We start from the raw sequence: 62,558 nt of genomic DNA, 5'->3' as shown, positions 1-62,558 counted from the left end.
AGGTTTGACCATGTCAATGTCAACCTCGTAGGTCCACTGCCCCCCTCTCACGGTTTCACCTACCTTTTCACGATGGTGGACAGGACGACCCGCTGGCCCGAGGCCGTCCCCCTCACCTCGACGTCAGCTTCTGACGTTGACGTCAGGTGCGCCCCCAAAGAAGACCTGCAGTCCTCGTCGGCGGAGCTCGTCTATGGCCAGACGCTACGGGTCCCCGGGGAATTCATTCCGGCCGCCACTGTGCCCTGGTCTGCGGCCGGGCAGCGCTCCTCCCTGCTTGAGACCGCCAGGACATTCACGCCCGTCCCCACGTCGCAGCACAGCAACCCAGCTTTCCGGGTGTCCCCCGGACTACGGTCGGCGGATTTTGTTTTCATTCGCCACGACGCCCACCACGTCCCCCTGCGGCCCCCTTACGACGGCCCGTTCAAGGTCATACGACACGGGGACAAGAGCCTGGTGGTGGACGTTGGTGGCAGACCTGAGACTGTGTCCGTCGATAGGATTAAGCCTGCTCATGTGGACGTTTCCAGGCCGTTGGAGTTGGCTCTGCCCCCACGTCAGGGCCGTCCTCCATTGTCCCGCCCCCCACCCCCTGTGGGGATGCCCTCGCCCTCGTTGGCGCCCTTGCCCTTGCCTGCGGCCCTGCCCTCCTCGGCCCCTGTGGTCTGTACGCGCCGGGGTCGGGTGGTCCTTCCTCCCCGACGCGAGGATTTTGACTATGGGTGAATTCTGGGGGGGCTTGTGTGGTGGGTTGACATAATTTACCCACGGAACTATGGGTGGGGGTATTGTTCCATATGGACATTTGAGTTAGCCTGACTTACTGTTTCCCCGGTCAGTTATTCCCGGGCTTGAAGTTGTTTACATGCTGTTTCATGTCTAATATTAAACTAGCTTTGTCCTTTGACACACCGCCTCTGACTCCCGTCTCTCGGCACTACACAGCAAAGATTAACTAATTAACTATATAAAATACTTGCTTACATCTTGGTAATTAATACATTCATAAGTGCAAAATGCATTATTTTGCAACCATAATCCTAATCATGGCACAACATTGAAGACATATAGACGGCACCCTTAGATTAACGCTTGCGCATCTCAATGATCATACATACTATACTGGAAAGGCTACTGCATCATAGGTAACAGCGTACTGTTTTTGTTGTTTTCTTTTTAAGAGATGAAGTACATGTTTGGTCCACTAGGGAGAGGTCGAGTACAAGTGAACAACCCGAGCTTTGTTGTAATTAACGGCCCGTCCACACAGCAGCGTTAAAAAAATCTTGGAGGTTGGCGTATCTGAAGCTTGGGGATTTTTTGCGAGCAAGGCACCAACAACCAATCACATGAATCTCCCGCCCCCGACATACGAAGCAAAAAGGTTTGAAGTAAACTGGATATAAACTCCCCAAACAGGCGAAAACATACCACTGTCTCTGCCACCTCCCTCCATGCCTGGCTCCTCCGGTTTATATCCCGGTAGGTAAATAGGGACTGGTCGTAAAGCACCAGGTGATTCCCTACCGCTAATTTCTCCTCAATTTTTTGGAATATGAGGAAATGACCTGCGGTATGTCTCTCCCAGCATACACGCGGTTTGATTGGCTAGCGCTTGAACTGTCAGATTTGCATACACGGGATTTGATTGGCTGACGCTTCCACCTCATCTTCAAAAGTTGAACATTGCTCAACTTTGAATCCTGAAAATCCTGAAAATCTCCGCTCGCCTGCCCACAATGCAGTTCGGCGAAAAGTGAGGCAAAGTGACGCTGCTGTGTGGACGGTCCGTAACGGACCGTCCACACAGCAGCGTTAAAAAAATCTTGAAACGCTTCTGCCCATTCACTTTGAATGGGGTGACGTCACTTTGCCTCACTTTTCGCCGAACTGCATTGTGGGCAGGCGAGCGGAGATTTTCAGGATTTTCAGGATTCAAAGTTGAGCAATGTTCAACTTTTGAAGCTCAGGTGGAAGCGTCAGCCAATCAAATCCCGTGTATGCAAATCTGACAGTTCAAGCGCTAGCCAATCAAACCGCGTGTATGCTGGGAGAGACATACCGCAGGTCATTTCCTCATATTCCAAAATATGGAGGAGAAATTAGCGGTAGGGAATCACCCGGTGCTTTATGACCAGTCCCTATTTACCTACCGGGATATAAACCGGAGGAGGCAGGCATGGAGGGAGGTGGCAGAGACAGTGGTATGTTTTCGCCTGTTTGGGGAGTTTATATCCAGTTTACTTCAAACTTTTTTGCTTCGTATGTCGGGGGCGGGAGATCATGTGATTGGTTGTTGGTGCCTTGCTCGCAAAAAATCCCCAAGCTTCAGATACGCCCACCTCCAAGATTTTTTTAACGCTGCTGTGTGGACGGTCCGTAAGTATTAAGAGGTACACTTAGTTTATTTCTCACGACACGTGCATTTACACCTAACCCCTAACCCAGACCTGGGCATTGTACGGCCCCCGGGCCACATACGGCCCTTTGGTTGACTCTGACCGGCCCGTGTAAGGCTAATTGGAAATTACAAAATAAACATATTTTCTAACTTTACCTCATGCATGGACTAAAGCTGCATTGCTTTTATTTTGAAGTTGTTTTTTATTCACGTGCATAATGACGCAATACGTATATCAAGACGTGCACATTATTGGATCCTTGTCACAAGACGACTTTAGCCCTCAAAAAAATGTCCGCTAAAAAAAGAAAGGTAGATGCTGAATGCAGGGTTTTCAACAAAAATTGGACTGCTAAGTATTTATTTACTGAAGTCGGAGGTAAAACCGTGTGTTTAGTTTGCGGGGAGCAGATCGCCGTGTTTAAGGAGTACAATGTGAGTCGACATTACGAGACGAAACACGCGGAGAAATATAAAAACTTGACTGACGCTGAAAGGGCGCGGACATCGGAAGCTTTGCTAGCTAAGCTGCAAAAGCAGCAAGGCTTTTTTACCAAGCTTCACACATCCAGTGATGCAGCAACCATGACCAGCTTTGTGATATCCCACAAAATTGCTAAAAACAGTAAGCCGTTCTCGGAGGGGGAGTTTGTCAAAGAGTGCTTGGTGGACTCTGCAGCACTAATATGCCCTGAAAAAAAAGCCGCATTTGAGCAAGTCCCGCTGTCCAGGCGAACCGTGACTAGAAGGATCGAGGACATTGCGGGGAATCTGGAGCTTCAGCTGCAACGTGAAGTGGCAAGTTACGACTTTTTCTCCTTGGCTTTGGACGAGAGCTGTGATGTCCGCGACACAGCCCAGTTACTCGTATTCGTCCGCGGGATAACACCGGACTTCAAGATTACGGAGGAGCTGGCAGCAATGCGGTCGATGAAAGGGACGACTACAGGGAGCGATCTGTTCACGGAGGTAAACGAGTGCATGGACACGCTGGGACTGAAATGGGACAGACTGGCAGGTGTCACAACGGACGGTTGTCCAAATCTTACCGGAAAAAATGTCGGACTTTTGAAACGTATGCAAGATAAAGTGACTGAAATCGACGCGGATCAGAAACTGGTATTTTTGCATTGTATTATACACCAACATGTGTTGTGCAAGTCAGTGCTAAAAATTAACCATGTTATTGATGTTGTTACTAAAATAGTAAACTTCATCAGGGCAAGAGCTTTGAACCACAGACAGTTTATCGCACTTTTGGAGGAGCATGAGACTGAGCATCGTGACATCGGCTACCACACAGCTATCAGATGGCTCAGCCTGGGCAAAGTGCTAAAAAGAGTTTGGGACCTGAAAGCAGAGATTCGAGAGTTTTGTGAGAAGAAAGGCAAAGACTTCCCAGAGCTCTCAGATGAGGACTGGATGGCAGATTTTGCATTTGCTGTTGATGTGACTGCACTGATGAATGAACTGAATACCAAACTGCAAGGCAAGGGCCTTTTTGTTCATGAAATGCACAGCCTGGTGAAGGCTTTCATGACAAAGATGCAGTTTCTTTCAAGCCAACTGGAGAGCAACAATCTCACTCACATGCAAACCCTGAAAGAAGTCACACCATCAGCTGATCACCTCCGCAGGTACTCATCCATGTTGGGAGCATTGCATGGTGAGTTTTCAAGGCGATTTGAAGATCTCAGAAAAATCGAGGATGAAATGCACCTGATTTCCTCTCCCTTTACCTGCAGTGTGGATAATGCACCCAGTGATGTTCAGCTGGAACTCATCGACCTGCAGTCTGATGCAGTACTGGCAGAGCACTTTAAGTCAGGATCTCTGCTGGATTTCTACTCTTCTCTCAAGGAGGAGAACTTTCCAAACATGAGGAGACATGCTCAGAAGATGTTGGTTCTCTTTGGCTCGACCTACATATGTGAACAAACATTTTCAATTATGAAGTTTACGAAATCCAGGTATAGATCCTCTCTCACTGATGATCATCTGTCAGCTGTGCTTCGCATCTCCACCTCAGACATTCAACCTGACTTTGATGCACTCGTTAAAGCCCAGCAGAGACTAGATTTCTCTCACTGAACAAGAAAAGAGAACTTAAAAACACCAAATGAGGTGGTTAGACTACAAATGTTGGCATGTAAAGGCACCAACTAGCAGTGAACTGGGACACTTTCTTTGGAAGCCTTTTTCTCAAAATCACAGTTCAGTGATGTTTAGTGACAGTTCAATATGATGTATCTTGCTTAATATTTGGAGTACAAAGACAATATTGTGATGTCTTTAGAATGCTAAGAACCTCTTTCCAACAGTAAATGAAACTCAAATTGTGTTTGAGTGAATGTGACTGAAAATGTTCACTAATATGAGTCACAAATGGTGAAAAACGTTCATTTTGTTTACCATTGTTTTGGGAAATTTGATTTAATAAATGACATTTTTTTGTAAGGCAACCTCACTTTTTCATTGCTTAACTATAACATATACTCTTACCAGCTTGTCAAAACAATGCTATTTACTGCTTTTTATAAAGAAATACAATTAATATTATGCAGAATTGAGTTCAGCCTTTTGGCCCGGCCCTCCACAATATTTTCAGTTTCTCATGTGGCCCCATGGAAAAAATAATTGCCCACCCCTGCCCTAACCCCTTGCTTTTTAAATGATTTCATTTTAAGATAATCTCATAATGATTTTGTTATTCTTCAGTTCAGCTAAAAAAATAAAAAGACATCACATTTGCATCCAGTATGTTCTGGTGTTCTTAACGCTAAATAATTTAATCAAAACAATCAAGAGCGTATTAGTTGATCCTTAAAAACCTGTTTTTGCAACGTTAATCACAGTAGCCTGCTCATTAATGATTTTATTTCTGTTGTTTGCCTATTTAGTTTGTGTGAGTGTCAATGTGTGTTCTCTCTTGCATTATAAAACAATGGTGCTAAAAGAGGACCCCACTAGGATGTTGGATTATTATGACCGTGTATTACCCATAGACTGTATATATAAAGGTATTACCTCATTTACTGGACTGCAATATCCAAACAGTTTTTGTGTTTTGTTGAGATTCGTCTTCCCACTAGGGGGAGATGAAGTACAGCTAAAACAACCGCTGCTTTGTTGTAACTGAGTGCTCGGGGTCCTCCTTGTTTATTTATCATGTCAACCTTAAAAATAAAACAAATGACGTCACAGAATTTCATAATGTTGTTTTTGTTGTGCTTCTCAATTTTGTGAAATTCTGCCTGCTTTTTAGAAACACACTACTACAGTAGTAACCACGTGTTCAATGTGGACACAAGGTGCATGGTGTTTTTTTGTTATTTGTTGCATCAATTAGGCGACTTTGTTCATATGTATTCAACCAATGATAGAATAAATATGTTTTGTGCCATTCTCTTAATTCATCCGGATTATCGTAGAAACATAATCATTATCCTAATATTACATCATAGTTATTATGGTTATGACGAATATCCCAATACATGTATGAGTAGGATTAAGAGTATTAGCCTTCTATTAGCCTATTAGTATTGTGTATTTACTATAAGTAATAGGCTTGCTTTGCTTACTAGTAGAGAAGTGGTTGTTTTATTGACATGCAGAAATAATGCCGTTTTTGCAGGTTTCTCATGCTTACAGCGAAACAGTCAGCAGTCGGGTCTTTTGTTTGGAGAGCAGATTCAGCGTGTGTGTGTGTGTGTGTGTGTGTGTGTGTGAGTGAGAGGGGTAGAGAGAAAGAGAGAGAGAGGCAGTCTTTGGGATACAGCAGAGTGAGGAGGAGAGAGAGAGCGGGATGCTGACAGATTCCTGATAGATGGCTAAAATGGCGAAAGCGTGTTCGACCCCAGCGAGCCACCAAACAGTATAGCAGTGTAGGTCGGAACATGTAGTGCTTGAAGCTGGATATCTCGGTGTGTTTTTTTTTTACCCCGTCTATTCACCTCACGTTGTCTTCTGCAAGTGCTGGAATATTTTTTCTTTAAGTGTTTAAATGGCATCCACAAGGCGCCGCCGCCTTGTTCCGTGCTTTTTGGGAATACTTCTAAATGCTCTAATTGGTAAGTTGCATTATCTTATTATACCAGTAGAGAGTTTAGTGGTGCAGAGTGGCTTTGCGGAGGTTAGCCGCTGTTAGTGAGCTTCTCTCCGGAGCCTGGTGCATGCTGCAGGCAGCGATAGTGTGCTGCTGACCAGTAACCCTGAACTTGGCCCCTTTCCGATGTCCGTTAGCATTTCGGCTGTAATGCCAATGTGGAGACTGGTCCTGGAGCCATGTGCACTGTGGAATTTGTACCTGCAGGAGGTTACTGAGTGACACGCTGATAATGTTTTTAAAGTTAAATTCCGTGTGCATTCTGCAGAACTTCACACGTTTTCACAAGCTGATGGTGTTGTTTCGCCATGTGACTACTTCAAGTGGGCATTGGGCAATACATTCAAATCTACATCGCTAATGAGCATAACAATAACATAAGTATAGCCACGTGCAATGTAGTCAAAATGTTTCCGTATATTTTTTGGGGAACATGATTAGAATAATGTTCAAGTGAAACTTGAAGCAGTGAGAAAGTCACATTTTTCCAGTAAAATATCAGTGAATTATGCAGAAAAATGCTTAGTTTTCTACTGTAGTTGTCCTCATGACTGCCTTTTCTATCAGGCGTCCCATAGCAGAGCTGCAGAAGGAGAGCCCCTTACCCAATGTTATTGTTAATCACATGGTCTCAATATTTGAAAGTCAGCACCAAGGGAGGGATGAGGGTTTAAATACTACTAAACGTATTTAAACCAGATAATAAGGTGTTGCACTTTTGTATTTTGCTTATATGCTTTTTAATTGCAATGACAATTACCTCCATCTCCTAAAAGTGATTACAAAAAAATCCTACTACTTAACTCTTCCATCTACATTTGGAAGGTGACACACTTTCAAAAGTTCATGGAGTTTCTTTTTTGGGACTTGCAAAGTAGATGGAGTTTTTGACTGTAGAGCCGATTGCACACCCACCCCGTGGCAGAGTGAAATGACAGTGGTTATTGCTCTGAGGATAGATTAAAAGACTGGTTATTGCCTGCTGGGAGGAATATTTGTACAGATTAAATGTCAAGACTGTCCCTCTTCTTCTTTTCAAATTTTCTTTTTTGCCCCTTTGTTCACTATGATAGACAGTTTCTCTCTCTATGTGAGGCCCCGTAATTCAAAGGCAGGAGAGAGTATTGAGTGTTTGCAAAGCATACCACACAGAGACCCTCAAAGGCCCCGACTGGAATCATAAAGGCTAGTACACAGTGGTTCATAACATGTTCAGTCTGGGTCTGGGAACAAAAACTTCAGAAACACAGACTCTGTGATGGATGTATTTCCAATCTAGCCATCACATTAAATAAATGAAGCTCTTTTTAAGTCCGCCTCTGAGATTGGATCCAGTTAAGATAAAGGCACATTTTTGTGAGATTTTAAGAAGAGATGATAAGAAGCAATAAGAAGAAAAACTGAACTATATCTAATGGCCTGAACAACTCTGAGGCAGTAGATATTCAAAAGATTTTATGATATGAAAATGATGGTTTATCAAAAAGGCATGAGTTTGCTTTGAAAGAATGGAGTGACTGCGTTAGCTTTGTCTTTCAAGCTTCAGTCAATATGACCGTATCAATGTTAAATTATAGGATGAAAGAGAAAATACTGAGAGCTTTCATTTCACTTCATAACTTTTGATGTTCCTACCCTATCTACTGTCTGTTGTATAAACTAATTGCATTCAAAGCTACCAGAATGTAGTCTATGTAGTTCTAGAAAGAGAGTTCAGGTGAATACTTATGTGAGAAAAAAGAGTGTACAGTACCTTGAGAGGTGATTTTGCAACAGCTGCCCTACATCTTCTATCATGCCAACACATGGACTATTTCTCAGAATTGTTGTGCTGCACCAGTGTAACCTATATTACTGTCATTTCTCTGTGATCGTCACTGAGCTGCTGTTATTTTATAACAAGTGATTGGCTGACTACTTGGAACTACAAGCTTATGAGTGTTCATGAGGCTAAAAAAAAGGATATTAATAAATAATGTATGAAGTATAAGCCTATACAAAGGAATACAAGTATTAATGCTTCATGCATTGTATTTTCTCTGCGAGTAGAATGAATATTGCTTTTTAGGCGGACACTGCTTCATAATGAAATCAAGATAGTATATATGTAGTATTGTATACTTGTGACCTGTATTGTTTTATTCTTATACATATACTTGATCCTAATGCAAATATATGACTTTTGCTGTGCATGCTGAAGGACACCTTTTAAGTCATGCTTATAGGTTTGTAAGTGTATTCCCGTTTAATACTCACCACTCATGTGGAATATAGGTGACGCACATCATTTTCTTCAAAGTGGAAATGCAGCCTTAGCTTACCATCTACATTTCAGTGAAATTAATGGAGGATAAACTCACAATCATTGTCTAGTTTGCAAAACATTATTCCCCATCTTAAACACACCTAACATAATGGAGTCAGTCATAGCACATTAACCTGGATATTTAGAAATATGAGAGAGCTGCAACAGATGGATGCTTAGTTAGGTATTCTTAATATATAACTATACGATAATGTTGTGATATGTAGCATTAATACAAAACTAATACTGAATCTAAATCAATTCCAAAACGTATAGGGGAATCATATGATATTGCTGACTGTAAGCAGCCTGTGGTGTGTGTTAAGCTCACTGAGCTCTACCAGTGGTTTCTGTGTCTGCTAAGTACATCTCTCTGTCATTGGCTGGTGTGAGACCTTAACTTTACTGTTGCAGCAGCAGTAAACCTTTGTGCCAGCCAGCCACACTTATCTGTCAATAGTAAGCCAGTGCATGAGCCACACTTAGCCAACACTTGTCTCTGGTCTCAACCGGTAATCCGACATGCTAGTGTCTCTTTCCTCTGCATTAGGATGTGTGTGTGTGTGTGTGTCCCTCCCCTTATCTAACCATGAAAATCCACGCATGTATGGATTCATGTCCGTGAACATGTGTTCCTCTGGAAAGCCAGTGTTCTTGCCACCAGTTTGCACAGCTGTGCTCTCCTCTCTGCACCCCCTCTGGATGCTCAGCATTCACAGATGACTTTAACATAAACCATACAAAGCGCTGTTTCTTGAGTCCTCTTATGTATTCTGACTCTCAATCTGTCAGATGATTCAAAACGTTTTTCACTTACCTTTGTCACATTGTTGTTTGTAACCTTCTACCCACCTGGAGCTCAGCAATGCATTAGCCAGTCACTCAGGCAGCATGCTTTATTTATTAGGAAAGCCGGAGCACAACAACTCTTACCTTGTTCTAGCTAATGGAAGAAACTGATTAATTGAAGTACCAAGGAAGAATAAACAACATCATTAAAGCTTTTTAATCAAATCACTGCCATTGCTACACCTGGACACTGGACTGTTATCATCCAGTTAGTTGCTGAGAGTGAAAACATTGAGTAATGTATTTCTTAGGGCTACCCTCTGCTAGTCTACTAACTACGATTTATTTCTTTGATCAGTCATGCCTTTTTCATACTGAATGATTTAAAGAAACTTATGAGCACATCTCTGGTAATCACAAGATTTAAAGTGGTGTTTTTGCACAATTCTTCGTGACAGATCTGTCCATGAAATCAAGTAAATGATGAGTCCTCAAATAAGTGTCCCCTAAGAAATTCTGAAGTTTAGCACAACCCTATTTTACAGCTTAGGAAGATAAAAGCCTCCAGTATATTTCAGTTGATCTGATGTTCATGTTTTTTCCCTCCTCAAATTTGTCCAGAAGCATTTGGCACAGTATATAATACTTACTTTATTTGAGAGCTATCCATGTTTTGATCAAAACATGAAGTGTGACTGACTGGATGTGTGGCTGCAAGCTCTTTTTTCTTTGCTGGCTGCTTCCCCGTGTGGAAACATGTGATCTTTGTTGGACCAAAGGAGATGAAGCTCTGTGGCCAGCATCATTTTTTGGAGAGCTACAGCCTAGGCAGGGGGATCACTGCCTGCCAGCTAAGGGTTAAATATTTCTCCACCACCACCCCCTTGTTTTTCACAAGTGGTAGCACTGATGTCTCTCTGGTCCCATGGCCATTTACGTTCCATGCTTGTTGAGTGAAAAAAAAGGAGGGGGGGTCACATAAAAAAAAGGATACAGAGTAAAACAGAGGAAGAGGAAATGTTTCTTTGCATTATGCTCCATATGTGATCTTCATGGAGGAGTGTGTCAATGAATTCCTTGTCTGCACCTAAGGGGAAGTATTTCTCGGCTGGAATTTGAGGGATGAAGCCGGAGGTTCTCTGTTTTGACCCTTGTGCTTTGCCCCCCCTCCACTGCCCTCCCCTGGCCCCCTCCCACCAGATTCCAGGGCCTGGGGCAGAGACTGGTTGTGCTTAGTCCATCAGCAGCTGAAACATGATACCGAGAGAGCCCCGCTAAGCTCCTCTTTTATAGTACCGAGTCAGGTCAGGCTGTTTACATCCTTTATTTATTGTTCTCCCACTCCCCCCTCTTTGCCCTCAGAAACCCAAAATAAAAAAATGGATCTCTTCATGTCCTTATGAAGTGGAACGCAAAGCCACAAATAGATTTAGTACTGGTAACATATCATATTGTGTTGAGTAGCAAAAATAAAAAGAACAGGTATAGCGGTGACAAAGTCCTTGCTGGCACGCATAAAGACGTGTGTGTGTGTGTGTGTGTGTGTGTGTGTGTGTGTGTGTGTGTGTGTGTGTGTGTGTGTGTGTGTGTGTGTGTGTGTGTGTGTGTGTGTGTGTGTGTGTGTGTGTGTGTGTGTGTGTGTGTGTGTGTGTGTGTGTGTGTGTGTGTGTGTGTGTGTGTGGTGTGTGTGTGTGTGTGTGTGTGTGTGTGTGTGTGTGTGTGTGTGTGTGTGTGTGTGTGTGTGTGTGTGTGTGTGTTGTGTGTGTGTGTGTGTGTGTGTGTGTGTGTGTGTGTGTGTGTGTGTGTGTGTGTGTGTGTGTGTGTGTGTGTGTGTGTGCGTCATATGGTGCATTCGATCCTATGAATTCCCTTGTGACTGTAGCCTGGAGGTATATTTGTCAAGGCTTCTAATTAATTAGCTGTAAGGCCTTGTGTGATGCCATTAGTTATATGACATGAGACACATTCTTCTTATTTGTTTATATTGTGAGAGTTCATGTGAAATGTGTTAACTACCAGTTACAGTACCTCATGACCCTGGGTAGTGGTTAGTAGGTATGGAAAAGGAATTAATGGATGGGTAAACGCATCTTCAGTGTTGTGGTTCATGGTCGACATGTTAATCATTCAATCTTAAGGCATCGTCAACTTATTAGCTTTTTCTGGAGCTTCCATGGAGTTTAACCATGACCACTGGGCAAACCTAGGAAAACTATGAGATGAAAAATACATTGAGTTGAAATTGTATTGTTGAAATACTTTACAAGATTAGGACTTTCAGGCGCAACTATACAGTAAACTTGTGTGTGTATGTGTGTGTGTGTGTGTCTCTTCAGGTGTGATGTGCGAAGCAGAACTGTCCTTCAGACTGGAGCCCAGGGACATCATCGCGGTACAGGAGCAGCCCCTCATGCTGCACTGCCAGGTCGACGGCATCCCCCCAATAACAATACAGTGGAGGCACTACGGCCTGCTTTTAACTCAGGATCAGCATCACACCACCTTCATCAACGGCTCACTACTGATCGCTCACTTCCAGAAGACCAAATCTGATAGGTCATCGGACGAGGGCGACTACGAGTGTGTGGCCGAGAATTATTTTGGGCTGGTGGTGAGCCGCAAGGCCCGTATTCAGGCAGCCAGTAAGTCTCCTCTTCTTTCTTATAGTAGTGCACAGTTATTTTGTTTTATTATTTTAGTTTGTATATGTTTTTTTGTTGCCAAGAATTAGATCAGTAGAGATTAATCTTGTCCAATGTTATTAATGTTTGTTCAATATGCAGCCGGTTTGCTTTAATCATAATCATAATTGCTATTTTTACAGTTTTACAGCAAAAGTGGCATAGCAGGAAAAAAAAAGGCATTCAATAATAAGCTAACTTATTAAATATAGATAAGAAAAACACACATTAGTAATAGAATAAAAAGAAAAGAGAAGAATAAGTACACAGTCATGGCTAAAAACGAGTAGCAGCAGTTCAACAAATATATATTACGCTGTTAGCTTAGCATTAAGAATGAAAACGGGGGAAAAGCTACCCCAGCTCTGTTAAAAAATAACTAAAACCACCTAGGGTTTCCACTGTCACGCTTATAGAAGTCACTTTACTTTTAAACCTCAATGTACAGTTTTGAAACTTAATTTTTTTAAACAGATTAAACAAATTAGGTATTTTCATTCTGTCTTTTATTATCTTTAAAATCTGACCGTATTACCTTAAAAGTAGCACATTGAGATACCACCTCAATGTTCTGTCTAGGCCTATTTGTTTTGTCATTATGTAAAGTCTCAAGTGACAGACTAACAAATCATGATTGATGCAGATATGACAAGCAGAATCTGCAACATTAGCTGCTTAATTAAGTTGTGATCTGTGTTCCCTACAAATGTAAACATTTGAATTGAAATATCGCAGAGTGATCATATTTCAGTCGAGACCCAGTCATCGGCTATCGCTGTGCTTCAAATGTACTTAATTTCCCTGAGTGAAGAGTCATTTGAATATTTTACTATCATTGTTTGAGTGTAATGATCTTTCTGATGCTCATCTACAGTGCTGACGGGAAATTCAAGCTTGTGAGTTTAGCATTAACAAGCCCTCACGCTGAGAGTCTCCAAGCTGCTTTGTAGGAGTGCAATAAGCTCGAAGCTACACAGCTGCCCTCTCACTGGTGGAGGCATCGAGATAAATCTTCCCCAGTTTGACCACAAATCTCTTATATGAAGTCACTCTAGTTCAAATTAAATTGTCAGCGCTGTTGCCATGGTTCATTTACTATGTTTTAATCATATCATAGTCGATCTGACTCTCTCTTCTATTCTCTCTCGAACACACACAGTGCATTTCTCAACTTACTTAAAATCAAAGGCGTCTCTGATGTGCACATTCCTCTGAGGACACGCTGAGATGTTGCCGCAGCTCTTCTAGAGATACTGTACTGTTGCACTCAGCATTGAGTTAAGACTTTTTGAAAGGCTCTGTTATATATACACTGTAAAACAGAGATGGACAAAGGCTCACAGAAGCCTGTTGATTCCCGAGCCATGTGTAGACAGCACACTGCTGTGCTGTTGTGGCCAATACAGCTTTTCCACTCAGCAGGATAGGGAGGTTAGCAGGGATGCTTTCGCTGGACGAAGGGAAAAGTCACTTCAGCTCAGTGGCTGTCGCTGTCAAACACATGCAACCTTTTAAGGCCTCCGTTGAAGGCTTTTCTTCTCAAAGGTCAGATTGTAGCAGCTTTTTTCATCACATTTGTTTTGTTTGGCATCAGAAAAAAATCTTCAGTATAGACCCCCTCATTTTTATTTCAAACAATTCATTTGACATAGTTGTAAATAGCATGTTCATCACCTGATAAGCATGCAGATAAACATAAAAAGAATCTGATGATTTGTATTCAGCATTAAACAGTGTATTATTTATGGCATCAAGATCTGGTAGCAATTGTTCAATAAACAATTTAGCTTTAGAGCGAGAAAGAGTTTGATTTCCAGATAAATCAACATGTGCTTTGAGATGCAATTTTAAGTGGGTGATCACTCAGAAATGGTTCTGTGTTTGTAAATAATTTAGCAAGTATACTTTAAGTTGGCTTATTAATGTGTTTCTCCAATAATGTGAGGATAGACGAATACTCCAGTGAGAATAGTGTAGTTAAAGCCTTGATAAAAGTGACAATCTATATCAATTAAAGAGCTGTGATGCAGTGGACCATGCAACACTATCCCTCATTAATCTGTTAAATTAGCATCAGCCTTGTTACGGTGTTGCAATGTAATGTCAAATTGTGCTTCACAGATCTTTGAATGAAATATCAAGAAAACTCCTGCATTTTTAACTGAAGTATTCATACTGTATATGAGCATTAAAAATGAAGGATTGTGGAAATGTAGAGCAGTCTTCCATCACTCATCAGCTTCTGAAAAGCTGTGGATTGAATACTGATTTCATCTTGGTGAATGAACCTGACTTGGATCACACCTTGGACTTGGTGGATCACGTTCAAATTAATTCAGGGTAGAAATATTCTGTTTTGACGGGGCTTTACTCCCCCTGCAGATCTTTTCAGCGCTTCCTTTCGACTTGTATTGATTGGGAAGGCACTGAAGGATTACTGAACCTCACATCCTGACCTCTGACCCCTGAACTTTGGTGTTGCATGGAGCAGTCTTTGAAGGCGAGGTGCGGAATGAGTAGAGGCTCTGCTGTGATTACAGTCTGTCCCTCCTTAATGGAGTCCCACTCCTATCAAGGCAGTAAGAAGCCATCACTGGAAATAATCCTCCGAGACCCTTCAAAAGGACTCGCGAGATAAGAACTTCTGACTGTAAATTGTCCCCATGTTACCAATCATTACTCACTAATGCCTTCTGTATTTTGAGTTATTGCTCTAAAACAGTAATGTTAGTATATAACTGTGGATTTTAACTGGTTTTCAGTTAGTTTTGCAGTGTATGAAAATGCTCTAATTCTTTTAGAATTCGTACTAACGAGGCTTTCATTGCACCATTAGTTTTGGTAGTTTACTCCCCACCTAGGGGCTGTTCATAAGCAGGCATAACGGCTTTTCTACCTGCAGTCATTCAGTTCAGGCGTCTTTGGAAAGCTCAATAGAGGATTTTTGTACTGTACATTCAGAATAATGATAATGATTCATCGCCCAGCTTCATTCCACTGCTCTGCCTCCAGGTACCTGCAGGCTCTTGTTTAGTATAGTGTTCCCCTGTTGTTAAAGCCTCAATTGATCAGACTTTTATGTTTTAGGTCTTTAATATAAGGTCTTAAAAGAGTTTAATGTTAGAGGTGAAGTATATTCTAAAGGGATTTGGACAATCACTGGTCTATTTCATACTATAGGTGCCCACCAGAGACATAAATAATTTAGTATAAACAGTGTTCATTTATTTTATGAAGAGAAATGGCCCAAAACAAGTAAAAGCTCTCCTAACAAAGATCACTAACTAGTGTTTGTTTTCTTTTTCTGTGTGTTTGTTAATGTTGATGCTCTCTTTTGTGTTTTTGAGGTAATTTGCTGTGTTATACAACAGAGCTCTGACTTGTACCACTGTGATGCAAAGGGTGGTGTGATTACTGCCGCCTCTTTATAGCCCTCCCAGTGGATAACGCTTCCATCTTACTCTCCACACAACCTCCCTCCATAAATTTCACTTTTTATTTGCTTGACAACCATTTGTGTGAGCTCACGGTCGGGGGCTGTTAGGACTGACTCCCCGTTGCCCCTTTAATTCAGCGGCCGGTCAGGGGAACTCTTTTTTTCCCTCCTAAATGTTATCTCTTTGATGGTCCGGTCCTCTCTCTCTTTCCTCAGTTTCTCTAGGACCTCCTCATTAGCTTACGTTCAGGAAGCTTTTCATCATTTGGTTGAATGACAAGCTTGGTACAGTGGGCCTGGCCACGGCTCCCGCCCCTCCCCCACAGCACACCCGCGTCACCAGGCAACACACCACAAAAGCCTCCCTGTTACAAAATAGCTTTTAGGATCAATTGAAATGACTTGCTTTTGTCTGTTCGTCTGGAATTAATTGTAAAGAGTTGAAGCTTTGTTAAAAAATTATTTATTCTTTTCCCCATTCCCATTAATTTGTAGAGACTGCAATTGACCTCAGGGACCATTTGGAAAGCTTTGCAAACACAATATGAAGTGTGCTGAGATACAAAGGCGAAGTCAGTGCAAACATGAAGAAAGTAAAAAGCACAAATAGTAAAATATGCAATCAATGCAAGTACAATGGGTATTATAAGTGTTAATTCTTTTATTTACTTCTTCAGACAGAGCCTTTGGCTGCTAGATGATAATTCCACGTTGTTTAATTCTGAAATGGTCATGGTAAATTTAACTGCGGTTAATAATGGTAGACTCAGAATGAGACTTTAATAAAAAAGAAAAGAAGAACCCAGAGGGCTGTAAAGGATGAAATAGGAGAAGACGCAGGATGCCTGTAAAAGTGTCTCAATTTATGCCCATGCCACTGTGAATTTAGGTCCTTGCAGGGGTGTAAATGTAAATAGGTGTGATGGTGACTGGCCAGAGTCCATTACAAAGTACACGTGTAGCTTTGGCAGAAGATGAGAAGTTGCAGCATGCAACATTTAAAATCTTCTTGGATGAATTGCCACTAGCAGCTCCTCAGACTCAGACACCAGTTAGTGAGTGATTTATGTGAAGCTCCTGTTAGTTTATATGGGAGTATTTGCAAGTTTGCATCGTTTGTGTTTGGAGGGTAGAAGATGGCTTTCCATCACCTTCCAACCTTACTGTCCCCTCCCCTTCCATGGCCTCCTGCCTGGGTGAATGCTGTAGCGCTATCCCTACATCTCCTTGTAGCTCCCTTTGTCTGCCAAACCCCGCCCTCGACCCCCTCCGCATGCACTTCTCTGCTCGCTTGCCACGAAGCAAGTAATCTCTCTATCATATAGATTAGCTGACTAAATGCCATATATGCCTGTTTTGACATTTGAACATTAAACCTGTTGAATCGGGGCAAAATCAAGATTTGCTCATGCATGCTACTGCCTTTCAATTACATTGTAGCAGTAATACCTTCATTTATCATATTTGTTGAGGAAAAATCATATGGTATTGCTATTTTGTGCCAAAAAGGATATATAGATTAGTCATTGTTCTTACCATTTGCCGGTAGTGCACCTCTCATTGATATTCCTGTCTTGAGAACATCAGATGGCAGTAGGAGTGCATTAGGACATGGCCTATGCCTGCCCTGTTCCTCCCTTCAGGCAGGTGGGAGGACTGATGTTAAACCTGAGTGTTCCCTCCCGCTGTGTGGCCAGCACCCCTCCATCTGTCTGCCACTGTGTCAGAAGGATTGAGGAAGAAAAAGCTTTTTCTGTACAGATTAGGCAGGCTGATGGGGTGAGAGCTCTGGCCTCTGCTGTGTAGAATCACTTGAAACAGATTTATTATTGTACACCTGCGGTCTAAAAACTCAGATCTAATTGCCTGATTATGCAAGCTCTTTTTGAGTTAATGAATAAGATATTTTATTTCCTGTTTTAGAATAGTGATCAACTCTTCAGAAGTGGTTACAAAGCGGGTCCTTTTCCAATGCTCTGCATGGTTGTAATATGATGTAGGTGTGTATATGTGTCTATTCTCCCATGCCTATAAAGATGTTGTTTGTCCACTATGGGTTGTTATTTTACAGAAAACAGTTGAAACCCTATTGCCAATTATATCTTCAAATGACACATAATTTAACTTGAAGCAGTGCAAAATCACCAAGAGACCCCATACTCTTCCTACTATGCCTGGGGAAAAATGAGGGGGGGAAATGGTTTGATTTCCAAACCAATTCAGAAAGTTTTGATCATTTTTCCAAGTTATTATGAATCAAATCTTGAACCACTTTTTATATGTTGTTTTTTTTTCAGTTTTGCTTATTTTGCATATATAGAAATAAAAAGGCCAGGCATCTAGAGCTGTAACAGTTAGTTCATCGATATAAAAATACCCCCTATTTTGTATCTATTAATTGTTAAAGTGACTATTTTTATGCAAATATTTCATAAAAGGCTCACCTTGAACTTGAACCTAGGATGGACATTTCTTACTATTTCCTTATATAGACTAAATGATTGATCGATTAATCTAATAAATTGGGCAGATTCATTGATATTGAAAATAATCCTTATTTTCAGTCCTACATGCAATGCAATGCTTTGCAGTATTACATTTATTTAATCACCTCTGTATCCAAGTGTGAAATGAACAGCTGATACAACAAAATCATGAGCTCAATTGTTGCTATTGTGCTTAAATCTTGACTGTGCTGACAGGACTCTCCCTGCAGAGCACAGACATGCATGGAGAGCTATAACAATCTTCTGTTAGTGCAGAGCTGCCTTGTAATATGAGGGATGAGCTGCTGTGTGAAGCTGAGCGGGCACCCATATACACTAAAAATATCCTCCTGTGTAAACAACATCACTTGGCAAATAAAGACACTAAACCGGAGAAGGGATACTGTGGTGAGTGGGGAAACAGCTGGGAGATGGGAATATTGAACTGCTCAAAATAGCATTTTGCTTATTCCTCCAGGCGCACTGTCTTCATGTTGAACATGGCTTTAATCCTACTTGTGTCTTTCTTAGGGTGATGTAGTGTTTGTACTGTATAGCGCTTTAGAAAAGACAAAGAGATTTGTGGCAATGTGCTTTTTATACAAGAATAACTCATAGGCACACAATACACACAATAGGCTATAGGACTAGGTGCAATAGGCTATATGTGACATAGACAGATACACATAGAATCACAGCCTTCAACATACTTTCATTGTGGAAAGGAAAGGAAAGATATTTAAGTGTAAACCAACTACCAATTATTTCTAAGATATATCAAACCCACAACAACTAAATAAAGAAAACGGGAAAGAAAGTAGAGAGAACAATATAATGAGCAACAGATTCAAAAGATCTTAGAATGCTAAAGCAAACCTTGACCAGCAGCTGCTCTCATCAGCTGTGTACACTGTAGCTGATCATCCAGATAATGCCCATTCAGATTATGCCTTTTTTATTGAATTGTAACAGAAGGCAATGTTGACTTAAAAAAAAAAGATTCCCTCAATGCTAACAAGCTAACAAGTCAACATAGTAATCCTAATGAGTGGAACGTGTTTTTTTGACAGTGTGATGAATTTAAAGTAAACAAACATATCTTGTATTTACCTGTTTGCTACACAAAGTTCAGCTTCAACTGTGATCAAGTGTTCGATGGACTTCAAGTTCAATGTTGGGATTGTTGTTTAAAGATTGTGTAGCGTCTGAGATGTGTTGATCTAACCGTATCTGTGCTCGTCAAAATGATGAAGTCTGTGTGGGTCTCCGGATGTCTCTGGACCACCCTAGCTTTTTTCAAACCAACAAATGAAAAGGGGGTACCTTGAATTCCTTCTGCCTGCTTTTAAGGCTCATGGGAGGAATTCCTCAGTAATAGAGGTGAAAGGTGACAGAGAGAGCAGAGGCCGGGCTAAAGGTTGGACAGGTCGGGCCAGAGTCTGGCTTTCCCATCTGCACGTAGCAATTGTGCATTGACTCGTTTAAAGAGTTTGATTTTTTTGACTGTTACAAGCACGTGTATATGATTAATCCGGTGGTTTGATGCCTGCATGTGTGTCTTGTCGTCACCTTAACCCATTGCAGTAGTGTGTTCTCTAGAGTCCTCCTCATTAAAACGTTTTTAGTTTGGTCCACACATAATGAAGGTCGTATTTAAGGATTGTTCAGATTAAGGATATGGTGTTGGAAAAGGTTAGGCAACAGGTAATCACTTTCAGCAACAAAGGGTATGTTGGTGTGTATTGAGTGTGTATGTTGGTGTTCCTATGATCCCAGGCTTCACTAGGGGCTTGGCTAGCTCTCGCTCTGGCTACTGCCCCGTCACCGCGCTTCACTACACTTAACGGCGCCTTTATGGCCAGATTGGGCAGTTAAAAGCCTTTACAGGGTCTGCACCATCCACCAATAAAAAAAACTCCAAAACGCCCTCTTCCTGTCTTCTCCTTTGGCAGACATTTAGTTTAACATGTGTGAAAAACAGTCATAACAACGCACGCACGCACGCACGCACGCACGCACGCACGCACGCACGCACGCACGCACGCACGCACGCACGCACGCACACACACACACACACACACACACACACACACACACACACACACACACACACACACACACACACACACACACACACACACACACACACACACACACACAGGGGCCCAGAGTCCAGCTTCCCATTTTGTTTAAGCAGGGATCAGGAAATCTTTCTGCGTTGGCCAATAAGCAGAAGAGTCGGAGACAAAGGCCGGTCAGTGATGGGCAGGCAGCAGCTCTCCTTTGGGCCTCAGCCACCTCTCCCCTCTCCAGCCCGTGTTTGTGTGTGTTGGGGTACCTCTCGGAGCAGAGCAGCACCTATTGTTAGTTGTGAAATGCAGGGCAGTGGAGTGGCTGGGAACAGGCAGAGGCTGTGGAGATGTGCAGCCTCTGGTGGCTCTGCTTTGTGACGGTGGCCTGAGCGTTTGTTCTCCTGACCGACTCAGCTAGCTGTGGATGAGGCCCCCTTTAGTCACTGCTGACTCTGGGTGTGTGTGTTTCCCCTTGCACCCCCCCATCCTCCTTCTTCTCCCTCTGTTTCAGCATTGACTCAGAAATAGAGGGGTCAGAGGTCATGAGGGGCTGGACGACGAGAGGGGGGTCTATCTGGGAAACGGTGACCTTTTTGTGTGCACTAGGGCAGAATACCCCACCCCTTTTTTTATTCTCCACCCATTACGCCTCCCCTCCTCCAACGCTCAGCCTCCTGCTCATTCCCCAGTGGGGACCCATCCCCCTGTCTGCTGGCCCCGGGGCAGTGGCATTGACCTTGGCTTTGGCAGTGAAACAAGGTGGCCCAAACCTGCTGCAGCATAACAAGCCTAACCCTGCCCTCCCAAACAAGCAACGCAGCAGCCTGTAAGAACGAGAGCATGATAAGCACATTTTCCCTCACTCAGAAAGGACATTTATTTGTCTCTGTCATGCGTTTTCTTTTTAACCACCAAGTCTTATCAGTCAGTCGCTGTGAATAAAAGTCAGTTGTATACAACAATGTAGTTCTTAACATCTATTGCTGTTGTTACTTTCATGTCGATGTTGGACTCCTGCTTGAGGAAATGAGTGCCATTATTTTAATTGTTTCCTTGTACAATTATATTGATTATTAAGTTTTGTATTAAAGCTATTATTTGTCGAATGTCATGTAGGAAGACTTATTTCTCACTTGAAGTGGACTCTAACTGGTGTGTGTATGAGAAATAATGAGGCAGAGCGAGTGTGATACTCGTCTTAGAGATTGTGGGAGGAAATGATTGAATGGGTTTAGGATTTGTATTTGTGTGTGCATGCCTTGCAATCATCCTTGCAATCATATTCTGAAATAGGGGTTTTATGTTAAGACATGAGCTCATTGGGAACAACACTGAGAGTTCAACATAATCTTTCCCACTCTTTCTCCATCGTTGCCACACTGGGACAGAACACCTGAAGTGGTTAAATCCTGTCATGCTGCAGTGTGTGTGGAGTTGTTCACCGGGGATGAAATGAATTCCACAGGAACCAATTATAAGCGGTTTCTCCTGGCATAGGATGAAAGATTTCCGCGATGACCAATTTGCTACTGACAACCTGTTGGCGCTGTCTGTAGTTTTGTTAGCATGTGTAACTTTTGGGAATCTGATGCTCAAGAAGCTTATATTTCCGATAATTTTTACAACTTGTTATAACAGTACGTTTTTTAAATGTTTGCTATTTTTGAAAGAGAACATCTGAACAATCCCTTATTTCAGCTTATCAAGTAGTTTCATGTCAAAGTTAACTAGTTATCTTCAGGCTGTTTTAAAACAAGATTTTTAAAGATGCCATCGTAGTCTTTAAATACATGTTATCAGTTTTTTATAGAGCAAGAAGAAGAATTATCAGGAAGATAATCATCATTAAAACAACTGCAGCCTAAACACTCTATTTGAGTTGTATTAGATGCCGGAGTAAATGTAATCATGATATAGAAGTGTAGATGACTTTTCGGCTTTCATTTGAGTGATTAGAGTGGCACAGCAAGCAGGCCACAGCAGAATAAGCATGCAGGGGAAGATAAAAGCGGAGAGAGGTGGGGAGTAAAATAGATGGAGCATGTGTCGATGGTCTCAAATGATCTCTGGGCCCCTCGGGCTCTGGAGGCTGGACCTTGAACCAGGAAGGAACATTCCATTCTGATGCTGTGCCGTGACCTCCTGACCCCGGCAGCTTTGTTTCAAGGGCAGCTTTCGACAGGCAACAGGATGCAAAGCAACAGCGGCGAGCTCGCTTAGCTTGAAGAAGCACGCCTCTGCCGTTAGAACATGCCGGAAAACTGCTCCCCTGACCCCACACTCGTAATTCCTCACTGTAACATGCACATTACCTACGCTTAACATCAAATGCATGCACTGACGTGGACATGTGCACAATCTTTCTCAGGTGTATGGTCAGTACGGATATTCGGATATTCGGGTACAGCCCTACTACATACCTGCTGCAAGTTAAACACAGTAACTTATGTGCAGTGAGCATTCCTTTGACACATACTGTCGACATGACACTAAGGCTAATTCCCCCCCACCGAATGCCCCATTGAAGCATTCATTTAATTAAATTCCCATCTCAAGTGATGTATAGCAATTTTGGGATCCATCGTAAGAGATGTTTCTTTCAGTAGCTGCTCAGAGGATGAGATGTGTTTATTTTAAAATCACATAAAGAATCTGTATCATCTCTCCAACTGAAGTCTTTAATCATATTTATGAATGTATCTCAGTTTTTTTTCTTTGCAGAATTGGTTTCATGTCGTGTTAGTAAGTCGTAAGCCGGATCATTTCATTGCCTCAGCATGGAAAGATGAAACATGATACTAGTAGTTTAATAGCCTCTCCATTTGCCAGCATAGGCATTATTTGTGAGTGGGAAGACAGTTTTAGAGGGTTAGCTGGCTGATGGCAGGTTGGAAGAGCCCAGTGATATGTGCTTATGTCTGACAGCTTATGGTAGTGCTCCTGCCATCCAATGCATGGAATAGCATTATAGTCAGAGAGCCACCAGCGCAGTTATTTGTTAACCTCTGTGTTTGAGGACATTATCTTACTTTCAAATCTAAACGCAGAGAACACAAACATTGATATGTGAGTCAGGGACTTCTTCTAAATATCCCAGGTGTTGTCTTTCAGTCAGAGGAACTCTTATGTAACATATCACAATATTTTTGGGGAAAAATAATGGTTTGACGTAATTGGGAGAAGACATTAAAATCAAATAAGTGTTTTACAGATAATTATTGGGGACATTTCTTTGATTATCGATTCGTGTAAAACATTTCCTTGTTCAATTTTTGAGGATGTGCTATTATTATTTTCCTTTACATGACACGTAACTGGATATCTTTATGTTGGGGACTGTAAGTCCACAGAATATATATGTACAAAATGTACGTTTTGAGCTGTTAAAACCACAATTAGTCACTTAAAGTCATTTTATCACTAAATGATCATTCTGATTAAATAATAAGAATTGTGTTTGCAGTAAGTACAGAAGACAAAGCCTGTATTTTATTCTATTGTTCACAAGCCGTAGCCATGGGATTTTTTTTTCATAGAAACAATTTCTCTCAATTTATGTAAATCCAGAGCTGCTCTTTGTTTACTCAAGTCCTGAAAATGGTATTTCATTATCTGATAGAACAGATATGCCATCGTAACAAATACAGTATCTGCACATTCTTTGTTTGCACACACACTGAAGGCAGAGGCAGAGACAAAGGGCTTTCATTTCTCACCCGCTGTCTCGTAACGCTAAGTGGTTATGACAGGGCTTGCACTTGCCTTTCCTCTTCTGCTCTCCTTGCTCTGTGGTTATTTTTCCTGCTGAATTGGTGTGAACTAGACTCCATGCTGTGGGCGTGGCAGGGGAGTCGCACATGTGCGTCCAAAAAGAGCTTGGGGTTACTGACTGCATATTAACATGAATTCATCAGGATTAGCCAGTTTTGATGCAAGAGGGGGGGGCTGGGATCAGCAAGGGGCAGTAATATCCCTGGTGACCGTAGTCAGCTGGCAGCCTGAATGGAGGGAAAGAGGGAGGGAAAAGATTGAAAAGACAATAATAGGCAGACTTAATTTCCAGCTGTCTCAACAAGAGGACAGACTGGTGACAATATCTTGACGTCACAATCCGAGGGGGAAAGCAATTCTCCATACATTAATGGCTGCTGCTCTCTTTGTTATTATCTGAAATGCTCTGTGCTCTTCTTTAAGGGCTTCTGTCACTGTAGCGGCACTGGAAATATTCAGATTGTATTCCACTGACTCTCTTTGCATTTAAAATGTGAGTCTACAGCACACACGATTTATTGCTCTGTTTACATGTTCATGAATGTGAGTCTAATCTGTCATGTGTGCAGTGGTTAGCAGAAGGCTGTCCCACCTATCTTGTTGATCATGATTGATGTCACAGCCTCTCTCTTCCCAGTAATTGAGCTCATATTTACAGAATAGAGCATCTGGGCTTTTGATTCTTCCTGTCTTTACCCTCCATTTAGCACAGTATGAGCTGAGGCCCAGACGTGTACTCAACAAGAGGGCGATGATTTAACAAACCAAACACTTTGTTATGTTTTTTCATGGTCCTTCTCATTCCTTCGTCATCAGTCCGCTCTCTCTGACTTTTTCACAGTGGGTAGTTCCTCCTTTACTATGTTTTAGTCTCATTGCCCCCCACGAACGAATCTCTGTTTACCACACACGTGATGGCACTGTGTTGCCCGGGATTGTGATTAATGGCCGCAATTCAGCCTGAAAAATTCCCTTGAGTGAGTGCCAGTTGGCTTACGCAGAGAAGAAACTCATTACTGCTGTCATTTGAGCTGACGGAGCAGGGAGGGGTGTGAGTGATTGGATGTGTGTGTGTGTGTGTGTGTGTGTGTGTGTGTGTGTGTGTGTGTGTGTGTGTGTGTGTGTGTGTGTGTGTGTGTGTGTGTGTGTGTGTGTGTGTGTGTGTGTGTGTGTGTGTGTGTCTGTGTGTGTGTGTCTGTGTGTCTGTGTGTCTGTGTGTCTGTGTGTCTGTGTGTGTGTGTGTGTCTGTGTGTCTGTGTGTGTGTGTGTCTGTGTGCGTGCATGTGGAGGAGAGACAGAAACTCATTTTTGTGCATGTCAGTAAGCGCATGCATGTCTCTCCACCTTTGCCATGTATAAGCCATCATGCGTGAATAAGTGTGTCTACGTGTTTTAAGCTGAGTGTAAAAGTGACAGTGTGTCCCAGGGCTGGTTTCCAAGTAACAAGGGATAATTTCTCAGAAATGACTGAGACGCATATCAACAGCACAATGCACACAAGAACATAAACAAGGTTTAATAATAGGTTAATGGATAACCTGTGTGCACCATGCTGCTTTGTGACGACAGACTCCTTTACAGTATGTTACAAATGTTTGAATCCCTTAAGATTTGTTTTACTTATTTGTGGAAAGGTAAATATGGCAGATGGTGAGAATATTAATACTACTTATTAGCCCTATGGTAAAGCTAATTTGTGTATTTAATGAAAATGTTTTCATTTTCAAAACCATAATGCTACTGTTCTCTTAAGATTATGTGGCAGTGAAAATGTAAAGCAAGAATAAAAAAGAAAAGGCAGAAGAGAAGGCTCTGTAAAATGAGCATAGGCCTGCACAACATGGATAAGCAGAGAAGTGCGCAGCCCACAGAGAGATTGCTATCTACATTCATTGTCACCTCAGACGCTTCCAAAATGAAGATTTGAGGACATGCAAATATACATGGCACATATGGGAATTAGCGCCCTATGTGAATCAAGCTTTTGCTTTGAAAAATGGACCATGGCTATTAGATAAATCTAATTAAATTGGTTGATTCAATTCAATTTATTTTATAGAGCACAATATCGAAAATTACACATTTGCCTTACGGAGGTTTACAACCTATACGGTATACAAGGATCATTTATTGTCATTCAGAAACACCCTCTGTCCTAAGACACCCTATTTAAAAAATGTAAACTCCCCAAAATATTTGAACAGGCAGATGAATTGAATAAACCCCAGAAAGAGCAAAAGAGGATGGATCTCTCTTCCAGATATGCTGCAGTCACATGTGTTCAGAATAGACATAGTAAACATATTAACAGTATGGACAATTATGATAAATTGTATTTAAAGGCCTCAACAGAGTAACAGGAAGAGGGCATGATAGTAAAAGAGCTTGTAACCTGCTGACTGCTTTTTACCCTGGGGACGGACGGGAACCTTGTATTCTGAGAGCATGCAATATGGTTTAAGGAGATCAGAGAGTTTGCAGGGACATGCATATTTACAATTTTGTAAGTCCCTCAAAGCATTTTAAGGTCTGAAAAGGGAGCCAATAAAAGGAAGCTTAACCAACGGCCTGATAATAAAATGTAACAATAATCATGCCGAGGTGAAACAGTGGGCTAAGAAAGGAGCCCTGAGGTACTAAATATTTCAGATCATGTTGATGTAGTGATGAACACCCTGACTTCAAACTAATAAAAGGAAGGCTGGAGACAGTGAACACAACTGTTTTTATTCAGACCCTGAATCAAGTTGTGGTCTCTTAAGTAGAGGTTTAACCACACCTGATTTTAAGGAGAGGGGACATTGAAATTCGTAAGTGAGCCATCAACAGTTAAGAGGTTTCAAAAATAATGTCTAAAAATGTGTACTTAAGGATTCTATCAAGGGCCAAATGACTTAGGTAGCATTTACCAGACATCCAGACTTTTCTGGTAAGCTGTTTGACACGTTATAATGGATTCAATAGGATATATTAATACATTATTTACATGTGGTGACTTGATCCTTTTGCTTAAGTGTTGTGGCAACACTTAATGGAAAAATGTACTTGTTATTGTACATTAAGTAATATTTGGTAGTTTTAGTAACCGCAACAGCCTTTAGGTTTATCATTTCCAGTGTCAGCTACATAATAGCAAAACAAAAAAAACAAATGGTCAAATTTCAACACAGAATATACAAAAAACATAAATAAAAAGAAATGACTGTACATTTTATCAGGATAGAATTTTTGGAAACCAACAGGGACACTGAGACACACATAAATGCCCGATGGGAACCACGCAGCTGAGGGGATCTCCCTCTTACAACTGCCAAAGGCTACTGTGCGTGTGTGAGCATGTGTGTGTGTGGCATTGAGGGAAGAAGGGGTGACATTTACAACCATTAGGGGAACCCAGTCTTCAGGGTGCTGTGAGATGCAGTGGAGCGCATGGGCCGGTCCCGCCCTGCGTCTTTCAGATGTCCCGTGGGAGTGCCAGATGTGGGGTCATCCATCTACCCCTGGTTCAGGCCAGCCCCCCTCAAAATCACTGTCAGATGCATAGTTAACATGGAAGGCTAAGCTCTCAGAGAGGAACCAACTTACACATCGAGGAATATACATCTATGGAAATTTCCCTACACTTGTGTTCTTTCCACCAGCGATATATGATCAAGAAACAGCAGCATAAAGGAAAGTCTCTTCGGAAGAGATTCATTCTGGCCTCCTCAGACTGGCCTGACTAGCCAACAATTGTCCTCTAATGAGGTGGAAGTAATGAGTGTTGGACTGAGGAGAATTGTGATGCCAAATGTCCGTCCAGGTTGTTATTCAGAGCCACTGCTGTCAGCTGGCCTCGCTTATTTCTGGCTTCACAAAACAAGAGGCGGAGACGAGCCAAAGAAGAATTTAATGGCATTTCCATTTGAATATAAACGTTATCTCACCCCAGATGTCTCCTAACGCTTGAAAATATCTCAAACTCTCCAACACCATAGAGAAACAAGACAAGACAGGGATAAAGCAGTTGTATGGTTTTGCTTTTGTGCTGAGGGCGTACAGTGAATGAGCTGAATAAAAGACAGCACATAATTCATGTGGATATGAGCTCATATATACTGGTTAGATGACGGGAGAGGCATCTCATTTGAATTCTAAAGCAGGCCGTTGCATGCTGAGGTATTGGCGATATTAATTAGATATATGGCCTCTGGGCAAGTAAAGAATGTCACTGTGAAGGAATAGCCTCTTCTCTGCAACAATCAAGTGTGAAAAAGAAAAGTGACAGAATATTCGTTAATGTCCATTACTCTCTGCAAAAAACGCTTCGACAAAAATGTTTTTCTATTAAAGCCTGATGTCAAGATTGACACGTAATAGGTGTTGTAAATGGCTTCTGTTGGCCAGCCTTACTGACGCTAATAATTGCTTAAGTGTTAGTGAGTGTGTAAAGAGTACATACTACCAATTGATTTTGAGCACAGTCCCTCAAGGAAAGGCTAATGCTATCTGAAATGCTCAAGATTAAAAAAGAAATTACTTAAAGATTTACTCTCCGCTCTGTAACAAGTTAAAGGAGAGAGGAAAGGTAAGACATGAGCAGTATACGGAGAGCCCAAATCCTGACCCACTTACAGGTTAGCCTCGGGTATACTTTCAGCTTTCGCTTCTCTCAGGCTTTATTTTAGTACTCTTTCTGAAAATTGGTTTTCTGCTCAAGAATTCAATGGATACCTCCTGCTGTAACAGGCTGTACAACGTGCTGTGTGTTACTTATTTCCTAGGAAACAAATGGTGCTAGCTCCCATGCCTCTATGAGCCACACGTGAACTAGCAATACTCATCAGGGATAAGTCAAGGTGTTATAATCTTACAGACCAGCCCAGTGTCATTATGCATATTTTTAAACCCTGTCAACACTGCAGGCTGAAGCTAGAGGAGCAAAGTCTGAAAAAGGTTGATGGGACTTCACCTCTCAGGAGGCATCGCACATGCAGTCTCCTCAGTCAGGTGCTAATTTGGCAGAGGGACAAACTAAAGGGGAGGGAGGGGCAGCAAGTTAAGAGGAGATACAATTATTTGTATTACAGGCCGATGGGAGAGTATGCTCTGTGTGAGTCCTCAGACACTCTTTACCTCTCATTTCTTCTAGTGGGGGGGATGTTATACTAGAGCAGAAGGAGAATTGTGTCCCGAGTTCAGGGCACAGAAATGGAAAGCGATTCGGCTGCATGTTAATGCATGATTAAGCGAAGCATTTCTGCTTTACATTTAGGTGATAGCTAGGAAGTAAAAAACCATGACCTTTGAAACAGATCAATCATCTTCCACATGCCAGTCAGGTCTCTATTCTGCATCCACCTTTTAGGTAATCAGGGTGTTTAACAGTGTTGATGATGCAGCACAGTATAAAATAAAAGACAAGATATACTTTTATTGATCCCAGTTTGGGAAATTATTTTGTCACAGCAGCATGTAGACAAGCATTGCACATTAATGCAAATAAAATACAAAATAAACATAAACAGCAAATATATATATAAACAGTAAACTATAAACAAATAAACAAAAACAGTACATGTGTACATATCAACGGTGAAAGATGTATACCTAAAGTATCTCTATTGAATATACAATATCAATACAGATTATCATATAGAATTGTACGCACAGTATACTGAGACTGAACGTACTGGGCCCATGTTTGAGACGTGTGTGTTATCGAGTAAACTAGGTAGTGTGATGTGCTGTGTGGAAAACACACTATCAGAGAGGTATTTGGAGAACTGAAAGGATGCCCTTTTGAGCCCTGTCTCTCATTATCATGAGGAAATGTTTGAAGTTGTTTAATGAGTACACAGTTTTACGCCCAGTTAGTTACTTTAAATATTACAAAAGGCCCGCTCTTTTTGTTCTCACACATCAGACCATTCCTTTGTTGTTTGTGAGTCCCTGCATGCACATACACATATTAACACTTTTTTTTAATTAAAGAAAGGAAACAATATCAACAAGGTTCACAGAAAAAATGGGTGGTGTAAATCAAATGCTTCTTTTCATGGCAATGGTTTGTCTGTTATTTTAACCCTTTATTCTCTGTTGTCCTCCCCCAGCTCGTTCACTCTCTCACTTGTCTCTAATCTTACCCAAACCCCGACTGGGAATCATTTAAATAATCCCTTAATTTCCAGCATCTGTTGTGCTTTAATACTGGGTCTCTCTTTAATTACGGCCTGCATGCTGAAGTGAGTGTAGAAGGCTTAGAGTGGAGATTTGGGGCTACAGGGGCAGAGCAGGGGTGCAGGGGCTGGGGGTGATGGAGTGGGAGGAGCAGAGGCCGGAGGGACAATAGGGTGGGGGGTGGAGGGTGCAGGGTGGAGGGTGGAGGGTGGAGGGTGGAGGGCGGAGGGCGGAGGGCGGAGGGTGGAGGGGGCTCAAGGTGACGCAGGAGTAAGGGGTGTGACAGAGGCACATGCAGGGCACTAGTGGGGCCCAGGCTTTGTCCCTGGGCTGTAGGGGTTAGGAGCGGCAGAGGGAAAAACAACTAGACAGTGAGCAATGTGTCTTCCAATCATATTCTCTCTGTGTGACAGAAAAGCTTTTATCTTCTTACCTTAATTACTGTTCTACTTAACGCTGACCCAGAGCAAGTGACTTTACACTCATAATGTTTACACTGTTTAAATATTCAGTTTCAGTGTTTGTTCAGCATCGGCAATCTTGGCAAGCAGTAAAACAAAGCATGACAGTATTGAATATAGACAAACCTATAATGCTATTGAGCCACCAAAGGATTTACAGTAGCAATATTATATAACACAAGGCTGCTATATGTTATTAATAATGATAATAATTGAAAGAAAGAAAGAAAAATAATGATCAGATGAAACGGGATATAAAACACACAATTGATTTTCTGTGTGAAAGAGCTAAAACCCCTCATAATGTTGCAAAAACCAGATTAAGGCTACAATTCATGACTATGTTCATTATCCATTCATCTTATTGAGTATTGTTTGTTCCATAAAGTAGTAAAAACACTTAAAACCCCCATCACCGTTTCTCCAAATGGCTGAGATCAAAAAGCAATTCAAACCCCAAAGATATTTAGTTGACTATCTAAGAAAGTCTATCAAAGCTGGAATGACTTAGGAGAATAATTAGTCAAATAGTTGCTGAATATTAATGATTAACTGTCTAATTGGTCCAGGTCTCATTTAAAACAATATAGTTTGAAAAAACATTTAATTGTTTCTGAGCTTTGGAATTTCATCATCAGCAGATTGAGTTTGCTCGGTTATCATTGAGCTGTAATTGTTTAAACGTTCATGTGTGTCTTCTTCACAAAGGTAGTATTAATTACAGGAGTGTCATGTTAGATTGCCCTATATGCAGGGGTCTCTATTTTTCGGGTCACTGTGCATATCATTGCCTCTCATTAACTTTTATGGTTAAACAGAGAAGAAATGTCAAACATTATTGTGAGTGGTAACTATTGTAGCATCGCTGCTCCCTCAACCTTCGACAGGGAGTCTTAATAGCAGCCATCAATCTTACTATATTTAACTTATTGGACACAGGCTGTACAGTATTGATCAACACAACAGACTAAGGACAATCACACCATGGGGAAGCTAATGCAAACAAGCCTGCAACACAAGCAGAAAAGGCAATTCAGTCCGAGTCAAAACAATTTCGTTATGTGAGAGGGGAAGAAAGAAAATCTGCCATGTTCAGACGTTTGTTGATATATAACTAAATATGAGCCAAAGACAAGTTAAGGAAAGGTAAGAAAATCTGTGGACAGGCTACAGCGTTCTTTGGTTTACATTTATCTGATCCATGTTTTGAAATGCACAACACGTTGGTGTTTGATTGCATTATACGCTGCGCTTCCGATTCTTTTTTACATTTGGTATGAGCACACCAGTCAGTATTAATACGGTATTTGTAAAGCCATAAAGATGATAATTAAATTGTTGCTTGTTTGTTTGTATTCATACTAGTGGTGTGACTCTGGGGATTGTGGTCAGACGTGCATCACTCTTGTCCAGACTATTGGATGATTAAAATTAAATTTGGAACAGACATCAATGTTTTCCAACAGATGAATACTTATCACTTTGTTGATCCCCTTTCCTCTAATGTCACCATGAGTTTGTCATTTTGAGTAAAGTGTCTTAATTGCTTTTGGTTGCCATGAATTTTGGTACAGACAGTCATGGTCCAATCAATATGATCACCTGACATTTCATCTGGCTCCTTTAAACTTACTTTTTGCTTTTGGTAATAGAAGATTGCAAAAACCAAAGTGAATAGTTAATTGTTAAGTTGCATACAAATAGACCGCCCATGCCTAATACATGTAATTGCAAAGTTTGCACTCAATTACGTGCCAGATAGTGCTTAACATGCATACTGGCATGATCCTGCCATATAAGACATATTAAGGGTATATTTGAGTGTGACCAATGTCCAATAGGTCTGGTTTTTCATGTGCATCCTTACTTCTGCCAGTAGAGCGTGAACGGCAGAAATGCAGCTTAACTGATGCTTTTGCTCATGCAGGTACTGACAGGAAGGTGTTGATGTGCCAAAGCATTTAAAGGAGTCAAATTAATGTGTGCCAGAGACAGCCCACGCACGTGCAGCCCTTCCTTTCGTAGGTGATAAGCATCACGCACCGCGAACCAGCAGATTGATCACAGCAGTGCCCAGGCTTTGGGGAGGGTGGGGGAGGGGGGCCTATTGGGGCAGGGAGCCAATAAAATATCACATCTGCATTAAAATGCCATCTCTAGGGTCCCAGCACAGGGCCTGCTATTTCAGGGATGCCTATTTAAAGGCTGCTGAAGTGTGGGCTCTCCACGCTGGAATAGCACCGTACACCAACTCCATTATTTATGGGCCTCATCTCTATTTTACTGGTTTACCGAAGTGGGGGTGGGGTGGGTACGGCAGTCATCACCACTACTTGAACAACATGCGCCTAATGATGTCACAGGGCTGAGAGGGCTCGTGGGGGTGGGGCGAGGTGTGCGATGAAGACTCGAGAAAACGGTTGAAAATGTGAGGATGAAAGGGGGCGGGGGGCTGGAGGCAAGCGAAGGTGTGAGGGAGGGAAATGACATTTCTAACATGGGAGCTCACTGAAGCCTTGCACCGTAGCTGCAGGTTTGAATGGTGCCGTAGGATGCATGTCCTTCTCTTGGCGTCATTACCTCCGTCATATCAATGAATCATCCCCAGGAAACAAATGGAAGTGTTTCATCAGATTGGTTGATTCGGACATTGCTGCAGGAGCCGTCACAGGAAACCGCACAGTTTGGGCTTTTAATCACGTTCTTAATTATTCTCTGGTGTGCGTGTGTTTAACTGAGCAATAAGAAGATGGATCATTACTTTTGGGCTATTAGGCAAAACATAATGCAGCAAGAGGTCATTCACATAATCACCATTTAATCTACATTTGTTCATTAGATAAATCTGAGTTGCTTGGATTGGAAAAGAAAAAAAATCAACCATCCTAAATATTTAGCACTGTGAAATTGAAGGATTGGGAAATTAATCAACATCGACTGCCTTTTAAGCTCCTCATTGGCTCTCGAACCCAATAATCAGCGCTTGAATTTGTATTTCATCCTTCATATGGCTTTGTGACTTTTCATGATGTGACATTTTGACCTAAATGTTACTAAAACACATCTTAGCCTGATGATGTCTTTTAGCGTGCAGGTGTGCTTCTCCCTTGATGGCTATTATTAGATGACCAGAGTTTTGACACAACCCTATCTAGCTATCTGTCAAAATCACCACGCTTCACATTTTGTGTCCGTGACCTTTACTCGTATTACTCCCTCACTTATTATTCTTTTCGTGGTTGTCACGGAGACATATGTTGAAGGAGCAATTGCGCACTTGTATGTATGGATTTCTTTTTAGTATGCACCCCAACCATTCTCTCCATTATTGCAATAATTAGACCTGCTCAATTGACGCCAGCAGCATCACGCTGGCAGTGGACAGTCTTTAATCATGTGTCTGTCAACACTTAGCAAAGGAAGAGCGAAAAACAGGAAAGGAGCTTGTCCGTTAGCGCTAGTGTGTCGGCGTGAGTGAGAGTTCCTCGTGTGTGTCTATCTTCTCCTGCAGCAGAAGGGGGATCGATATGGTTGTTTGTTTCTGTTGAAGCAGCTCTTTGCATATGTTTATATGTCTGTGCTGTAGCTGCGCTTTATGACTTTAGATTGACTCTGCAACCTCTCCAACAATAAAAAGCCACATGCACAATGCAGATTAGGAACGGCTGTTTCCCTCTGCATCTAGCACAGATGGTTAACAAGTCTCTCTGCTTCTGTACGTGTTTATCTGTGTATGTAACCCTATTGTGATTTCTCAGATTGTGTCTGATCTACGAGTGTGTCGATAGGCGCAGGGGTGTGGGCCTCTTAGAGAAGCCATGTTTTATGCATGAAGGCCAAGGGTGGGGCCCGTTAGGGGGGTTTAGTCGGTGGACACACAACAGCCAGATCTGCGGACACCATGACTACTTGGCAGAGATTCCCAAGAAAGCTCCCATAGGCACTGTTCCTCCTTTTTAACTCCTTTGTTCCTAAGCATTCAAGTGCAATTGTGTTTCTTTCTCCATGTCCCCAGTGTTCCCAGTACACATGGAAAGTAAAAACAGCAGCATGTGTGTATCTCAATTTAAGACTGAATTCGAAGACAGCAAGCGTCTTTGATCAGATCTGTCACTCACTATTATGTTTTGAAGGGTTCCTAGCTGTCTCACTGCTCCTAACCTTTCTGCAGCGACAGTGCCTTCAGGGCTTTGATTCGATGCCTCACTCTGCCAGTCTCTGCCCCCGGCTCCGTGTTACGACAAGCCGATACAGAAAGTATTTCTGATTGCTTTTGTCAGCGAGGGTTGAGTGAGAACCCATGAAAATATTCTTATGGGCAAATAGACTGTCTTGTGAGATATACAATAATTTGTTTGAAATTATGTTCAGTGTTTTACACATTAAGTGAGATGATTAAAATGCCTAGAGCTTGCAGTTTGCTGTGGTTAAAGAAAACTATTATTATCTAAAGTACATATCAAAAGCTGCATATGTGCTATAATACTCATTTGGTGATAAAATCTGGTAAATGTTCTCTGTGACTTTTAGGCTGTCTAAACTTCACAGTGAGGTTAGCCTAAAATGTTTTATGGCTAGAAGGTTGTGGGTCCCAGGTGGAAAAATTCAGTTGGGCCCCTGAGATAGGCACTTAAGCTGAATTACCCCAGTAAGATATACAGCTGTTTAAGTGTGGCCTCATAGTACAGGGGCCAAAGGAAAGATATGAGCCCCTGTCAGGCTGAGTAACAGTCAGATTTTTTGGGGCGTACTTTATCTTGAGCCAGTGGAAACAAGTGGACGTGCTATCTCTTCTCTCAAAGAGATCTTGTAGTGTAGGAAGTGAAGCTGTCACTGCTGGAAAGATACTAAATTATAATGGTTAAATGTTTGTATTAAAGCGCCATACATCCAATCAGAGATCTAAGGTCAAGTCGTGTTGGAGAATGCCCCACTTCTTATTAGGCTCCTAAATGGAATAATCGAAGTGCTAGACCACTGTTGCAGACACATGGGTCTAAAGTACTGCCACTCTTTCTAAAGTATCTGTCTGTGGTCCATTAAAACATTTTTTGGTGGTTTGGTTTTATTTCCAATCAGACATATATTGTGCTTTCTCTTTGTTATCCCCTTTCCAAATATGAATGATAAGTAAGAAGGGATTGAAATCCATTCCCAGTATATAATTGTCTGCTGTGCAAAATAAAGACAAGTGGGAACAGAAATATAAATAAGTGAAAAGACAAACAGTCAACAAGCAGCTGTCAGTCAGAAATAAACTCGTTCTGCAAGTAATGAATTGACGCCGGCTACAGGTTAGGAAGAGCATGAGGTTATGAAATAATAAGGGTCTGTCCCTCTTGTTATGCTAACAGTGTTCAGATAAGTCCTCCTGTGTCCTAGTTAATTATGGTTGACGTTTAAATGAGTACACTTGTGTTGAAGAAAGAGGGAGAACTGTGGAAGAAGAGGGCCTCTCTCTAATTGAGTTTGTCGCTGGCTCCACCTTCAATGTTGCTTTTGTTCTGCCGCAAGTAGAAATGTGAAGTGCAGCTGAGTGAGGCCCTCTGTAGGGATATCGATACTGGTTATGCTACATAGCAACGTGTGTGTGTGTTTGTTGTCTCTGTCTTTGTGTTAGTATGCATCTTTAAAAACATGCCAGGTCTACATGCTGAATGTCAACATATGGCAGGAAATCCATACTCCCCGTATCTTACATTTATATCGGCATGTATGTAGACATCACCTTGAGCACCTGATGACTCAGATAGAGTTGTACATCAGATGCTCCTATAGCTGGAACATGTTTCTTCTTAAAGGCTCAGAATAACTGTTGCATCACAAATCACTAATTAGATATTCCTTTTGAAAGAAGAAGCTATATTTTTGCATTTATAGAGAAAATAATCTCTTTCAGTTGTCTTCTGTCGCAAGTTACTTCTGTCAACAAATAACTTGCTTGGATTAAAAGAAAAATTACAATGCGATTACTCTCAACCTCAGTGCAAGGGAACAATATTTGCGGACAAAAACATTTAAGTGTCTCCATTTGTGTAGAAAGAAAACGTTTTATAAAGTTTTATAAAATGTTACAGTCCTTTGGAGAATGCAACAACAGGACAGTAATAGGTTGTAGCCATCATAGAAAAAAGCTTAAAGTGGCTCCCCTTTAGTATCTAAGGAATGTTCAAGGCATTATTATAGTGGCTGTGGATGTCAGTATAAGTGTCAGTCTATGTGTCCTCCACCTTCAATCTTGTAGTCACACAAGCTGTGTATCTTTCTGAACAAAATATTTTTCTCCATAAAAAGGAAAGAAGAGAATGGCTTCAAAAGAATACTTTACAGCTGGCACTATTTCTCCTTCTCATCTTCACCACACTATATAGTCATTTATCTGTTTAGTACTTTGACGAAGCTAGCAGTATGCACTTTATGTCAAGCGCTGTTAAAAGATGATGCTTGTACCTAAATACAACATTCCTACACTTGTATACTTGTTCAGCTAGTCAGTATTCACATCCTGTGAATCATTATCTCTTATCTTGAGCTTGTGAATGCACTTAGTCATTGCCACTTCACACAGCTTGTGAAGCTCTTTTACTTTACCCTTGCAGATATATAGACAAGATTGTAAAGGACAACATTAATATGTGAAGAAAATACTCCATATTTTCTTGGTTTATACAAATTTGCAGCGTGTGAAGCTGTGTGTTCTTGCAGAAATAGTGCTTCCCTGCAAGCTGCCAGGCTTGCTGTTGTGATGTTTACGAATTAATATCCCGCTCTCCCTCTCTCTACAGCCATGGCAGACTTCCATGAACAACCGGAGTCAGTTCACGCTGAGGAGGCCGGCGTGGCAAGATTCCAGTGCCAGATCCACGGTCTGCCAGAGCCGCTCATCAGCTGGGACAAAGACAGCCGTCCGGTGGACACCAAGGACAAGAGGTTGGAGCAGACCACATCACAGCCTGATACTTAGAGATTTTAGATGGCAGCATGTTATCGTCCATTTACCAGGTCTCACCGTATTTGTCTCCTCCTGCCTCTGTTTTCTCTCGTAGGTACACCCTCTTGCCGACAGGTGTTCTGCAGATCACAGGTGTGCGTGACGAGGACAGTGGAAAGTTCTGCTGTGTGGCTCATAACAGTGCAGGAGTGAAACACAGCACCGAGGCACTTCTCACTGTATCAGGTCGGTGCATTTGAATCTTATATTTCACATCTACATACCATGAGCATGCTATCTACCCAGCATATCCCTAGATTTTTCCAAACCTATTGTTCTCCTGTCTCATTCAGGAGATATCGAGCTAATGCACTCTAGAGAAATCCAATTATAGGATGCCATCCATCATGCTTGGTCCCATCTTATCCCCCCCTCTCCCCCTGTGTTTTTCTCCAGGCTCTCAGTCATCTGTTTACAAAGAGCCTATGATAGTGGTCGGTCCGGAAAACCTCACCCTCACTGTTCACCAAACCGCCATCTTGGAGTGTGTTGCCACCGGATACCCCCGACCCATCGTGTCTTGGAGCAGACTAGGTGAGGAAAAAAATCCAGATCAGATCAAAGAAACGACCCCACAAGGTGCACATATGGATTTTGAATGTTTTATTCTGTGCAAGTGTGTTTGTGTTTCTGAGGATTCATGTGTCACTGAGCCCTGTGTGCGTTTGTGCTTGAGAGATCTGAGAGTTTTGTGTGGGTTGTATGTGCTTGGTGTCCTTGTGTGTTTGTATGTTCTCTGCAGCACAGCTTTGATCCGTCCTGCATTGTGTAATGTACATGAGCGCACAGAATACATTTGATACAATGGAGCATCCATTCAACATTAGGCCTTGGGGCTAAACATTATGTTCGTCTTTGTGTTGATAAATGCATGCTTCATCTCCTCATGAAGTTGAACCTCCTTCGTAGCACCGACGAGCATCTGAGTAATTGCTATGAGGTGCTGAAACATATACCATTAGTTTCCCCCTCCCACATTTTGTCTTTACTATCACTCAAGGTTTGTCGTGACCATTTTTCCAATCAGGTATCTATTTTCTTTACCTATTATGCAATCTGATTTGCTGCTCCAAATGTAAATTGCAGCCCCTCCCAAGCATTTGGGCATAATCAGATTGAGGGTATTGGCTTACACAATGTCGCTAGAATGAAATGCTAACACGATGGGATTTGTATGAATTAGATTACGGCAGGGAGGCTGGGATAAGGTGCATAATGAATCTGATAGTTTCACATCAGTCACTCTTAATGCCAGAGTTTGTTTGCTGCTATTCATTCAACAGCACCACAGCCCACTAGCTTGTGCTCTTTCTCTTCTGACACTAAGTTAATTAGTGCCTGACAGAGAGAAACTGATTGAGGGGGCAAGAGAGAGAGAAAGAAATATAGTAGAAAAAGGCAAGAAAAGAACAAGACGGCTTTTGATGAGACAAAAGCTCTCTGGACTGAGAAGTTAGTTTGAGATAATGGAAAAAATGAAATAATAGCAATTAAACAAATCGTAGTGACAGACGCAGAGCAAAACGGCTCGGCAGGGAAGCTAGAGTGATTTATTGCATTTCAATAATTTGTCATGATTAATTACTAATATTGTTCTCTACATAATCCATCACCACCAGATTACATCTTCATTGGATTACGTTTAATAGATTTGTGTGGATTGTTCACTTCACCTGAAAAGCTGTGAGAGGGACTGTGTGTTTTCTGTGATGCTTTGCAATGTAGGACCAGTACATATATCTGATTAAAGAGCATCCCACAACTCATATTTTCACATTAGCTTGAGGCTGATTTTAATTGCATTATTATTTTTCACTGAATTTGTCCAAATTGTCTGTTTTATTGTTGATCTTGTTATTGTTAATCCCTTTATAATCCCTTCATAATCTATATTGTTTTCTATGTTTTGTAATAAACACATGAGTGTTATTTAAAGGAAGACTTAATCACACAGCATAAACTAGAACTGGCCATGCTTTAATCATTTTCATTAAAGATATAAAAGCGCTGTTTTGTGACCATATGGTTTTTATCCCTGACTGGAGCTCTTGATTGCGGTCGAATAGTCCATTTAGCTTAGGAACCTTCCTAACGGAGTGAAATGACCCGGAAGTCCCTCAGTGGCAGCCATGATAAGTGCCGTTCGAATTCTCTAAATTAAAAGGAAAGGAGGTTTCAAACTTCCTTTATAACCTCCTTTAGCTTAGGAACCACTGGACCTCCCTAACCGAAAGGAGAGGAGAAAATGCTGCCCCACAATGCCTTGCGGCCGCGGCATTTGCCGTCACACAACAGTCGGCCGTTTACGGAAACAACCGATTATGAACGAGAAATTATATCATGAAAGTTACGGTGCTTATTAAGCATTTTAAAACGTATGTGGTAAGTTGCCAAAGTGCTTTGTTTTGAACGTTCATCAGTATTATAATCAAAAAGAGAAATATGAACGTTAGTTTTTACTGAAATGATCAAATAAAGTCAACATTTCACAGTCTTTACTGAGCTGTCTGGGGTTTGTTCAACTTTTAAAAGATGTTTGAATGGTGATATACTAGTGTATATGATATACACAGTGATAGATGTTAAGGACTAACGTTTATAATAAATACATTTGTATTGATTTTAAGATCTTTTCATACAATCATACGTATTGGGATCATTTGTATTAATGTGGACCGGAGGGAGAGGGTGACGAGCATAAGTTCCTTTTTTATTTCAATTCCAACTTTGGTCATGAAGAATATGTTTCTCTGTTGTCCCCGTTCATAAAGCATAAAACAACAGCATCAGAGCACGGTGCAGAGTCTCTAGATGAGTTTACAGTAGTACAGTAGTACTCGTTCGTATTAAACATCCATGTTGTAGTCCGCTGTATAGAAAACTGTAGTTTCCATAGTTTCCCCACAGCAGCAGGCGCACATTTATGACCTCCGCTGGCGCATCATAAACACGTCGGATAGTGAAAGTGCAGTCGGATTCTCTAAAGTACCGCAGTCTCTTCTCCTAAATCCTTTTGAATTCTCCTATTCACTATCCCTTAACCCCGTGACGTTTCACTCAGAGGTCAAAGGATAGACGATAGGGTTAGAATTTAGGAGCTGATTTTTTGGAGTATTCGACCGCAACCCCGGGTCTCTGCATGAGTCCAAAATGGTGGCGATCTCCCTGCCTTCCTGACTGGCCTTTTAACACGTCAAATCTGGACCATACAGGCTTACAGGCTGCAGATGGAAGTCATAAATAGGATCAGTATGCCCCCTTGGCTAGGGCTGCTCGATTATGGCAAAAATCATAATCTCGATTATTTGGGTCAATAATTGATATCACGATTATTAAAAAGGATTATTCATTTACTTTGAAAACATCAATTTATTGGAGAAAAAAAATGTGAACAGTATGTTTTTAACAGTTGATTACCCTGAACTTTAAAGGTAGGGTAGGTCAGTTTGAGAAACCGGCTCGAGATACACTTTTTGTTATATTCCATGGAATGCTCTTAACATCCCGATAGCAATGAATATCTTAAGTGCTTTGACAAAAAATCCATAAAAAAATGTCATCTGTGGAAGCCGTGGTACTGTAAAAAGCACGACCAATCATTTTAGCCGGCCCGGCTAAAATAACTGGATGGCCTACCTGCCTGTCAGCCTTCCATCTGTGCACAAACTTATCTCGTGCCCTCATTGGTCATGTGCGCGTTCGTGTGTGTTGGAGGAGGGGCTCTATAAGGAAGAGGCAAATTTTTTCCGGCTGTGTATTTTCAAATTCTGGCGTACTCGAGCTGGTTTCTGCAAAGTTACCTACCCCACCTTTAAGTATAATTCCACTGAAAAAAAAAAAAGTAATTTAAAAAAAAAAAAAAAAAAGTAATAATAAAAAAATAATCGTTTTATTTCGATTACGTTGTTTTCGTAATCGTTGCAAGCCATAATCGTAATTGCGATTAAAATACGATTAATTGAGCAGCCCTACCCTTGGCCCCATAGCTAATATCAGAGGCAGACTGGTGTCATTGTTGGGGTAGAGACTGCAGATAGAAGCACAGGAAAGTGTGAGTTTATCATGTAAGTACAGCAGGAGGAGGCAGCTACAGTATGGATTAGGGAGATAGGAGATTAGACGCTGCAGTTAGAGTTCCTGGCCCCCCCGGTGGCGTAACTGTTTAAAAGCAAAAGTACTTTGTTAGACAAAGGCATAAAGAAAATAAAGTTTCAGCCCAAGTGGGAAAGCTTTTATTACCTGAACACCTACTAAAAAAGCTGTACTTACAATAACAAATGAACAAACAGATGATGAATGTCCTCTGTAGGATGTCACCCTGACAACAAGTTACCTTTAAGACAACTAATTAAAGCATGAACGCCGCTCACACAGCACACAGGAACTCAGTGAGCATCCTTTCTTTATTACATTTGAGTCTGTTGTATTTGCTGCTTTGTCAAATGATCTTACAATTCTAAGGATGACACACTGGGCTTTGATAGCTGCATCCCTGACCGATAACAGAACGACCATTGCCTCTTTCTGACTTGTAAACGTTGTTTTATTCTTTCTTGCTGGGGATTCAAGCCCACTTTGACACATTTACTTCAATGTAACATGAAAGCATACTGTAGATGTGCACACCTGGTCCTTTTCTTCTGCTGCCCTACATACAGTTATTATTTTCCCATCCTTCTCAATTCGTCTCTCTCTCTTTCTTCCCCGGGTAGACGGCCGTCCCATCGGTGTGGAGGGCATCCAGGTACTCGGCACAGGGAACCTGATGATCTCAGATGTGGGTGTGCAGCACTCAGGGGTCTACGTATGTGCTGCTAACAAACCGGGGACCCGCGTTCGTAGGACTGCTCAGGGACGTCTGGTGGTCCAAGGTGAGGATTATAGGAAAGTGCTATTTTTCAAAATGTTGTGTAGGAGTCGTGGAGAGAAACACAGAAATACAGCTGGATTCAGGTGATTAGGTAAAGCTTGTGGATTCTGTGGGTGGACCCCTGTGTGCAGGCACTCGGACTGCCATGGGATAACTTCACCGCCTTCCCATCCTCAACACAAAGCATTTCTAACATTGCTTAGCTAGGTAGTAGCTGCTTCGAATAGTGAGATGGGTTAGATGCAAAGGCTATATATCACTTTATGCTTTGGTGTGTACATGTGTGATGATTAAAAGTGTATTTAAATGTCATTTTACTTGACATTTACATGTATCAAATCAGTAAGGTGGATATAATTAATAATGAAAGAAAAATAAACCTACAACATCAAATGAAGCAGTCATTTTTGTAAAACCAACCTTTAAGTCACTAAAATGTTGTTTAAAAAAGCTTTTACCAATGTTGCCCCTTCCACACGGACAAGAAACCATGAGCAGTTTAGTACATTGGAGGCACATGTAATTGCATCTTTTATGGCAAAAACCTTTTTCGAGATTGGGTGAACAAAGCATGTGTTTTGTGTCCAAAGGGATACTTGTGATCAGAGATAAAAAAGCGTCTGTTAGGAGAAGGTTTATAGACCAAGTTGGCATGAATTCAAGAAGCATGCTCGAAACAATAATCTAAGCAATTCTTTACACTTATATTTCACAGATAAATCAGAGGATAAGACATGTCAATGGTTTGCTGGTTTTGTTTAAGTCTGTGGAGCAAGTATTGTTAGAAGATATAAAAGTTTGCAGGCATGATTTACTGTGTCTTTGCGTCAAGTATTCTCACTTCACAATCTTTTATCACAGCGTGTTAATCAAGTTCTGCCACAACTTGACACATTCAACTAAAGGACTGTATTTCTCTGCTTCTTTAGTGTGGTAGTTATCAGTGTTTTCCCCTCCCTATGGACACACACATAGAAAAAAGCAATTTGCGCGTATTGAATTGCAGGTTTTGATCTTTATAACTCCTTTGAGTTTAGTCTCTCAGTCCAACAATATACACACAGTATCATCAATACAATGTAGTCTTACTCATATACATTTGCTTTATAAAGTGCAAATGTCAATCCTATAGTTGTACTCTTGCTTTGCAAAGCCCTGTAGTAACCTGATGAACTCTGTATAAGAGGTGGATGTGTTAGGATCAGATTGTTACCATGCAGCAAGGACAACTTTGTGAGGTCTAATTGTATAGCCACTCTCAATTTCACAACAAAGCAAAACTCCAACGCAGGTATATCCAGTCCAGTAAACCTTCAGTATATGAATGTAGGGTATTTTTATATTGGAACAAAACTATAAAATATGTTGTCAATAAATTGTCATTTGTATAAATTATATGTATAGTTAATTTGTTATACCATGCAAAACCGGTATTGCCATTTAAGCCTCCGAAGATGCTTTTTATTATTCTACTTTTCTTCTGCTTTATTATTCTCTCCGTGCATTCATCTTCAAACGAGTGACGTAACCTGTACCAGGAAAGTGTTTGATGATAGGCCAGAGAGATGCATGGCTTGACCAATGGGATTAGCCCAGGTGTGGGTGGCCCCCCGGTGCTTTAATTGTCACCAAGCAGGAACATACAGCATCTGCCTCACACTCACATATTGATCAGATGGACCAGGCTTTGCTTCAGCTCATGGCAGTATTGATCCTGGTCAATATTTCATTTTATCTGCCTATCAAGTCAGAGACAAGTGTCACCCCAGCAGGAACAAAGCCATGGATGTTAATCATGTGTCAATGTCTTAGGGTTTGAAAAAACGGTGTGCTGTTACCTAAAATCAGTGTAGGAGATGCTTATTTCATTATAGGAAAATACAAAGCTTTAGAAACTAAAGGTTGTTGAAAAATTATTATTTTGAAGTACAAATAGTCTAGTGTCCACTTGACACCTCTGTGAATATGAGAGGTTTTAAATGGCTATCAGTTCAGAAAGAAAGCATAGCGGCCAGTAACTCCAACCAAATGAATGCAGACGAGAGTACTGCTCATTTATGTTCATTTTAAGGTTTTCCTTTGGTATACAAAAATAAATCCAAGCAAGTCACAGTGTCACAGCCCAAAAGGAAGAAAAAGAGTGAGATGTATGGAAGGTGCTGTGATCCAACCAACACCAACACAGGTGCAGATTATTACTTTCATCAAGGTCCCTTTGACCTTCACCCTTTAAGACGGTCCTGAACGTACACGCTGAGTGAGAGAGGAAGAGAGAACGAACACAGGAAAGAGGACAAGATGAATATAAGGACCCTCACACTGTCAGCAGCCATCATGCAAGTGCATGAGGGCCCCTTAGCTTTTCTAATGGGAAAATCGAAATGCTTACATTGAAAAAGTGTCATAGAACATTTTTTCCATTCTTTATGGACGGGAACACCAAGGAGGACAAAAGAGCTTTACCTTGAAATGAACAAAGCTCACAATACATTGATTGTTGCCTAAGACTTATATGTGACATTCTGCCATAGACCTTTGTTTTTGCACAAAATATATTTTTAGTGACATGTTCATTCAATCCCATATACACAGCAGCTACATGTATAGCTCACATGTGCACCAAAAAGGTATTAGTCCGCTGCGAAAAATAGTCCCTAATAAATTGCACTACTTACTTCTGTTAAAGAAACTAACTAAAAAGATGACCTGTGTATTTGTGACTTGTTTTTAAGATGTAACGCTGGAGGAATGGGCTTGAAACTAATAAACACTTAAGCTTTGCTCTTTATGAACAACTGTTGCCATTTGAGACTCATGCAGGGTTTTTCTTAGCATTAAAAGTCACTTAACATAATTGAAAATTGTATTATTGTTAAGGTGAAATTTTACAATTTGCTCTTACCAGGTAATGATGATTTAAATGATCTGTTTTTTTTACATCATCCAATATGATGGTCCTAGTGTTCAAGCTTTCTACCCTCTAGTGATTACATATTATAATTACCATAAAATTGTTCTTAGTTAATATGGGCATAAATAATTCAGGTTATCAAATCACTGATAATGTCTGGGACAATAACGAGTGCAGAGGAGAGAGTACCTCTCTGTCTGTCAGCTCAAATAAAAACACCCAACCAGTAATTAAACTGCAGCGGATAAAACCGTTATTACTCTGTGATTCAAAGAAAGAACCTTCTCTGCTACCAGAATCCTTTCATATGAATAAGTTATTACCACAAATTGACCATAGCTGGAAGCCTGTAGCATAGGATGAGAGAGGAAATGATGAAACTATGAACTGTAGCACATTATTTTCATGAAAATGTGTTGCTGTTTTAAAGCACAGGGTAGAGCTGTCTTACACTGTCTTGCTCTCTTTCTTCCACTTCTCTGCTCTTCTCGCTCTCTTTTAATTCCCTGTATCTGCATTGATCTGGTGTCTCATATAATCCTGCTAATTGACCCTGTGTTATAGATTGTAATGGTGTTTATACCATACACCTACAGTATAATGCAGTCCGGTGCTTCTTTATTGTAATTGACAGCTGCCTGCCTACAGGGTGGGCTGTCCTATTTCTCCTCTCATTCCCGCTTTGTCTTGCCTTTTCTCTCAGTTTTCTTATTAATCATATTGTTTTTTCTTGCTTTGTTTTCTTCTTCTGACACTTGATATATAACGTTTGGAACCTGTTCAAATCAACCTCTTTCTTTCTCTGGCACTGATTAATCTGTTTCCCTTTCTCCTTCCTCTTTCAGCTCCGGCAAAGTTTGTTCAAGCACCCCAGTCCATCGCTCGGCCCGTCGGCACCACCGCTATCTTCACCTGCCAGGCACAGGGCGAGCCGGAGCCCCAGCTCACCTGGCTGAAGAACGGGCAGATCCTGGAGCCCGGGGGCCACGTCAAACTCAGGAACAACAACAGGTGAGGACAAACATTTTCCCTGTATTCTTACGTATATGTAATCATATAGGAATTCCTTCAGATTGTTCTGGGTTCAGAAAACAATAACCAAACAAAACTAGAGCTCTGCATTACATTTACATTTGGTGAAACTTCTCTTTTTCGGCTTTTATTGACATTTTTTAATTTCAAATAGGAGAGGTCTGCCTTAGCAAAGTTCTATGGCATCATGTTTTTTAAGACTTTTGCAATGCTAACATCTGATATACCAATGTATTCTTCATATTTATATTCTACATGTAGGTATATTTAAAACAGAATGGATAATTCCTATTAGAAGATATGTTGGTACCACTTTTAAAAAGTCACCCTTTACATGTATATTAAGACTCTTTAAGTCGTATTGATGGGAAATAAATAATCAACTTGTGTTGCAGCCTTATTAACCTCTTTATAAATGGTGACTTATTAGAAAGTGGTTCAGTGATCTTATTATTATTTGAATCTGAAAATAGAGCAATGATATAATCCACCACATAATACGAGCTGTCATTAACACAGCGCCGATCTCCTCTCAACCGTGACGACAAACTTGGACCGAGCTCGCAGAAGTAACATGGGTGTCAGTATTAATCACTGCTGCCTTGATCTGATCATTGGCATCATCACATTTTCAATTTATCTGCATAACTGTTGCCTCTATCACGGCAGCTGCTGGAATACACGCTTGCCAAGACATGAGCCTCAATTTATTTGTGCCTTTGTATGCGAGCAGCGTATTGACTGGATGTTGGAGGCTTTCCCATGGCAGTTCCCAGGAATGTCGTTAGGAGGAGGACCCCGAGACAGGCTCTGCTAGTTATCATTCCCAGTGCCACACACTGTAAAACCTGCATTTAGTGGGTTACAGTACTGTAGGTGGACAGAGATCTATCTTGGAGATAATAGAGGAGCAATTACACATTGGATCTACTGTTCAGCAGTTGTAGATGCTGCATGTGAGTTTTACAGAGTGATAGCTGATAAGATGTCATGATCAATAGTTTTCCTTCACATGGTTTCAAGCACTTGAGTGTCCAGCCTGTTGCTAGTACTTCTGGGTGTGTGGTTTTAAACTGTGACACTCCATCCATTAAAGTAAATTCTGCATTTATGCATTCCTGGATGTGGAAAGTGACATTTCTCCAGTCGACCCTTGCAGCCAACCATCCGTGCATTTTGTTATTATTCATAAAAGAGAGATGTGAAGTGAATATATTGAAGTTGCACCCAAAAAAATCAATAATTGCACTCCGTAGCAGTGAGTGAAGGGAGCGGACACCTCCATCGCTCACACACACTGCTCCACTCCCACTTGCCTCCACCAGTCCATATTAGTCAGAGAGATGGAGCGAGGGACTAACAAAGGAGGAAAGAAGAGAGGGGAAGAAATAAATGGAAGGCCGGACTCAGACATATAAAAAAAGAGGAGAAAAATGAACTGGTGGTTAGATGAGAAATGATGAGTCGGCAGGAAGAGCAAATGAGAAGAGAGGGAGAAAGATAGAGCGGGTTCAGAGAATCACAGCGTTTTCCACTTGCCACCATTAGTGTATGCTTTAGACCTGCTATAATGTGGATGTCATGCATCACAGACTCTGCTCTGTGATTGGTTAAGGAGGCAGGTCTCAGCTTGAGATCTACCATTAGCTAATTATCTCATAAACTCAGCCATTTGGAGAGCAGGGCAGCGTGATGTGCATCTTTTTGTATTGTGTAGCTGAGCTGTGAGGAAAACAGAAAGAACACATATCAGTCTGAGTCGTTATCATTATCTCTATTGTCGTAATCATTTGTTAATAGTTTAATGTGAATATCAGTCCTATCCAGAGTGTTAACCCTGAAATTAGATATAACCTCAATTTTGTTTTTGATAATGTTACTATTTCCTGGATTGCGTTCATTCCCAACTAAAAATTATTCTAATCATTGATTAATTGCCGATTTATTTTATTATTAATAAACTTAGAAAAAGATTATGTAGTTAGAGTTTGGGAAATTTTGACTTGAACATCACAATGTCCCAAACTCTAACCCCAAACAAAAATACTCTTTGTTTATTATAAATAGATTAAAGTAAATCCCAGCAAAAATTCACATTTGCAAACCAGTAGGCTACAGGTGTCATTTTTACTGTTTTGAATAAAAAAAGAATATGAAATGTTTTCAATAAATTGGATCTAAATAGAGTAACTGATTTATAGGTTAGGGTTAAAAATGTGATATGTTACCAGTGAAATAATGTTCACACCTAGCGTGGCCTGGGAACAGTTACCAGAATTGACTTTTCCTCTCCCAGAATATAATTTAGTGGAATAGCGTTCCATGGTTAACATTTCATGTGCAGTACACACATTAGAGGAGAAAGGGGTCGAACAACCAACCCCCATGATTAAATCAAGTCAAGTCAAATTTATTTTTTATATTATTTATTTATCATTGGAGCCTACATGCTCTCCCTGCGAGCTATAACCATCCGCTCAAGTTAAGCTGTATATGAAATTAAAAAAAATTGAAAATAACTTGAAGCCAAAAAAGCTATGTGGTGTGTTTTTAGTGCAGTGGAGGTCCTGAAAGGAGGGAAATGATGTGGCATAGGGCACAATTTACCTCGTGAACCAAGGCAAAACCGCAGTAATGATATGCAAATGATATTCAACAGCTCTGGGCAGCACAACATTTCTGTTCTTATCTATAGATAGATATATATACATACTCTATCGGATACGGGAAGCTTGCATATAGTGTACGTAGCAGAAATATTTTAATTAGTCTGTGTGTCTCTGTGTGTGTGTGCACAAACACACAAAACCACATACACACACATACACTAAGGTTTCTCCCCTAAGCCATCTCTCATGACGCTGACCTTCAAAAGCAAATCGGACGAGGGAAGGAAGGGGAATCGATTGTACATTTCATTCACACACATGCATGCACACACATTAATCAAAAAGCAAGTGAGCCCTGTATGTGCACAAATAGCCCCGTGGTGCATGCCATCATTCGTTTTGTGCACACGCATAATCAAACATGAACATTCACCAACGTGTTGCACTATCTAGCTTCGTCCGCACACACTCTTTACACACTTTACACAAACAAGGAAGACACAGCGACGTGAAAGGCTGCATAAGATGCGATGATGTCAGAGAAAAGCCGATAAGCAGCTTCTGTAAACAGAACATTATTGGGCTCCTGTGAAACATCCTATAAGAAGCCTGGATGAGAGCTGTTACTAATTATGTACTATATAAGGACTTGCCTCACTATAAAGCCACTAAAGCTAACACTTGTTATAATCCAACACGTACAAGCTGTGATCTCACATCAGACAGTGAAATAATCGTTAGGTTGAAATCCAATCTGTGTTTTTTTAAACTGTACTGTTGACGAACATTTAGTCCTCTCTTGTGGTGAATGAAGATTTAAAGGAAAGATCCCATAAACATTTGGTCAGTTTACTCTCTTTCTGTAAATAATTTAGAATACATAGGATCCTTTTTTACACTAGTGTAGAGAGAGTTTAAGTTGTATAGTAAGGGAAAGAACATGCTTCAAGTGTGTGTGAGCATCGTGGTGTGTTTTATAATTAATGGCCAACATCTGAAGGAACAGGCTGCACACAAACCTGGACATTTCGTTGCAGAATCCTTTCAAAGGGCTTTCTTTTTTTCCCTTTTTCTTCTCTTTCTTTCACCCAGACCTGCCTTTCTTGTTTGTGGCCCCTCTCTGTGCCCCACATCCCCCTTTCCTGCCCCCATTACAGAGAGCTGGGGCCTGGGCATTGGCCTTGAACTCTGACCCCGCCTGTAATCAGTCATATCCCTGGGCCCTTCCCTCCTCTCAGGCCAGAGACAGCTCATCGTTCCTCCCCTCCCCCTTTCCCACCTCTTCCTCCTGTTCTCTCTTTGTCCCCTTAGTTTTCTCCCCCTCTCCCTCTTGCTGAATCCACAATGGCCACGCTGGCTTTTGATGGGGTGCTGCTCAGAGACAACGGAGAGTAAACACAGCCGAACAACAGGCCCAAGGCCCCTCTGTCAGCCACTCCCCTGGCCCACGGCCTTATCCATCAATCTGTGAAGTGACCTTGAACTGATGAGTAAATGATGGTGTCAACCTGTCAGGATAGGACAGCTTGGCTCTGGAGATCATGTAAGACAAGCAAAGAGCCCAAATTCAGGCCATATACCTCCCAGACCTCTTCTTCTGTCTCACTCAGACTTCCCATCCTTCTTTTTTTTTCTCACGCCTTGTAGGGATCTTTGGTGGCCTTGCTCTGCTGTTGAATATTAATGTATTGTACAATTCGAGACAAAACTATTTATTTAAAAGCTCTTCTAAAAAATCATTATAAGAGAGATTTAAAGAGTCCCTTGAACCGTGTGTGGTATTGTCCTCTCCTTGACTGAGGATGTTTGAAAGAGAAACTGTTTTTATCTTAGTCTTTTCTTTCACCTATAGAAGAAAACAGTTGTCCAGACAAAGAACTTAACTTATAAGAAGTATTTTTCTTTGCAGTTCTTACTTCTTTCCATTAACTACATTTCGTAGTCCTTGACTTACCTCAGGTTTTCCTATGTAAAGGTTTTTCTTTTATCTTATTCAACAAAATTGCAATGCAGCCTAAAACAAATTATTCTAAACATCGGGCATCCATCAGGTCTGTCAGGTTTGACGCTATTCTCCTTTGCCAAGTTGTTTCTAGACTCCCTAAAAAAAACAAAGTATTGGTTCACCCCCAAATATGATGCAAAGGTGAAACCAAAACACAGAATCTTTCTTATCTTAGTAAAACATTAAATGAAGTCTTAGCCAACAAAAAACACTATTGATCCCACATCTTAAATCATTTATAAGAGATATGTGAACAATCTAATTTATAAAAGTTAAAATATACAGTATATCTCCAAATTACTTCTCTGTCTCTTACTCATATACTTATTTTCGGATACTCTAAATGTTGAAACCACTAAAGCTTTTATCGTTTTGGAATTTGGAAAGGAAGTTTGGACATCAGGTGTGGTATTTCATAAGCTAAACGTCAGCAGGATCAGACTGCGTATATTTGGCAATCCATGTATACATGTGTCTGTGTGTTCTTGCATGTGAGTGAGCACACATGCCGGCCGCTACTGAACTTTCTGAAATACGCAACGTCTTGTGAAATTTCCCTGCATTCCCCTCACACACCCATGAGGCCCGTCCAGGCCCGGTGGCATTGGGGCAGTGTGTCCCCGGGGCCTCTTTGCGGCGTCTGGTCAGGGCTGCCTGTCTGCAAACACTCCATCCATCGCTGATATGAAAGGCTGTCAGAAATGTGATGGTTGAGTAGTGAGCTGAGGCTGGCGACTGCTGCCACCTCAGGGGTCAGAGGTGAGATTGGCTCAGAGTGGGTGAAACACAGAGGGCCTCTCTGACCTGATAATTGTCCAGATTGAATCCACCTGGCAGAGCGGGGAGAATAATAACTCTTCCACCTCGCAGCGTATTCTGACCCAGATTATAGAGACGTACAGAAATTGTATCCCAGCCAGCACATCAATTTTGAAAAGCAAATGGAACGATTCTCTTCTCCATCCTGCCTGCTGACCCGGCACAGCACCCCCTCGCCCTTACAAATCCATCCTGACATACCACGCTGAGGCTGGTTGGACTTCAGCGCCGTGTGTCGATAGCTGAAATGCCAATTTCTTCATGTCCAATTTCCAGAGGTGTGGACTCGAGTCACATGACTTGGACTCGATTCAGACTCGAGTCACCAATTTGATGACTTTGGACTCGACTTGACAAAATCACAAAACACTTGCGACTCGACTTGGACTTGAACACCAATGACTCGGGACTTGACTTGGACTTGAGCCTCCTGACTTGAGGTGACTTGATAATTTAATTCAGGGGTCTCCAACACGCCGATCGCGAGCTGCCGTTAGAAGAGCAGACTCCCGTCGGGGAGAGCAGAATCTTCAGCCGCTGCAACTCTTGCTGAGAATCCATGCAGGCAGGGGCGGGACTTTATTTTGCTGAGCCACCATGCGGCCAATCATATGCGAGGACACACTAGGATCATACCATTATGTGAAAGAAGGGTGGGGGGCAGACGCTCCAAAGACAGCAGGTGTAGTGGTACAGGCCAGCTACAGAGCCACGGGGAGACAGATTTAAATGCAAGCGCGTCGGAAAAAGTCAAGAAATTTGCGAAAACCGAAAAAATAAGTAGCATCTGGCTGCATTTCAATGATATTGGAGAAAGCAAAGCTGAGTGCAGGATTTGTAAAATGAAAATAGCCTTCAGAGCAGGGGTTTTTTTTGGTAACCACTCAGGATTTATTGCCAGAGGTGGGAGAAGTTCAGATCTTGTACTTGACTAAATGTACCTGTGTGTAGGAATACTCGGTTACAATAAAAAGTCCTGCATTCAAAATGTTACTCAAGTAAAAGTAGAAAAGTATTATCATCAAAATATAGTTAAAGTACCACCTGCAGAGGGATCTAGATGCAGGTGTTCTTTTCCCCATAAAGACCGCCTCGCTGCACATTATCCCTTGCATAAAGATAGAAGTGGGTCCCTTATAACATGTTGTACACAGTGGAAATAAACATTCTGGTTACCTTAACATCAGGGATCTTATACATTAAACTCCTTCTGAATCAAACCGTCACGGTAGCATAACCTTACTGATCCCTCTTACAATAGAGAAAAACACGTTACTTTACCAGCAGAGAGAAAATGGATTATTACATTATGAATGTGACTAATAAAGAGCAGTTTGATTATTAAGTATTATTCTGTTGATCGATGTCATTACATTTGTTGAAAAGCACATAAGGACTTGTTTAAGACTCGTTTTGTCAAAGTTTAGGACTTGGACTTGACTTGAACTTGCCCATCCTGACTTGAGACTTGACTTGGACTTGAGCGCAAAGACTTGAGACTTGACTCGGACTTGAGCGCAAAGACTTGAGACTTGACTCGGACTTGCAAAACAATGACTTGGTCCCACCTCTGCCAATTTCACAGGTCCAGAAGGTGGTCGGTCACAGTCCCCATGCACCGCACACGGCTGATATGTAGTTCTTTCAATACATGCCATGCTTTCCCTCACGGGGATCAACCTGGCATTTCTTAATACATTTTAATTTAATACAGCAAGTATGCTACCTGTCCGTCAAAGAAAGATTACAATCTGTTCAACAGGTTCTTAGAAATTGCAAGTGGCGGATTAGGCAGGGATGCTGCAGGGTGTGGTGAACTCCTGCGGCATTCAATCCTACTGTTTCAACTTAAAGCACAGCATGAGAACCAGGAGCCAGAGGGTTTTCCTTCTTTCAATTGAAAGGCGCTTCTGATCTCTTAAAATGTCAAAACCAAGGTATTTTAAAGCAGAGAAAATAGATAAAGTCACAATACAAGCCCTTCAACATTGCCAAGGTATACATTATGTGCACGTTTTCAATTTTCTCCTGCACATTTTACACGATAAATACAGCCGAAATGGCAATGGTAGGAAAATGGCATGCAGAATTGTTTTGCGCCACAGGGTCTCATTTCAATAGTATGTTAAATGTTTTATTTTTATTTTTGCCTTAGGGCAAATAAGAGGAGTGGAATTATTTATTCTCATCTAATAACCCCTACTCAACATGCACACACACACACACACACACACACACACACACACACACACACACACACACACACACACACACACACGGCTTATATTTCTCCTATAACAGGAGACAGGCCAGGTGGGAGGGAGGGAAGAAGAATCAGCAGAGGTACAGTAGAAGACAAAGAGCAGGGTTGTGGATGTGCGAAGTGAGGAGCGTTGGGTGGAAGAAAGGGAATATAGAGTGAAGGCATTGAGCGTGGGAGGATGTGTATGTGTGTATATAGGTATGAGTGATGAGGTGAGTACATTATGTGGGGATGGACAGATGAAAGGTTTCACTGATGTAGGCAAATTACATTTTTTGAAATAGTGAAATAGATTGATCTACTCTGAGTTCGAGGCGAAGACGAATCAGTTTGAAAGTGCGCACTCTGCATGAGTAGTGAGGATCTTCTGTGCGTACTGCTGCTGTCTGAAGTGTGTGATGTGATGTGTGGCTCTTTCTGTAACTCACTCACACACACACACACACACACACACACACACACACACACACACACACACACACACACACTTTTGACATGCTGTCACAATGTCACATTCATCTTCTTTGCTCTGTGCAGTCCTTTCCTGAGGTGTGAAGTTACAGTACATTTATTCAGTGCAGTCATTTATTTCTTGGAGACAAGTCATACGTTAGTTCTCAAGACATAAAACTATACAATCAAATGTGATGCTCTACTAGAAGAAGATAGAAGAAGTACTTTCCTCAATAAGGAAAACTAGTCAAAAACAGATATCATTGTTATTGTTTGTTTGTGTTCTTTGTAATTATTTGTTCTCTTTGTACATACAATCAGTACAGACCACTGTCTCATTTGTATGCAAAGATGTTGCTTTCCATCTCTAAATGACAAACACTGGTTATGCATTGTCGAAACGCATTCAAAAGATTTTTGATCAGAAAAACAGATATCAATTCATTTTTAAAGAAAAGTGTCACAAGGGGATTTTGACAATTGTAGTTATGTAACAACTTTGGTACATAACATCCTAAAATGTAATTAAGATTCATTTAAAATAACTATTAACATCATTTTAAAATGAACTTCTTTGGGTTTGAAAATTCAAACATCTTCTCTTTCATATTGATGTCAGAGAAACTAAACATCCCCCTTTTTCTTTTTTCTTTCCCTCTTTGATTCCTTCCTGTCCCCTCTCTTCTGTCCTGCTCCTCTCACAGCACTCTGACGATTTATGGTATCAGCCAGGACGACGAGGCGATCTACCAGTGTATCGCTGAGAACAGCGCCGGCTCCACACAGGCCAGCGCCCGCCTCACGGTGCTCAGGGCCAACGGACTGCCCGGTGTGCCCTCCCAGGTGCGGGCCGAGGCCCTCTCCCCCTCCAACATCCAGGTGTCCTGGAGAAAGCCGGAACAAAACACGCAGGACATCATCGGTTATGTGCTGCACATCCGCAAGACTTCAGGTAGGGCTGCAATGAAGATCTAAATGGCTATATGCAATAAATTACATGAAAATAAGTCACCATTAGATATGATGATGTGATGAAACGCTTATACTGAAGTGATGGTGATAGACATCACTGACACTGACAGTGAGTGGCCTGGGGAAACAATTGGGGAGCAGGACTAACACAAATTACAAATGGTGCCAGCATCCCTTTAATAAATTACTGTCACTCTCATCTCTAACGCTAAGTAAGGTGTTTCTATGATCAATTAAATGTGTCAAAATGAACACACAAGGAAGTGATCTCATGTTTCAATTTGCATTTTGTTGTTAGAAAATCTGAAAAGGGCCCCAGAGAGAAACAACCCAACAGCCCAATAAACAGTCTCAATTACTGATAACAGAAACTCCCAGTGCGGGTACACTTCTATCCAATGCCAACTTACAGTGGCAGTGTAAAATCATAGAATCTAATAAATTACCAAAATTGTGTTTTTGCAACATTACGAGTTCCTAGTTCCTACTATATACATGGGAAATAATGAGGATAATTAAATAACTAAACTTCATGTATTTTGGCCTTGGGATCTATGAGTGTATTGGAATGATACTGTCTGTGTGTGTACATACATGTGCATGCCTGTTTACACACATGCAGTATGTTTGTTACAGCTTTGGGCAAGTATGTGTGTCTTGTGTGTATTTGTGTGGGGTGAGGGTCTCGTAGCGCCAGCTGCTGTTCTCCTCAATAGTTTCATCAGATGGATAATTAAGGGCCCTGGGGGCCAACGAATAGGATCTGCTGTAATTACCCTTGCAAGATGGTATGGCCCAATGGTTTGAGGGCTGGATGTAGATAGTGGTTATGGTTGGTTGTCTCTGGATTGAGAGCAATAAAATGCTTTAACACAGCCTTTGAAACTCCCCCTTTTGCCCCCTCAATCTCCTCTCTCCACCCCTGCAATTCAGCCAACCATCATCATTCAGGCTCCTAGGGCCAAACTAGATTAGCTATTACCTAACGGAGCTGCTCTGATAAAACCAGCGAAATGGGCAATAACCATAAAATCATGACAGAAACAGATTGTATTTATTGTTTCCTCTCTTGATCCCATTTCCACCACTTTAACGCCTGCTCCTGCTTTATTTTCCTATTATGTGTTTTCAACCCATCCTCTACCTTCAGACCCTGTGGAGATGGAGTATGAGGAGGCCCTCAGTAAGGCGACGCTGCAGCAGATCATCCGAGACCTGGAGCCCTCCACCAGTTACTCTTTCTACGTCAAGGCCTACACATCCCATGGGGCCAGCAAACCATCGGACAGTGTCACGGAGACCACTCACGGGGAGGGTGAGCTGGAGAAAGAAGAACACAAACACACAGCATATCTATCACCAAGAATAAACCTGCTTGGAGGTTTTCAATATAGATTTGAACTGCTTGCTGAGAGTGGGAAAAATGAAAGATTTTGAGCTAGTAGTCATAACTTAACTGTAAATCTTACTAAACACGAGTAGTCACTATTCAAACCACAAAATATAAACTTCGACTATCATATTGTTGCACCATTTTGATTAAGGGTCTGTGTTGTGTTGCAGTGCCAGCGTCCCCTTCTCTCTTCACCAAGGTGATGAACAGCAGTGTTATACAGGCAACGTGGGAACCTTCCTCCAAGATGGGCCAACAACAGGGCTTCAGACTGTACTACAGAAGAGCCCACACTCCGATGTTCACCGGACCCATCCTCTTCCCTCGCAACGTCACACAGTACAACATCACTCAGCTGGGTGAGATGTGTAGCTCGTTAGGATTTAGCTTTATCAACCGACTGATCTCAAGCAGCTCATAATCTCTCTGTGGAGCTGTGCTGAAGATTAAAGTATGAATCAAAGTTATTTATGAATTTCAACAAAGAAAATTAGTGAAAGTGTCACAATTTGATCAATCTTTTAGGTTTAGTTGAATTAATTATTGATTTACCGTGGCTTAAAAGACACGTCTGAACATCTCTTTCCGTCTATTCTTTTTGTGCAGATCCTTCTCTGGTCTATGAGATAAAGCTGTTCGCATACAACCAACACGGAGATGGCAACGCCACCATCCGATTTGTTTCTCTTCGAGAGGCGTTGGAGAAATCTGGTAATTGTCTGACACATCTTTATGTATTTACACACTGTCCCACATCACATCCAGGTCATCCGATTGTATTGCTCCTTCCTGACTTAGCTTTGTTTACACAAACTTTAATGATTGTTTGACTGTGAAGTGTGCTGTGTCTCCTCAGTGTTGGATGCCCCATGTGACTGTGTGAAAGATGAACAGAGCAAAACATCCACCACAGGCATCATAATCGGCATACACATCGGAGTCACCTGCATCATCTTCTGTGTGCTTTTCCTCGTCTTCAGCTACCGCGGCAGGTCAGTACAAACATCATGTGTAAACCAACAATAGTAGCAACTTAAAGGAAACCTATCATGCTATATTTAAATGATATATTGTAGGGCCATACCTATATAAGGTATATTTATACGTTTCTGTTTTCAAAATACCAAACAGATCATGCATTTTAGCCATGCCTCATTTCGCTCTATGTGCTGTTTGCTGTCTACGGGTCTGATTCTGCTAACCACGCCCCCCTGCAGGAGAGGGGAGACGTGCTCTGATCAGCTGCTGGGCTGTCAGAAGAGGGGGAGAAAAAGAGATCTCCGTCCTCGTGTTTTATTATATAGAGTCGTTATTCATTTGTTTTAAAGCTCAATAAATAACAAAGAAGACCTTTGACCGGCACTTTTCTAATTTTGTCCGGAAGATTTAAACTTTAATGGACATCTTGACCGGCGAAACAAACTGAAACTGAAACTCTGCCGCACGGTCCCCTCGTTCCTTGGAAGAGGCGGAGAGGTGGGTGTTTGTCATCTGCTGGTGGACTAACCGGAGAGAATTACAGTGCTTGCCTCGACGGGGAGGGATTGCATTGCAGCAGGAGCAAACGCTTGGCTCGGGGAGGGAGAAAGAAAGCCACAGCGGAGAATAAACAGAAGGGTAACCATGGTAACCAAGTCTTCTTCGCTGCTTTTGTGGCAGACTACAGCGCCACTTACAGGCCTGGCATATGTACTACAGCGTCTCCAGTGCTTTCGAACGGCAATGGCCGTGGCTGTCTCCTCCTGATTGTTGGAGAGTTGGCCCAATAGCCGTAGCGCCACCGTCCTGACGTCAGGACAGTGTTCAAATCTGGATCAGTTTTTATCAGATCCGTTGCAGCCCCTTTTTTAGAGATTTGGGTATGGAGGGAAATAGAGAGGGTTGTGTTTTCTGACACTTGGTGAGTTCCCTGGAACACCGGGGACACATATTCATGTATAAAAGACGTACAAAAGTGCATTTTGCATGATAGGTCCCCTTTAAATAACTTTCCAATAATGGATGTTCCAGGTTAATGTCTGCCTATCATGTGTGTGTGTAGCTGCGTTTCATGTGTGTGTGTTCATGTAATCCCCAGGTTAATGATGTGTAAGGCGGTTCAGGCCACCCCCCAGGCGGGGCACAGCGCTGTGCTGGAGTCCTCCTCATCCTCTCAGGGGGCCTCTGGGCTCAACGGGGGCGCCAGGAGAGAGATGGAGGTCAATGGCAGCACAGCTGGGAAGAAAGTGGCCGACAGCAACGAGCTTGAGAGACTTTTCACTCAGCCCACCACACAAGATACATGCATGGTGAGTCCTGGTTACGAGAAATGATATAAACTGAAAGCCATTCTGTTTTAAATGTGACATGATATTACGACCAAAAATGTCCAATGTTAACATCCAGCACAGCTTACAGCCTCATTTCCTGGTTAAAGTTTGACATGCTGCACGTGCTTTAACTGTGCACAGTCACGGTTTCCCTGTTCAGAGATTATTAACAACCTCACAGGAACATCCACTTTTACTTTAACTAGAAAGCTTGTTTTAAAAGCACGATTAAGTATAATCGTTTTATTTCTTGTGTTCTTATCTTATATTATCGCCACATTCTAATATCTCAGAAGTTACTTTGGTAAATGTAGTGTTACATTAACTGAAAGCCTTGCCTGGAGCTGCAAAAAAAATCAAGCTGTAATAAAGTGTAGAATTTGTAATCTTTAAATCTGTTATACTTTTATTCTCAGTCATGCCCGATTTATTTCCAAGAAGGCATGTAAAACAGCTCCATATACTTATTTATCTTGATCAGAAAATCCTATTTAGCAATATGTGTGAGAGGCTGAAAGTTATGTTTAATGGCTTTTATCCAGGCTTTAACATTTGTACCACCTTTTGAGCAGAAACAAACAACAGTATATGTTTTTTTTACCTCTCCGAAATGTTTCAATCTTTTCCTAAAACCAAAATATGACCTAAAGCATTGTGTCTCTTTGGTTTAGAATAACTGCAGGTTCTAACACTCACTACTTATTGTATTACTACATTTAGGCAAAACCTTAGGAAGAACATTTGGCGTAGGCTAAAGCTACAGTGTTTTATACCAACCTTATTGTGTGATGAAAGCACTCTAAAACGAAGTCGAGGTTAGGAATAATGAGGATAAACAAAAGCCCACAGGCATCGTGGTGGCTGGGAACCTGCCATGTTTCCTGTCTATCTCTACTATGTGTTCTCTATCTAACTCTATTTATAATGCATGTGTTTCAGTCCGACTCCTACATGCTGAATGACACCCAGCTGTCTACGATACCACTGGACGAGTTTGGGCTGGAGCGAGAGACGCAGTTCCAGGAGCATCCTGCAGCCGGAGCGGGTCGGCAGGACCAGGGCTGATCAGGACGAAAGGCCCCTCACAGTGTCCACTTAGACTCTTCTCTCACTCAGGTTGACAAGTGTTTCCTTTCAAAGTAGTTTTTCCTTTTGTGCAAAGATGTTTTTTATTAGTAAGTTAAGAAGTTCTAGAGGATCTAGGACAGTATATCAGAGTGTTTTCTGCCTGAGCCCTCTTCTGGGGGTTGGCTCTTTCTAGCCAGACAGGCCAGTCAAACACTCTTTATTTTTTACAATTTGGTCTTTTGTTAATTTTCTGGTGTCGGGTAGCACACAGAATAGAGGCCCCAGAATGTCCTTGTTATACAATGATGATTTAATTTTTAAGTTTATAAATATATATATATATACATATATATCTTTATCACCTATACAGTATGTCAAAGTGGTTATAAGTTATTGGTCTTATCTCTACTTTTCTGTGGATGTCAAAGACTCCTGCTGCCTGCTCACACTACCAATGATTCCACCTTATCGCTCACAGAAGACCTCAGCCTTCGTCCAGGGACTCGATATATTCTGTCTCAGGACATTGTTTCAGTGATATCAACATTTTAAATGAGGTCTTTCTTGGCCTTCATACAGGCTCTAGACTTGACTGTGTGAACCTTACGATTCAACAAAAACCTACCTCAGCCGGAATGAATGTGTTGCGGGAAGCTTTTCGGGACATGACCTTCCCCTGTGCTCACAATTACGTTACATGCGGAGGAACTGATTGGTTCAAAAATTACAAGATCAGGTGCCGCACTACCTCAGATGTCAAGGATCGTCTCTCTTCTCCTGCTTGTTGAAGCAAAACGAACAAAAAACGAGTATCCAACATAAAGCACTTCCAAATGCTGAAGTTAATGTTCTACCTCAAGATAACAATGTTAATGTTGTCGCTGTTGTTGTTGTTGTTTGTCTGTTTATTGCATAATGAAAAACCCTCTTTTCTCTCCCCTCTGAAATCCTGGTTTCCCTCTGTTGATGAATATGGTGTTTGTAGATACAATGTCAGTACCTCATGCAAGTTGACAGACTGATAACACTGTTGTATGAATTACAGTACGTTAGGCATGAATAATGTTGTTCCATTTTAAGCTTCTTTTTTTTTTTTGAATGAGAAGAGCGTTAGAGATACACTGCATTGCTAATGATGTTTCCAGGGCTCTTTACTGCTCAACGAGTCATATTACATCATGTTCAATTGGACAACAGGCAACATTATGTCATACTGTATGCAGACATCATACATGTGTGTTGAAATAGCGCTGTGATTGAATTGTGTCTATTTGTGTGAGTTTGTATGCAGATCTTCTTCTTTTTTTGGAATGAATGTTTTCATAGGTATATGATTTTTGTAAAACAAGAAATCTTGCCCAAAACATTATGTCACAGTTGTTGGTGTACTGACTTAAAGAAATTGTTCTGGCAAATACGCTTATTGCTGACAGTCGCATGATACCACTCATGTTTTATCCAAGAAGCTACGGCTGCTAGACGATTAGCCTAGCTTAGCACTAGCTTAGCATGTACAGTGCAGCACATCTTCTTCCCTAAAATCACATTTAAATATTTAAATTACTGTTTGAGCACAAATCAAATAGATGAGAAATAACTACGGTATTAGTGAGCTTTAGAGGTTCTAGTTTGCAGATTTGGTTAGAGCAAGGTTGGCTGTTTCCCGTCATTCAAGTCGTTATGCTTAGCTAACTTAATTCCCTCCCAGCTCTATCTTCATACTTAGATGTTGGGAAATACACACATTTTCTTTATCTGTATATATAAGGCTCAATTAATGTACCTATTAGGGGGGATTATGTGCTGGATTATTTCTTGACTGTGAGCAGTAACTCCCAACTAATCATGACATATTTAACGGACAGATGTGAGAGGTGTATTGGTCTTCTCTTACCTGATCAAAACAAAGGAGTAAGCGTGTTTCCCAAAACTGTTTCCTTGATTTGAATGGGATGCAGTGTATGTCTAACCTCAATCTGGATATTTTTTGCTGCAGTGCTCTTATTATAGTGATGTTATTTTCATGTCACATTATCAGCCTCCTTTTTTAAACAAAGTAGTAGCCTTTCAGACTTACGGTGCCCAGGAGACATGACAGTTGCTGGTCATGCTTGACTATTGATACTTTCTTCCTCAAAAAACACAACTGCTGCTCAGCCTCCTCCCTCCTGTCAACACTGACTGGTTTAAGTGC

At 41.5% G+C, this 62,558-nt stretch overlaps 1 protein-coding gene across 1 annotated transcript; it reads left to right on the top strand.

Annotated features, from left to right (window-relative positions):
* Positions 1-6,345: 6,345 nt before the first annotated feature.
* igdcc3 (immunoglobulin superfamily, DCC subclass, member 3) lies at positions 6,346-60,361 on the top strand. The gene is made up of 14 exons (XM_034117042.1): positions 6,346-6,474; positions 11,940-12,245; positions 37,455-37,599; positions 37,716-37,846; positions 38,057-38,194; positions 42,373-42,531; positions 46,287-46,452; positions 55,327-55,574; positions 56,745-56,909; positions 57,158-57,346; positions 57,594-57,698; positions 57,844-57,979; positions 59,065-59,275; positions 60,236-60,361. Exons 1-14 carry the CDS (start codon positions 6,408-6,410, stop codon positions 60,359-60,361), a joined length of 2,292 nt encoding a protein of 763 aa, XP_033972933.1. The 5' UTR covers positions 6,346-6,407.
* The last annotated feature ends 2,197 nt before the right edge of the window (positions 60,362-62,558 follow it).

This window comes from Trematomus bernacchii, unplaced genomic scaffold (genome assembly GCF_902827165.1).
Source record: "Trematomus bernacchii unplaced genomic scaffold, fTreBer1.1, whole genome shotgun sequence".
Taxonomy (NCBI): domain Eukaryota; kingdom Metazoa; phylum Chordata; class Actinopteri; order Perciformes; family Nototheniidae; genus Trematomus; species Trematomus bernacchii.
This window is presented reverse-complemented; position numbering and strand designations above follow the sequence as displayed.

Coding starts and splice junctions, on each gene's coding strand:
- igdcc3 (XM_034117042.1), top strand. CDS start 6,408: ATGGCATCCACAAGGCGCCGCCGCCTTGTTCCGTGCTTTTTGGGAATA. Junction 12,246..37,454: donor GGCCCGTATTCAGGCAGCCA/GTAAGTCTCCTC, acceptor CTCTCTCTACAG/CCATGGCAGACTTCCATGAA. Junction 56,910..57,157: donor GGAGACCACTCACGGGGAGG/GTGAGCTGGAGA, acceptor GTTGTGTTGCAG/TGCCAGCGTCCCCTTCTCTC.